We start from the raw sequence: 72,089 nt of genomic DNA on the forward strand, positions 1-72,089 counted from the left end.
GGATGCAGAGCTGGGCTGAGAAGTGGCAGATGGAGTTTAACCCTGAAAAGTGTGAGGTTATCCATTTTGGAAGGACAAATATGAATGCGGAATACAGGGTTAACGGTAGGGTTCTTGGCAATGTGGAGGAGCAGAGAGATCTTGGGGTCTATGTTCATACATCTTTGAAAGTTGCTACTCAAGTGGATAGAGCTGTGAAGAAGGCCTATGGTGTGCAAGCGTTCATTAACAGAGGGATTGAATTTAAGAGCCGTGATGTGATGATGCAGCTGTACAAAACCTTGGTAAGGCCACATTTGGAGTACTGTGTACAGTTCTGGTCATCTCATTTTAGGAAGGATATGGAAGCTTTGCAAAGGAGATTTACCAGGATGTTGCCAGGAGATTTACCAGAATGGAGAGTAGGACTTACGAGGAAAGTTTGAGGGTGCTCGGCCTTTTCCCATTAGAACGGAGAAGGATGAGGGGCAACTTGATAGAGGTTTATAAAATGATCAGGGGAATAGATAGAGTAGACAGTCAGAGACTCTCTCCCCGGGTGGAACAAACCATTACAAGGGGACATAAATTTAAGGTGAATGGTGGAAGATATAGGGGGGATGTCAGAGGTAGGTTCTTTACCCAGAGAGTAGTGGGGGCATGGAATGCACTGCCTGTGGAAGTAGTTGAGTCGGAAACATTAGGGACCTTCAAGCGGCTGTTGGATAGGTACATGGATCACGGTAGAATGATATAGTGTAGATTAATTTGTTCTTAAGGGCAGCACGGTAGCATTGTGGATAGCACCATTACTTCACAGCTTCAGGGTCCCAGGTTCGATTCCAGCTTGGGTCACTGTCTGTGCGGAGTCTGCACATCCTCCCCGTGTGTGCGTGGGGTTCCTCCGGGTGCTCCGGTTTCCTCCCACAGTCCAAAGATGTGCAGGTTAGGTGGTTTGGCTGTGATAAATTTCCCTTAGTGTCCAAAATTGCCCTTAGTGTTGGGTGGGGTTACTGGGTTATGGGGATAGAGTGGAGGTGTTGACCTTGGGTAGGGTGCTCTTTCCAAGAGCTGGTGCAGACTCGATGGGCCGAATGGCCTCCTTCGGCACTGTAGATTCTATGATAATCTATGATTAATCTAGGACAAAGGTTCAGCACAACATCGTGGGCTGAAGGGCCTGTTCTGTGCTGTATTTTTCTATGTACTATGTTCACCCAGGACTTGTTGTATTTTGTTGAACCGGGTCGTCGATGAATGGTTTTCTATCGGTAAAAATGTTAAAAATCTCTCACAGGGTTTTCCATTATAGCAGTGTCGAACCACAATTACCAGCTGGTCAACATGTGTCAGGTCAGGCGTAGAGGCAACAATAATAGAGTAGTATTTGGTGTCTAGGTTGTTGATTTGATTCACAATTTCATCTTGCACATGTTTTCCCATGATTTCTATCAATTCTTCATACACGGGTTTGGATAGGTAAGTGGCATTTACTTTTTCATTTTTACATTTCTCGAGATGTTCATGTAAAAATGGGTCGAACTCTGCAATAAGTTCAATGGCCCCCATGAAGTTTCCATTAGTTGCTGAGCCCCACTTCTCCTCATGACCTCTAAATGCCAAACCTCTTTCACTTAAAAACTTTATAACAGCTACAACTCTTTTCAGTACTTCAAAATAGTACTGTATGGTTTTTCTCATCTGTTCTTCAAGTTCGTGATCCACAGTATTTTTATTTGACTTTCTTGTTATCCAACACAACATAGCCCTCTTATGTTCCGTGCTGCCTTCATGATTCTCCAGAGTTATGAGTACATTCATCCAGTCAGAAAACCCACCTGTTGTAAGTGATGTTTTGTATTTAGAAAAGCGTTTGCAAACAAAACAGTGTATACAGCCTTTGCTCTTTGAGTAAACTAACCAGGATCTCATCACAGTCTGGCCGTTTTTCAATCTTTTTTCAAAATATTTGTTTGTGAAACTTCTGTTTTGCTCCTTGCAGACCCTGCTTGATTCGGTATATACATCACCTGGTTTTTTATTTTGAAAAAAACCTATGTCTTGCATTAAACAATTCTGTATGAATCATTATCAACTGTTATGGGCCAATTTTCGAGGTCACTGTATTCTTTGATATCACTGAATTTGCTTCCTGTTTCATGTTTCTGCTCAGTCTCTGCTTGTTCCCCAGTACTTTCATGTTGACCACTGTGATCATCATCGGTATCAAATGCGTCAACAGTGAGTTAAATATTGCTAGAAAGAGCTCCCACGGTTTGTGCACTATCATTGGCTTCAACGGTGTTTGCTTGGCTTGTTTCAACTGTCGGTGTTGACAAACTTGACATTGCAAAATAGTTTGTTAGTTTTTGACATTTAGGAATTTCGTCAGATCGCTTTTCATTGAGTTTGCGTTTTTGGTATCCACTTAAGTACTTTCGTGAACTCATTGTTATTCTTCGAGGGTCTTGACCTCTGTTAAAAAGGGGGGAAAAATTACATTAGCCACAGTAGAACAGCCAACTTACCGCGACACTCCACCTTTACAACATGTGTGCTACTGACTCTCAAACTTTGGAATTGTTGAAATATATACAACAAAAAATTAATCAATTTGAGTCGTGCGACTATTGTCGCATGCTTTGAAAGGAAAAACTTTTAGGTCTATTTTCTGAGAAGGTTTTTTTTTAAAAAACCCTTCTCAGAAAGTAAAGCGCCATTTTTTAAGATTTATAATAAATAAGCTAATTAGGTTAAACTAGCCTAGGTTCAAACTAGCCTATGCTGGGCTAGACTAAGTTAGGCAAGACTACGCCACCAAAAGTCATAGGCTAAGGTAATGTAACACAATTCTACCATTACTTGAACACTTTTCATAATAAACACCTGTAATTTAACACAAATTCACCCTTTTATTACTTTTTCATAAATACTTGTAATATAGTATTAGCCTAGGCTATGCGGTCGTAGCCTACCTTCCGTTCACCTCTTCATAAGAACAATAGGCTTAGGCTAATCTAACACTATTTCACCTTTATTACTTACCTTACTTTTCTAAATATAACATTTATTTTTGAGTAGGGGTAATTAAAATATTGTATCCTTATGAACACTTTGTTGAAAAAAATTCTTGTCTAGATCGCTATCACGAGTGCTATCACGTTGAAAATTCACGTTAGCATTGTGATTGCCTTTTCAACGGCTCCCCTTTTTTGTTACGACACGTCATCTACTGTTTGTATTTCTGTCATAAATGTTAATAGTGTATTAAATTATTTATAATTATTTTATATTAAATATATTTAGAATGAAACATCCTTAATTTGAACGTTTTTTTCGTTTACGGTTAGCCTACATGATACTTTAATAACCTTTTAATTTTTATTTTAACTATTATTTTGTATTGAATTACACTATATTATTAATATTATTATTTTTTAAAAACCCCTTCTCATACAGTGGACCCCAAATTTTTAAGCAATGTGGACTAAAGTCTGGGGCCCCTCCGGGATTATGGGCCCTGAAGCTTAAGCTTCATTAATTTCAGAGTAGATCCGCCCCTGCCCATGCCTACACGGGGAGAAAATGAAAACTCCACATGGTTACCCAAGGCTGGAATTAAACCCTGGTCCCTGGGGTTGTCATCGTAAAGTAAATATTTATTGAACTCAGTAAAGATAGTAATGATAATTAAATGCATGGTTTAGTTTTATAAAAATGTCTATTCACATTGTGCTTGTGAGAAAGTGCCGTTCAATTAACAAACTTTTTGTAAGCTGTAAAAGGTCCTCTGATATCAGTATGTGTGCGCCTATGAGCATCAATGAAAAAAATGTATAGAAATCCATAGATGGGTCCCTGTTTGTTTTTCTCTATTATTGATATTTCACGCATTGCAACTCTTATTGCAAATTTTGACTAAATTGGACCAGAAGTGGCTCTTCTTGTTATTTTGAATCAATTGCACTAGCATTTCACAGAACCCACGCAAAAGATCATTGAATTTTATGCACAAGCTACATTCAGTGTAACTGACGTTGTTGTGATCTTTTGCACTAGATTAAAAGACATTGCACTCGAAGCAGGCCCTGCTGACAAACTGACCACATTCACAGGGTGAATGGATCACCATTAGAAGTGTCTGCGAAGTGTGCCTTTGGTTAAAGAAGTTCCAATAATTAAAGTGGAATGTTTGAGCTCAAGGACTCTCGTCGGAACATTTTAAACACTTTTCATGATAATATTTTTTCTTGAAATTACCCATTGTACCCTGATATAACCAGTAAATGAGCCTGTATATTTTTTAACACTGACTTTCACAATCTAACATCGGGTTGTTTATAGACGGGGCGGATTGACACTACTTTTTATGCTAATCCCATTTTCAGAAAGACTAATTAAACTTCACCAAGTTACCATTCTGAAATATATCATGAGTCATTCTTTAAAACAAATTTGGAAAAAAGTGGCACTTTAAAATATTTCTCAATGGCACTGGCTTTCGATTTTGCATTTAATATAAATGGCTGAAAATTTTGGGTTCAATTTAGGCATGTTTTTATGATTGTTGCTTTGCTTTTCGGTTAAAAAATTAGATAAACGATTCTACTTTCACACATTCTTTGTTAAATATCCCAATCTGCATTATTAGACATTGAGGGATTCCCTCAATAACCCTCTGCTCCAGCAAGAGTTCAAAGGTCAGACTAATCCCAGATAAACAATTCCTGGCTTTCATTGGGATAGTTTCAGTTGGACGAGATTGAAAACCTCCTGTTCATGTCACACATTCCCAAACTGAATTTTGAAAAGAATTTCAAATTCAATTCCAACTTTTGGCCCCGGTGTAAAACAGGCAAAATCTAATTGGCCATTGGTTACACACAGCCAATGTTAGTACAGGGAGGCCCCATGGCTGACAACATTAACACAGTTAATCTGGTCATCATCTCTTACCTGAGGGAGCTTGCTGTGTGCAAATGAGCAGTGATATAGGAAAGTGTTCAAAAACACTTCACTGATTGTGAAGGGATTCGGGATGGCCTTTATGAAAGGTCTTAAAGATGTACAAAATAGTTCCTTCTTTCTTTCCTTACCACCTCCCCTCCTTCCTTCCTTCTTTCGCCAATACTGCTATACATTGATCTCCACAGTGGCACAGCGGCTCAGCGGTTAGCACTGCTGTTTCACAGTGCCAGGGCCCAGGTTCAATTCGGACTTTGGGTGACTTTCTGTGTGGCTTTTGCACAATCTCCTCATGTCTGGGTGGGTTTCCTTCGGGTGCTCTGGTTTCCTCCCACAGTCCAAAGGTGTGTAGGTTAGATGAATTGGCCATGCTAACTTGCCCCTTAGTGTCCACAGGTTAGATGTGGTTACAGGATGTGGTGGGGAGTAGGCCTGGATAGGGTGCAGACTTGATGGGTCGAATGACCTTCTTCTGCACTGTAGGATTCTATGGAAAGCCCATGACCTTGGCCCCTAGCTGCAGATCCTGACAACACTCTCCCAGATAAGATCCTCCACTTGGTCTAAAATAATTACGCCTACTTGGTATCAACTGCACGTAACAACTTGGATGTTGTTCCACTAAATGTGGCAACACCTTTATTATCCCCACTAAGCAATAGTATATGCTCACAACACTGTTTACTTAGTAGCCCTGTAAGTCGTAACTTGTCTAGGTGAGTAACCTGCCGATGAGGTCTTTGTGATGGACTTTGGAGCGGCTGACCAAATTCTTTAACCCACTGCAGCAATGATGTCTTTGTCTGCTCTTACTTCATACTGTTTTTGGCTCTGACCTTGTGCCATATTACCTGTTTTTTAGCACATTTAATTGGTTTTCAATTACAGTAAGAGGTCTTAGAACACCAGGCTAAAATCCAACAGGTTTGTTTCAAATCACTAGCTTTCGGAGCACTTCTCCTTCCTCAGGTGAATGAAGAGGTATGCTCCAGAAACGAAAATATAGACAAAGTCAAAGGTGCCAAACAATGCTTTGAATGTGAGTATTTGAAGGTAATTAAGTCTTTACAGATCCAGAGATCCTACCAACTGTCCTGGCTTGAGACAATTCACACCTATTTAAAGGGTTACCCCTGTCTCTGGTATTGTAAGACTTCTTACTGTGCTCACCCCAGTCCAACGCCAGCATCTCCATATCATGGTTTTCAATGAGATCAATGTCTTTCTGTCTTGGGCCCTCTCACAAGGCCCATGCTTGAAGGAATAGAGCCAGCCTGATTTTAACCTTTTTGCATGGGATGGGGGAATGGAAATTTCAATATTCTTCTCACTAAAAGGCCCAATGAGCATATTTCAGAAACATAAGGGGCAAAATTCTCCGTTATCGGCGGAAAGTCCGCCGATCGGCGCAAAAAAACGGCGCAAATCCGACTTGCGTCACGTCGGAAAAATGGGTCGAAAGTCTCCGGCCCGAAATGGGCTAGCAGCGATGTAACGGGATCCGCGCTTGCGCAGTGGTTCACGCCGCACAGCGTCATAACGCGTCGCACGGCGTGACGGCGCATAAGGCCGCGCTGCTCCCCCCACCCGACCCGGAACACCCGACCGGAACACCCGACTGGATGGCTGGCCGCCGCTCAGCCCCGAGGTTCGAGTCACGGGATGTGGAGGCGCTCCTGGACGCGGTGGAGCAGAGGAGGACACCCTGTATCCCGGGCACGGCCGCAGAGTTGCCCCACGCCACAGCCGGCATCTGTGGAGGGAAGTGGCAGAGGCCGTCACCGCTGCGGCCCTGACACCACGGACAGGCACCCAGTGCCACAAGAAGGTGAACGACCTCGTCAGAGCAGGCAGGGTGAGCCTCCCCATATACCCCCCTCCCCCATATCCCCCCCTCCCCCATATCCCCCCCTCCCCCATATCCCCCCATCTCCCATATCCCCCCTCCCCATATCCCCCCTTCCCCCATATCCCCCCTCCCCCATATCCCCCCTCCCCCATATCCCCCCTCCCCCATGTCCCCCCTTCCCCCATATCCCCCCTCCCCCATATCCCCCCTCCCCCATATCCCCTCCCCCATATCCCCCCTTCCCCCATATCCCCCTCCGCCATATCCCCCTCCCCATATCCCCATATCCCCCCTCCCCATATCCCCCCTCCCCCATATCCCCCCTTCCCCATATCCCCCCTCCCCCATATCCCCCTTCCCCCTTATCCCCCTCCCATATCCCCCCTCCCCCATATCCCCCATATCCCCCCTCCCCCATAATCCCCCTCCCCATATCCCCCCTCCCCCATATCCCCCCTCCCCCATATCCACCATATCCCCCCTCCCCCATATCCCCCTCCCCCATATCCCCCTCCCCCATATCCCCCCTTCCCCCATATCCCCCCATCCCCACATCCCCCCCTCCCCATATCCCCCCTCCCCCATATCCCCCTACCCCCATTCATATACCTGCCTAACAGTGTTGCCTTTTACCCTTCCATCCGCCCCCCCCCCACAGGATAAGCGCGCACACAACAATAGGGAGCATGTGAGGACTGGAGGAGGCCCCGCTGATGAGAGGCCACTGACCGAACACGAGGAAAGGGCCCTGGAACTGGCTGTCGGACCTGACGACCGGGAGGTTGCTGATGCAGAGGTCGGGGGCGTAGTAGCAAGTGAGCCACCGACAGCCCGTCCCCATATCTCCCCTCCCTATATCCCCCTCCCCCATATAACTGATCACTGCCTGATGTCTAACCATGCATGCTTCATTATGTATCGCAGGACCAAACGTCCAGGCACCCATCCCCGCAGATGCAGACCGCCCGCAGGATGCCCCTCAGAGGCCATGGGAGACGGAGAGACACGAACCCTCCAGCATGCGACGCCCGCAGGATGCCCCTCGGAGGCCACGGGAGACGGAGAGACCCGGACCCTCCAGCATGCGACGCCCTCAGGATGCCCCTCGCACACCACAGGAGATGGAGAGACCCGGACCCTCCAGCATGCGACGCCCGCAGTATGCCCCTCGCACACCACGGGAGACGGAGAGACACGGACCCTCCAGCATGCGACGCCCGCAGGATGCCCCTTGCACACCACGGGAGACCTGGAGCAACAGGGAGACGACACCCCCGTCACGTGCGGGAGCGACCACCCAGCGACGAGGGGGGCAGCCACAGGCCCCCATCACATCCGAGCCAGGACACCACTACCCGGGACAGCACTGCCCAGGGACACCCCTACCCGGGACAGCACTACCCAGGAAGACAAAATACCGGACAGTGACTCAGAGTGGATGGGTGGAGACGAACCCCCACCCCAAAGTGCCATGGACTCAGAGTAGGACGAAGAGCACGACACAACGCCACTGCTGTCACCAACACCCTCCACCATCGCAGAAAACACTCACCTCGGTTGGGCACTTTAGTGATGAGGCGTCTGGTACACTCACTGGTGAGCACAACACAGCCGTCCCGGTACAGCAGGTGGAGGTAGGAGCAGCAGAGGGGCCGGGCGGTCGGAGGGCAGCCCAGCCCAAGCGAACATCTGCCGCCCCGATGGATCCCGGGTTCCTGGAGTTACCACACCCACACATAGATCCGATGCAACCACCGACCCGGAGACGAGCGAAGAGGGTGACGGGCGGCTTGCGGCGGCTGCAGTCTCAGGTGGAGGAGTCCACCCGCGTCCAGGAGCTGGGAGTGGTGCCGGTCATGCGTGCCAGCCAGGCTGACACCGCACGTGTGGCGTCCGCGGTGGAGGCAATGGGTGCGACGGTGTCAGACATGGGGAACGGTTTGCGAGGCCTGGGGCTTTACGTGCAGGCAGCGTCTGTGGCCCAGGACATGGCTGCCCTCTCACAGGAGGCCATGAGCCAGTGCCAGCGCCAGATGGCAGAGGCGCTCAACGCCATAGCCCAGTCTCTGCAGGCCATGACCCAGTCTCAGCAGGCCATGGCCCAGTCTCTGCAGGCCATCGCTGAGGGCATCGGCGCCAGTGGCCATGTGCGAGCTGGCGTCGCACTGTCACAGACAGGGTTTGCCAACCCCCTGGGCTCCATGGCTGCAAACCTGCAGACCCCTGTCGATACCAGCACGGGCCTCCAGGACTGGCAGCGCCAGATGTCGGGGGGGGCGTCGGATGGCCAGTCCGTTCGCATCCCCCACCCATGTAGAGGCCTGGGGGCCATCGGGCACCCCGAGGGAGGAGGAGGTGGTGTGGTCCGTCCCGGCTCCCCCTGTAGGGGAGGTCCCGGTACACCGCGACACCTCGGACTCCCCCCCTTCCGTCCCAGGTGCATCGGGTGGGCAACGGGCAGGACAGGCTGGCAGCTCGCCATCCCAGTCGCCCGGGCCGCAGCCTAGCCCATCTAGGCCAGGACGCCCCAGGAAACGGCCGCCAAAGGGATCCAGTGTCAGAGGGCAGGAATCACAGGAGTCCACCTCCAGTTCTGCTGTACCGTCCGAGGAACCACGTAGACGTAGTCAAAGGGCCCGTAAGGCCAAACAATTAGACACTGAGTAAGTTGGCACGGGTGCAGGGCACAGATGAGTTTTAGGGGCTAGGGCACGTGCATGAACTCCTTTGGTTATTAAAGGCAATGTTACAAAATGCCTTTGTGCTCTGTCCAAAGCGTGCGGGCGTGTCATGTACGTTGAGCGCAAGTGTGTGTGTGAGGGGTGGTCTTACCTCAGCCCCAGGTGAGTCTGCCCCCTTCCCCCTGGGCCGCCATCAACATCCCCCGGGCAGAGGACGGGACCGTGCGCTGCAGTGTCACAGCCGCATGCAGGGATGGTCCGGGTGGATGGTGGTACTGTGGCCATGGGTCAGACATAGTCCAACGATGTGGAGCCAGGAACTCACCGCAGGGCGGGTTGTCATCATCCTCCATGGCCTGCAATAGACACGCGTCCACCCGCAACTGTGTGAGCCCGGCCCGTTGTGCCGCAGGTGGATCGGCAATGGGGAGGGTGGTGTGCATGCGGGTGGGGTGGGTGGGGTTGGGGAGGGGGGTGAGGGTGCTGGGTGGGTGGATAGGTGGGGGGTGTGGGTGGTCGGCTGTTGCCATGGTGTGCGATCTGTGGCCATACTACCCGATTCCCACGCCCATCTAGTCAGTGAAGCGGGCGGCTATCAGTCTGTCCCGTGCCCGCTGGGCCAGCCGGTAACGGTGGACAGCCACCCGCCTGTGTCTACCCCGTCTGCCCTGACCATTACCCCCATCCCCCTCATCTGGGGAGGACTGCGCCTCTTCCTGCTGCTCCTCCACTCCGCCCTCCTCTGCCTGCGGCACATCGCCCCTCTGCTGGGCTATGTTGTGCAGGACGCAGCACACCACAATGATGCGGCCGACCCTATCTGACCGATACAGGAGGGCGCCCCCAGAGAGGTCCAGGCACCTGAAACGCATCTTCAGCACGCCAAAGCACCTCTCTATCACTCCCCTTGTCGCTACATGGGCATCATTGTAGCGGTTCTCCGCCTCATTGCGTGGCCTCCGTATAGGCGTCATCAGCCACGATCGCAATGGGTAGCCCCTGTCGCCCAGCAACCAGCCCCTCAGCCGGGGATGGCATCCCTCGTACATGCCGGGGATGGATGACCGCGACAACACGTATGAGTCGTGTACACTGCCTGGGTAACGGGCGCAGACGTGCAGGATCATCATGCGGTGGTCGCAGACCACCTGTATGTTCATCGAATAGGTCCCCTTCCTATTGGTGAACACGGCCCTGTTATCTGCAGGTGGCCGCACGGCGACGTGCATCCCATCGATCGCGCCCTGGACCATGGGGAACCCGGCCACGGCAGAGAAGCCCACGGCCCGGGCATCTTGGCTGGCCGGGTCCACGGGGAAGCGGATGTAGCGGTGCGCCATGGCATATAGGGCCTCTGTCACTGCCCGGATGCACCGATGCACCGATGTCTGCGATATGCCGGACAGGTCCCCACTCGGTGCCTGGAATGACCCCGTTGCATAAAGGTTCAGGGCCACCGTAACCCTGACGGACACGGGGAGAGGGTGTCCCCCGCCAGTGCCACGGGGTGACAGGTGTGCCAGCAGGTGGCAGATGTGTGCCACGGTTTCCCCGCCTCATCCGGAGTCTCCTCCTGCATTCCCGGTCCGTGAGGTCCTGGTATGACTGCCGGGGCCGATACACACGGGGCGCCCTCGGGTGCCTCCATTGCCTTGGGGCCGCGACGTCCTCCTCCCCCTCCTCGTCCTGTCGGTCAGGTGTCCCTCCAGCCTGGGCGGCTGCCGCCTGTCCCTCTGCAGCAGCCTGCGCCGCCTCTCTGGCACGCTCCCTCCTCCTCCTCCTCCTCCTCCTCCTCCTCCTCATCCAGGGCAACATGGACATTAGCGGCTGCCGCCACGGCGGCCAACATCGCTGGATGATCGGAAAACATGACGGCCTGGTGGGGGGGAGGGGAACGACGACATGTCATCATTGCCCATATCCCCTCCTCCCCCCAGCCAGGTGGCATGGACCGCATGGGTCCAACTGTTGGAGGCTGGCACCTGGCCAGGTGGACCAACTCACTTGCCCTCGCATCCCCCTCCCCGGCACGGACCCCCCCATCCGCCTCCCCGGCACGGACACCCCCCAACCTTCACACCGGCACGGACCCACCCAACCTCCACCCCGGCACGGACCCCCCATCCCCCTCCCCGGCACGGACCCCCCCCCAACCTCCACCCCGGCATGGACCCCCCCATCCCCCTCCCCGGCACGGACCCCCCCCCAACCTCCACCCCGGCACGGACCCCCCATCCCCCTCCCCGGCACGGACCCCCCCCCACAACCTCCACCCCGTCACGGACACCCCATCCACCTCCCCGGCACGGACCCCCCCCAACCTCCACCCCGGCACGGAACCCCCCTCAACCTCCACCCCGGCACGGACCACCCATCCCCCTCCCCGGCACGGACGCCCCCCCAACCTCCACCCCGGCACGGACCCCCCACTCCCCTCCCCGGCACGGACCCCCCCCCCCAACCTCCACCCCGGCATGGACCCCTCATCCCCCTCCCCGGCACGGACCCCCCCAACCTCCACCCCGGCACGGACCCCCCCCCCAACCTCCACCCGGCACGGACCCCCCATCCCCCTCCCCGGCACGGACCCCCCATCCCCCTCCCCGGCACGGACCCCCCCCCAAACACCACCCCAGCACGGACCCCCCCCCACCTCCACCCCGGCACGGACCCCCCCCCAACCTCCACCACGGCACGGACCCCAACCTCCACCCCAGCACGGACCACCCATCCCCCTCCCCGGCACGGACCCCCCCCCAACCTCCACCCCGGCACGGACCCCCCCCAACCTCCACCCCGGCACGGACCCCCCCCCAACCTCCACCCCGGCACGGACCCCCCCCCCATCTCCACCCCGGCATGGACCACCCCCAACCTCCACCCCGGCACAGACCCCAACCTCCATCCCGGCACGGACCCCCCATCCCCCTCCCCGGCACGGAACCCCCCCCAACCTCCACCCCGGCATGGACCCCCCGCCCAACCTCCACCCCGGCACGGACCCCCCCAACCTCCACCCCGGCACAGACCCCCCCAACCTCCACCCCGGCACGGACCCCCCCCCAACCTCCACCCCGGCACGGACGCCCCATCCCCCTCCCCGGCACAGACACCCCCCCAACCTCCACCCCGGCACGGACCCCGCCCCCAACCTCCACCCCGGCACGGACCCCCCACCAACCTCCACCCCGGCACGGACCCCCCTCCAACCTCCACCCCGGCACGAACCCCCCCCAACCTCCACCCTGGCACGGACCCCCCATCCCCCTCCCCGGCACGGACCCCCCCCCCCGCAACCTCCACCCCGGCACGGACCCCCCATCCCCCTCCCCGGCACGGACCCCCCCCATCCCCCTCCCTGGCACGGACCCCCTCCCGGCACTCCCCCGGAGCCCAGCCTACTCTAACCACCCACCCCCCCCCCCCCCGCCGCACACACACACACACAACCCGAGACACACCTCTCTTCACGCATTCAGACTGCGGCCACGCCATCACCTGCCCAGAGCCAACCCCCCAGGCCATCACTCACCTCCACGCTGGTCGGCGTGAACCTGGAGCACAGGGTCACGCCGATGAAAAGGAGGTTTAATTTACGTCGACGTGAACGGTCATCACGTCGACGGGACTTCGGCCCATCCGGAAGGGAGAATATCGGCAGGCCGAAAATCGGCTGCCTTGCGCAGACCCGTGACATTCTCCGCGGCAGCGGCGACATTAACGCCCCGCCGACTTTTCTCCCTTCGGAGACTTCGGCAACCGGCGGGGGCGGGATTCACGGTGGCCAACGGCCATTCTCCGACCCTCTGGGGGGTCGGAGAATGACGCCCAAGGTTTGGCACATTAAATATATATTTTAAATGGCTGATGTGTGGAAAGAAACAAGTTGCAGAGCAAAAAGAAAACAATGTTTAATTAATAAATTGCTCATTTAAAAAAATGTGTTAAATAAAGGTGAACATTAGAGTTTGAGAGGGTGAGTATCTGGGTCACCACCTGATGCTCACTCACTCAGACTCGTCCACTGAGTGGACCTTGCTATACTGTGCAGGTGAGGGTGAATGAAAACCCAGAGACTGGGACTATGCCAGAGTTAAGCATACGCTTTGCCCTCTCTCTCACACACACTTGTCTCTTTCTCTCTCCCACACACATTTGTCTCTCTCACGATCTCATTACTCTCCTTGCTCTTTCACACATACTCACTATCTCATACTCTCCTTGCTCTTTCACACATATATACTCCTCTCTCCTCAACACTGACTTGTCTCTCTCCTCTCTCTCAAACTCTAATGTTCACCCTTATTTACACTTTTAAAAAATGAGCAATTTATTAATTAAACGTTATTTTCTTTTTGCTCTGCAACTTGTTTCTTTCCACACATAGAATAATAGAATTTACAGGCAGGAGGCCATCATGGCCCATCGAGCCTGCACCGGCTCGTGGAAAGAGCACGCTACCCAAGCCCACACCTCCAGCCCATCCTCATAACTCAGTAACCCCACCCAACACTAAGGGCAATTTTTTGGGACACTTAACGGGCAATTTAGCATGGCCAATCCACCTAACCTGCACATCTTTGGACTGTGGGAGGAAACCGGAGCAGCCGGAGGAAACCCACGCACACACGAGGAAAACGTGCAGACTCCGCACAGATAGTGACTCAAGCCGGGAATCGGACCTGGGACCCTGGAGCTGTGAAGCCATTTAAAACAGCCTCTCTCTCACACTTGTCTCTTTCTCTCTCTCTCTCACTCACACACACTTGTGGCTCTCTCTCTCACTCACACACTTGTCGCTCTCTCTCACTCACACACACTTGTGGCTCTCTCTCTCACACACACACTTGTGGCTCTCTCTCTCACACACACACACTTGTGGCTCTCTCTCTCACTCACACACACACACACTTGTGGCTCTCTCTCTCATACACACTCTTGTGGCTCTCTCTCTCACACACACACTTTTGGCTCTCTCTCTCACTCACACACACACACACTTGTGGCTCTCTCTCTCATACACACTCTTGTGGCTCTCTCTCTCACACACACACTTGTGGCTCTCTCTCTCACTCACACACACACACACTTGTGGCTCTCTCTCTCATACACACTCTTGTGGCTCTCTCTCTCATACACACACTTGTGGCTCTCTCTCTCACTCACACACACACACACACACTTGTGGCTCTCTCTCTCCCCCACACACATACTTGTGGCTCTCTCTTTCATGATCTCATACTCTCCTTGCTCTTTCATACATACATTCTCCTCTCTCTCGCACACACATATATATATACACATACATACATATATTATCAATCTGATGCCCACCCACCCCCACTTTAGTCTCGGGCTCCAGGCCCTTAGTTTCTGGCTCCAGTCTCTGAACCACCCTGCTCCCGCTCGGACCAGGGCTCCTGCATTCAGCCCCAGGCCCTGGAACGTACTTGAAAATTTCCCTTCCCGCCGTTTGTCACGGGCTGGTTCTACCTTGCATTTGTTCACTTCCTGGCTGGCCTCAATGTTTAAACTGGCAGGCAGATTAAAGATATGTGGCGGAGGCCGAAATTAAGCCATTAGATCTGGGGTGGGGGAGGGGAGGAGAGGAGAGGGGGACCATGGGGGAGAGGGGGAACACGGGGGTGAGGGGGACCACGGGGAGAGGGGGATCACGGGGGAGGGGGGCCTCAATGAGAAGCCCCCTTCCGACTGGGGTGCCTCCCGCAGCTGAACCAACGGACCTCCCATCACCCCCCCGGATAGAGAGGGGTTGGACAAACCTGTCCTGCACCGCTATCAGTCCCCAAGTTGGTACAGACAGACATGTTTATTACCTGTGATGAACACAAAAGGGGTCTATGGTTCTCACAGTTGTTATCCTGTCTGGTTCAGTTCATTTGCAGAGCTTGTTAATTCTGACATTCTGTGTCTTGACTAAATTACCCATCCTGCTTTGCATCCGCAATCCCATTCTTTTTGTGTCTTCAATCAGGGTACTACTCTGATGTTATCACCATGAGCCAAATCTCACACACAGGGCCACCAAACAGCCACTCTACATTCATTAGTATAAAAGCAATAAATAAATAGGCACATGGTTAAAAAGTGATTAACTCATTAAAATAAAGTAAATAAAACTTTGGCCCATCAGCGTCCCGACACTCCCACAACTCAGAACCCCAGTAATCAATACACTGACCATCCAAGTTCCTCCTATCATCCTGGAAGAATGTCACGTACAAGGTTCCCTCGCTTCGATCACTCTTCCACCTGCCTCCCCACAAATCCCAGATTCCATCTTGATTGCTGTCCTCCCTGAACCATTTTCTGTTTGTGGCCGGATACCCCATAATGACCTGAACCCTTCCCATCTGTATTACCTCCCCAAAATGACTGCCTGTGCCATCAACAGCACAGTAACAAACTAGCAAGCACCAGGACCAAAGTATGTGAGGTACCGATGAGGCCATGCCCACCATGTGGGCATAATTGTCAAAGGATGGATAGGCCCTACCTCTTCCTGGTCTGGGTCCAGGACATGTGTGCCACACACAGCCCTGTAACACGGAACGCAATGGCCCAGGATTGTCTCTGCTTTCTGGCCCCGACCAATTGCAACCCCGCCTTCCCCCACTGTCCCAGTCATGTGTCTTTGTCCTCTCTTTGCCTGGATTCAATCACACCCCCAACCCCAGCACCAGTCAAGCATGTGCCTTCCAATCCCTTCCCTTGCCTCTCGTCTCACGATCCCCTTCCCTTGAGTCAAACCCTTGCCTTCCAAAGCCCCCGTTTTCCACTGGTCTTGCCTGAGGCCCGGAGTCAGAGCAGCCATGAGCACAGTGCAATAAAAGGTGAGCTCTGTGCGCACAAACCTCGAGATCACCAAATGTTGTCTGTTTTATCTGATTGTGATTCACATCAGTCTAATTAGCCGCCAGCGTGGCCAGTTGATTTGGGAAGGAGGTGGGGCTCTGTGGGGAGGGTCATGATTCTGGCCACTTGGGAGCGGAAAATTGCAAACCATTTTTAGGCTGCCGGGAAACAGACTTTTGGTCGCACTCCAAATTTGCTGCTCCACCCGTCATGATACCTGCCACTGGCAAGATGTGGAAATTCCATTCTTGGCACGAGTGTTGGTAATAATAGCCGGTGGACCATTTTACCATGGAAAAGCATCATGGACAAGCTGCTCCCTCCTCTCGCTCTCAATGTGTCCTTACTTTCTAGCATGGGTCACTATATTATGATCAGAACCAAAAGCTGCAAGCCCGCCTCCAAACCCCAATTAGCCACAGGTTGAAGCCCTACCTTTCTGACTCTGCTTAGGAACATCACAAGACACCATATTACACAGACATCAATCTCTGCCAAGAAAATGAGGTGTTGGAGAAACGAGAAAGAACATTAGTTAGCAGAAACGTGGGGAACTTCAAATGCTTCATACTTCCAGATTCGTATTAGGCAAGAAGTACGTTTAGCTAGGTTGGCAGATGAGTCACATTGAGGACACGCCCATGCCAGAATCCTACTTAAATACTCACTGGACGTTTCATTTGACTGTGGTGTGCGAGTGGTTCAACAGCCTGCTTGTCTGTAAGTAATTTTTAAAGTGTGGTTTGAAAATGCGTGGTTAGGTTTCATTTTGTACAATCATGTTCTCATTTTTTTTTAAATCGCCAATGTTTTGCTGGGTAGGAGTGAGAAATAATTTGTTGATTTGGCAGTGTCGATTGAACCGCCCGTCCGACCAAACACTTGCACAAGGTTCTCTAACTTTCCATCTTATTCTTGTAAAGCAGGATATTGACTATATAGTAAGATAGGTTGCAAGACCACAAGATAGGTTGAACATCAACTGCCACCTTGCTGGTCTGAAGGGTTTTTCAAGAATTGTGTTGCTTGTTTGGAGTTTAGGTTGCTTGGTAAAGTGCCTGGTTATGATTTGGTGAAGTGCACTGCAAAGCCTTTGTGGAGGCCTGTAGAATATTCTCACATGCACAGATCAGGAGATGAAATTCTTTCTCCTTGTACAAAATTTGCCCATCCCAGGGGCCTCACACCAGCTGCTGACAAAATAACTATGAAATTGCGCAATCACTTCTATTCTCACTCAAGTCTTTGAACATGTTTGTCTTCCCTTTCGTAATATGTAAACAGAGAGTTAGCTGTGTGTTGGGTGTTCCGATACACAAACGAACCATCACGGTTGTAGATGATGTGTTGGGTACTCTGAGACACAGACGAACCAACACGGTTGCGATTGGTACAACGCAGTTTTATTTATTTTAACTAATTGTATAACAAACTTGGTACTCAGCACATGGTGGCTGTCTGAGTGTCTGGCTTGGAGGTCCTTGCCCTGAGCCGTCTCCTGCTGGACTGCCCAGGAAGTGTTGTGTTCCTTGTTTTGTACTGTGTATGCTTTTGTCTGTGATTGGCTGTCATGTTGTGTGTGCTAATTAGGCCGTTGATCTGTCCATCATTATGTATGTGTTGTGATGTTCACTTGAATATCATGACAGTAGATGGTACAACTCTGTTTTATTATTCTGTACAATAATAACTATTAACTTCTGGCTGTGGTTCGTACTTCACCAGCTAACCTGTGGACCCAGCCCTAGCACTATCTTAGTGAGGCACTCAGCACATGGTGTATGTCTGAGTGGCACGCTGTGAGCTCTGTGCTCTGAGCTATCTCCTGGTAGAATGAGCGGGAACTGTGGTGTTCCCTGTTTTATAGTGCGTGTGTTCTCACTGGTGATTGGCTGCGATGTTGTGTGTGTGTTGGTTGGTCCAACTACCTGTCCATCAGTGTGTGTGTGTGTTTGCACCATGATATGTTAATGTGGATATCATGACATTAGCCACATATAATACCAATGTACAGCAAGTATGGGGAACGCTGGCTAATGAAGAAACCATCATGAACAATTCTGTGGTCCCTCTTTAGTTAAATAGAGGGCTCCTTTATAACTGCGATGGGACATAACTGCAGAAACATCCGTGCCTGACTTGGGCTTCGTAGCCTTAGGGATGTTGATGCATTCCATCGTAGGCAATGTTATACATCTGGATATGTTGCATTGTGATCTAACTCGATCTGTGATTTTGTTTTAACTTACGGGAGTATGACTCAATGATTTAGTAACTCTACCAAATTAAAAGTTACAGGTGCAATGTAAACGTTGTTGTATTTTCATTTTGAAAAAAAATAAAGCCTCAGTTTCCATGGAGATTGTCTATGTTAGCTTTCTCCTCCTTCCAAACCACTCCTCATGGCAGCATCGTGCCTTTGAGCAAGGTCACTCTCTCCTTAAGAGACATCTCCAGAAAGAGTAGTCTTGCCGCTTCTGAAGCACTGACAGGTAATAGTTTGCTGGTTTCTGAGTGCTTGTCATGAAGGGAGGGAGGTACCATTTTAAAATAAACATCTACAGACACTGGGTGGCAGCAGGCGCGTGGGAACACCACAACAACCTGCAAGCTTCCAGCCAGGCTACATCCAGATTTAGAACCATCACTGCTCTTTCACTGTTGCTAGGTCAAAATCCTGGAACCACCTTCTTGATAGCACTGCGGGCGCACCTGTACTCCACATGGACTGCGGCGGTCACCTTCTGGATGGGCAGTTAGCGGTGGTCAACAAATGCTGACCTTGCCAGTGACATTCACTTCCCATAAATGAATAAAAAATCAAATTGATTAGGTTGGAGAGAAGCCACCATTTCCAATCTGTGATCCTTTAAGCGTAATCCCTCTGAGAGGACAGTATCAGTGAATTTAAGCTTCAATGTTTCTGCAGGGTTGACCCAAACAGCTGTTCTCTGTATTAGCTGGAAATGTCTCCTTCACAATAAAATGAAACAAATTTACAGCGTCGAGCCTGAGTAAGCAGTGCTATCAAAAGATTTGAAGATCTCAACCTCTGTATCTTTACTCTCTTTCACTCTCCCCCTTATGCTCTCTTTTTATCTTCCCCATCTCTTTCTCCAGTACTCATTTCTTTTGCAGTGTCTCTGCCACTCTGTTTTTGTTTTGTGGGGCTGAGTTTTTGTCACGGAGATGGGAAACATTTAGTTGGGGTTGGGTTTTGTTCCCGGTGAGAAATCTGCCTCCCATGGGGAACTGATTAAAGTTCAGATATAAACTATACCAGCTGCCATTGCTACAATTTCAACCTGGGGCATTTGTCTGGATTACTCTGGCCAAAAAATTCATTCCTTGATCTTTGTGCGCCTCTCTTTCTCTGTCTCGCTCTCTTTCTGCCTGTGTGTGTGTCTCTCTCTCCATGTCTCTCTCTCTGTCTCAATGTGTGTCTCTCTCTGCCTCTCACACAGAATGACAGAAGATACAGTTTAGAAGAGGCTTTTCAGCCCATCGATTCTGCACCGACACATGAAAAACACCTGACCTACCCACCTAATCCCAGCACTTGGCCCATAGCCGTGAATGTTATGATGTGCCAAGTGCTCATCCAGGTACTTTTTCAAGGGTGTGAAGCAACCTGCCTCTACCACCCTCACAGGCAGTGAATTCCAGACACCACCCTCTAGGTAAAAACTTTTTCCTCACACCTCCCCCAAGCCTCCTGCCCCTCACCTTGAATTTGTGTCCCCTCGTGACTGACCTTTGAACTAAGGGGATTGCTCCCTACTGCTGACGAAAGTGTGAGTTAACCAGCAGAAGTATAACAGGTCAGACAGAAAGTAATGAGGACCCTGAGATGGGTAACTGTGTCCTGTGCAAATACTACTGTTATGTTGACTAAATGTCTTTCTTACAAACACTTTGGCCTCCCCCCTTTGTTGTTTACTTGATTGGTGACGAGGATGAATTGGAGCTGTTGGAAGCCTTCCCTGAAATAGTTTTTTCAGCGTGTGGATTGAGGTACGGACTTTTTTGTTGCTGTGAGACCCTTTTTTGGGCCGAGGATTGATGCCGGCTTGTGGAGCCTGTGTGCTGGGAGAGTTCCAGGGTCGGATGTATCTGGCAGTACTGAAAGCGATGTCATCAGGGTGACTTCTGGTGATGGTCGCGCAACGCTTTTGTCTGTTTCTGTTTGCGGCCCTTTCGTGATGCCAGCCTGCTGTGGCAGAATGGTTTACTGGCGAATCCTTATTGGAGTTGACTGCTGCCCCTTTGGATTATTATTAGGGTTTGTGAGTGTGATGTTAATTTTGAAGGACTGTTCCATGATGGTTGGGACTTTGAGATGGACTATAGCAGTATTTTACATGGGCACTAATGTTGCTGCAAGGCTGCAAGTTTTGTACCTGCAGGCACAGTTGGGGTGTGTGGACTTTTTGGGGGGATCGGTACTGTATAAATTCTGGGGGTATGGTGCTCCCTGAGCATTCCGTGGGTGTCGTTAATTCCCCTTTTTTTTCGGTATGTTGATGCTGTGGTGAGTGCTTTTGGGGTACATGAGGTGTAGTGTTGGATGTTGGATGATCCCAGTCCCCTGGGATTAGTTACGTGGTGTTGGTAAGGCCTTAGGTTGATAGGTCAGATGCTATGGTGCGTGCACTGTCCCCAGATTAGGCAGTTAGCACCCTCGGCGTTTGTGGGGTGTTGGGTCTGACGTAATGTTTGGCGGGGTGTACACTGGTCTGTCCCGTTCCTTGTTTTTGGTGCCTTGTTGGGCCTGAAATGCTTTTTTTTTTGTCGTCTGGCCATTGCAGTTTTGGTGTACTGGGTTTTTTTTTCTCGTTTTTTTTGTCGTCCTCCGTGGTCATTTGAGTGAGTTTTTGGACTTGTGGAGGGGTTGGGGATGTTATAACCCTGCATGGGACTCAACCGGCTGGGGATGATTGTTCCCTAGTGCTGATTGGACTGTGAGTTAACCAGCATTAGTATAACAGGTCAGCTGCTGTAGCAGCTGACAGAAAGGTGTGAGGACTCTGAGATGTGTAAATACTACTGTTACGCTAAATGAACGATTTGGACTCTTCACCCCCCCCCCTCCCCCCTCTACTTCATCTATGCCCCTCATAATCTTGTACACCTCAAATCGGGTCACCCCTCAGTCTCCTCTGCTCCACTCCAACGAAAACAACTGAAGCCTAAACAACCTCTCTTCATAACTTAAATGTTCCATCCAGGCAACATCCTGGTGAATTACCTCTGAACACCCCCCCCCAGTGCAATCACATCCTTCATACAATGACGCAGCCAAAATTACACACAGACTCCAGCTGTGGCCTCACCAACGTTTATGACCTTCCTGCTTTTGTAATCCATTCCTCGATTGGTAAAGGCGAATGACTCATATGCCTTTTTCACCACCCTCCTGTCTTCAGAGGTCTATGGACAAACACACCAAAGTGCCTTTGTTCCTCGGAGCTTCCAAATGTTATGCCTTTCTCCCTGTGTCTGTGTGTGTCTCTATCTTTCTCACTCTCTCTCTTCTCTCCCTCTCTCTTTTTCCCTCTCTCTTTTTCTCTCTCTTTTCTCTCCTTTTTTTTCTCTTTCTCTTTTCTACTCTTTTTCTCTCCCTCTTTTTTTCATGCTCTTTTTTTTCTCTCACTCCTTTTTTCTCTCTCGCTCTCTGTCTCATTAATCCAGTGACTTTGCCACCATGCCGTCACATACCCAGCTTAAGCCCCATTCCACTTTACCCCACTAAGCCTCTGCTGGGGTCAGGCTGATGTACTGTTGAACCATAACTGACTTCCCCAATCCATACCTGTTGGCTCAAAGTTGCTCAGAAATGGAAACATGTGCACACACCCCTTTAAATATTCCACCATCCCTTTCAATAAGTTCCAAGCAAGCTAATTAATGAGTTTAATTGTCATCCATGGGGAGGAGAGCAGGATTCCTGCCCCAACATCCCTCCAACCTGGTGATTACTGTTGATACTGGGACTGGTGCTTTGAAATTGCCACACTGCACAGAATTAGTTTCAATGTTCCTACTTCTAGGGCCTTAAGGTTCAGCCACGATCTCTGTCTCTGTCTCCCTTTATTACTCTTTTGTTCTTTTGTTCGCTCTCTCTCTCTCTCCCCTTGCTGCTTGAATATCTTGGCTTGGAATAAAAAAATTACCATGTGAGAAAAGACTATGGGCCATCTCGCTCAGCCTCTACCACTCTAGTGTTGAGAAATGATAACAATACATGTCTATGATGTTTCCAGACACAAGAAAAATTACAGGCCCACCTTTTTCTCATGGACGCATGCACCGCCTCATGAGATCTTGTGGGACCTTGCGATCTGGATCTTGCCCTCACTGAGTGAGATCCAGAGTAATATATTTAAGTGAGCCATTAGGCTCATTTAAATATGTCTGCGCCAGATTCTCGCGAGGCCCCGGAATGAACACTCGCGCCTGGGAGACCACATCATGGTGCCGTTTAGTATTCATCCACACAAATATGGATCAACTGCACCTGGGGGAGGTTTCTCTCAGGCCATCGGCGGGCTCAGGGCATGGTTGTACCCTGAGCACTGCCACCCAGGCACCCTGGCAGTGCCACCTTTGCACATCGTAATTTTTTTGTTCCAAACAAAGATATTGCCAGGGTGCCCGGGGGACACTCAGAGTGCCAGGCTGGCATGCCAAAGAGCAAGGTTGCCATGTCAGGAGTCGGGCCTGGGGGTGCCCTGCCCTTAAGAGGTGGGGTGAGGGTGGGGTGAAAAATAGGGTTAAAATTAGTGACTGTTCTGCCTGGACTGTGTGGTCTTTTAATGTTCTCAGAAACATAGAACTCCTTTTGGACTGGGTGTGATACCAGAAGATTCCTGAATGGTTAAACAAGAGAGATGGAGATTTGGCTTGGTTATTAAACAAACCCTGTGAGGAAGTGAAAAATACACTCCAGGACTACCATAGCTGACTCATGAACATTTAGCAAGCTGTTGTTCAGACACAGCCGGGGAGGCATTTAAAAATGGTGCCCCGATTTTCCTGCACTGACAAACTGAGCTCGTCAGTGCGGGAAGTGAGGTAAGTGCGGCCTCGGTGAGGAACCAAAAAGAACCCCCGTTTAGTGGGGTTGTAGTGCTGAGAACCACCCTACTAAACACATGGGACCCTGTTGTTGGGGCGGGGGGGGGGGGGGGGGGGGGCAATACCTGTGTGCGCAGACATGTGCTTGTCAGTACTGCGCTTATGGTGGCTGACATACTGAGGGACAATGTGGCTGAACTGCCTGGCCACTCTGGCTCCTATTCGTGTTCCGGTGAACAAAAACTTTTGACTGAATCTGCATGAATTTCACTTGTCTTCTTCGACTGCCCGCCTAGCCACCTCCATTGGGAAGCAGTTGTCTATCAAAGGCTCCATTCTCACCCCTGTGACCTCTCTTCGGCTCACCTCCCCTTGTGGTGCGGGAGGACGGCCGCTGTCTGCTCGGCCGTGACTGGTTATACAGGCTGTGCCTTGACTGACCACAGATAATCCAAGTGGAATCCGTGGCTTTGAATGTTCTGTTATGGAGGTTCCCTGACGTTTCTGGGCTTGAAAATAAAATAAAACGCCAGGCCTTGAAAATAAAAGGGCTGAAGAAAAGATCCGCAGGCTGAACTTCATTTTTTTTTAAAGAATGTGGCCTGTCTCCTACGAGCTTGTGGGAAGGTCAAGGTTGAATTGAGATGTTTGGAAGGCCTTGGAATCATTTGGCTGGTTCAGTTCACCGAGTGCATGGTGCCGGTAGATAGTGCCAGTGGAACCAATCCAATCTGTTCGCCTGTGTGGCAATTATAGGCTCACCGTCAATATGGCATCTTGTCTAGATCGTTACCCACTCCCCCCGTATTGAGGACATCTATGCCACGTTGGCAGGAAGTTCCGCCTTTGCCAAATTGAATATGAGTAACGCATACTTGGTTAGCACTGTTACTTCACAGTACCAGGGACCCGGGTTCGATTCCCAGCTTGGGTCACTGTCTGTGCGGAGTCTGCACGTTCTCCCTGTGTCTGCATGGGTTTCCTCCGGGTGCTCCGGTTTCCTCCTACAAGTCCCAAAAGACATACTTGTTAGGGGAATTGGACATTCTGAATTCTCCCTCCGTGTACCCGAACAGGCGTCGGAATGTGGCAACTAGGAGTTTTCACAGTAACTTTGCAGGGTTAATGTAAGTCTACATGTGACATTAGTAAAGAGTATGATACTTGCAGCAAAGCTCCATGAAGCCTCCAGAAGGTTTGTCCCAATCAATACCCACAAATGTTTGTATGAATATACTCCTCTCCCGTTCGCCATCTCTTCAACCTGCATCATCTTTCAGTGCGTGATGGAAGGGATTCTATGCGGCTTTTTCGAGTAGCAGTCCCTTGACGATGTCCTCCTCACAGGCGCAACGGAGGCTGAACATCTTCAGAATTTGGAGGTGGTGCTGCAATGCTTTTATGTGTATGGTGCCCCCCTCCGTAGGGAGAAATGTGTGTTTCAAGCAAGGGACGTTGTTTATTTGGGGTACCGGATCAACCACGATGCCCTCCACCCGACCCGTGAATGCGATGCAGCTCCGTTCACTTTTGGGCCTAGTTCATTATTATGGGTGCCTCCTATCAAATTTGGTCCTTGCCCCCCTCCATTAGTTGCTGCAAAGGGCAGGCCCTGGTCGTGGGGCACAGCACAGGACTCTGCTTTCCAATTGGTGAAGCGGGCGTTGGTCTCCTCCAGTTCTTGCGCATTCCATCGACATCAGGCCCCTATACTCGACAGGCGACACCTCACCTTATGGGATTGGTGCACCACTCTCACACCACATGGGTGAGGGCCTCGGTCGGCCCATAGCGGCACAGTGGCTAGCATTGCTGCCTCACAGCACCAGGGACCAGGGTTCAGTTCTGGCCTTGTGTACTGTCCTGTGTGGAGTTTGCACTTTCTCCCGTGTCCCTGTGGGTTTCCTCCGGGTGCTCTGGTTTCCTCCCACAGTCCAAAGATGTGCAGGTTGGATGAATTGGCCATGATAAATTGCACTTAGTGTCCAAAGGTTAGGTGGGGTTATGGCTTTGTGGTGGGGGGATGCCGAGATGGGGTGCTCTTTCAGAGGGTTGGTGCAGACTTGATAGGCTGGATGGCCTCTTTCTGCACTGAAGGGATTCTGTGATTCTATTCGCTGATTACTTATGTCTAGGACACTGACGGCCACGGAGCGCAACTGTGCTCATATTAAAAAAAGAGGGCTTGGTGGTTATATTCAGGGTCAAGCGCTTTCACCAGTATGTTTATGGTCATCATTTTCTTTTCTAACAGACCACAAACCACTGCTGGGTCTGTTTTGGGAAGACAAAGCAGTACCACCAATTGCCATCCTTTTGGGGGCATATCAGTACTCCTTTGAGCACTGTCCCAGTGCTTTGATTTCGAGCACAGATGCTTTAGAGTTGCCTTCTGTTGCCCGAACAGGCAGCCACTCCAAGGTGGACAAAGTCGCGATGGTCCTTAATTTCAAAGTCTCCCTCAAGTAATGGCTACGTGCATCCACGGCTGGATGCAATATGATCCTATTTTATTCAAAATTCAACATTTGGTTTTGACCGGTGGCCCACGTCAACAACTCCCAGTAGAGCTGAAGGCTTTTTCAACATTTCAAAGATGGCAGAGCTGATCGTTTGAGGACAGTGTCCTCCTCTGATGTCGTCATGGGTTGTCAATCCCGAGATAGGTCAGTTGCTGATCCTGAAGGGCCTTCATGCTGTGCATTTGGGATTTATCAAGATGAAAATTTGGCTTGGAGCTATGTCTGGTGTCCCGGCATAGATATGGACATAATGCTCGCTCACTTATAGATATGGGCATATCGTATCATTCTGCATGCAGTCACAGGAGTGGCCCCGGCCGAGCTGATAATGGATCACTGTATTCGCACTCGTTTGGGGTTATTGCTCCCCAACATAAGGGCAGCACGGCGGCACAGTGGTTAGCACTGCTGCCTCGCAGCACTGAGGACCCAGGTTCGTTCCCGGCCCTGGGTTACTGTCCGTGTGATGTTTGTACATTCTCCCTATGTGGGTCTCACCCCCATAACCCAGATATGACGGGTAGGTGAATTGGGCAAGCTAAATTACGCCTTCATTGAAAAAAAAAGAATTGGGTACTCTAACTTTATATTTTAAAAATAACTTGCTCCCAAAATCGGCGCTAAGGTGCACAACTTGCAGAAAAAATGCAAGGGCAGTTCCCTCATTGGGCGTCGCCCGCTACGCTGTTTCACAGCTGACCAGGAGATCTCTGTTCAGAACTTTGATAAAGTCCTGACTTCCAGAGGTTTGTCAGGCCGGTCCCGTCTCCTATCTGGTCCGTGTGTACGGCCAACTAATGAAGAGGCACCTTGATCACATCCTCCGTCCCCTTGACAGCCCTGCCTGCAGTCCGACAGACCACCGGCACGCTTCTTCATGAGCAATCCGCCCCGCTATTGCCAACTCCAGCACCTCCACTGCCTGCTCTGCTACGCCCCTCGTCTTCCCCTCAGGATACCAAAATGCCAGATGCGTGGTCCTCTGATTCCAATAACATATGTAGACCTCTTGAGGTCTCCGACCTGGACGCCGTCACCTGGACACCACCTGCAAGTTCTCCGTCCTGACGTTCCAGCAAGTGTCGTTCTCCGGTTCCACCACAGGGGTGCAATGTGCCTCGTCCGAAGCGCCTGCGGGCCCAGAGCTGGATTCTTCTGTTCTCCATCATCGGTCTACCTGATTTCTTCGTCTTCTCGTCATCTTTATCGTCCCTTTCCCTGAGTGGTCTTTGCTCTTTGAGAGGGGGGGGGGCGGGGTTGGCGGGGGGAACTAATCATAGCATGCTCCCAGGGAGAAGGTCATTGATTTTTGTTTGGAGATGAATAGTAGCTAGATCCTGGGGAACGATCTCTTGCATTTCTTCCAGAACTTCCGCTGACCATCTGTTTGAGGGCAGATAGGGCCTCATTTTAATATTTCATCCAAAGCCACAACCTCTGACAGTGCAAATTCCCTCAGTACTTATCTGAAGTGTTAACCCTCGACGGAAGCTGCTGGTGCAGTGGTATTGCCCCTGGATTGGTGATCTGGGTTCAAATCCAACCACGGAAGATGGTGAAATTTGAATTCAATAAAAGTCTAATAATGACCATCAAGGAAATCAATCTGTGTGCGACTTCAGACCCACAGCAATGTGGTTGCCTCTCACTTCAAGGGCAGTTCGGGATGGGCAACAAATGCTGGCCCAGCCAGCGATGCCCACATCCCGTTGGATATAAAACATTGTTTTTGGTCTCAAAAGTGGGGTTTGACCTACAACCTTTACACTGCAGAAGCCAAGTGTGAATACAGAGACAAGCCTGAATGTGTGGAATGACACAAATTTTAATTGTCCTTGAATGATTCTCAGTTTTCTGCTACAGATAAGTAGATTAAATCAGATCCAGTGATTTTGATGCTCCTTCCCATTTATAATTGAACAATCCTAAAATTATTTTTGCAATCCCACATCACATGTGCATGATAATTACAGTAATTAAACCTCTCTGCAAAAGTAGCAACATGTTAACCACTCTTCCCCAATGATTTTCTAATTGATACATGTATGGTAGTTTGTGGTTTCAGGCAGTAGGAAGCCACTATATCCCATTACAATGATGGAAAAACAACATGAAGGCAAGGGACACGTTTCTCTGGTCACAGCTCCTGAATTCCTCAGGAGTCAAATGCATTTTACCCAGAATATACAGCAGAAACAGACCAGCTGACACAGCTGGTCCATGCTGGTGTTTATGCTCGACACAAGCCACCGTCCATCATCATCTCACCCTGAGGTAGCGCATTTACCGTCCGCACTCTGAGTAAAGAAGTTTCTCTTAAATTCCCGACTGTGATAAGTCATGTTTATCTTATATTTATGGTCCTTGTTTTTAAACCCTTCACGTCACTGGAAAGGAACTACCTTCTCTCATAGCCGCCCTATAATTTTTTAATTCTTTCATTGGATGTGAGCATCGCGGGCCAGTACTTTTATTGCCCACCCCTAATTGCTCTTGGGAAGATGCCCTGCTGAACCGCTGTAGTTCATGTGGTGTAGGTACATCCACAGTTACATTTCCTCAGCCGCAGAAAAATACTTTTCACTGTACTTCGGTACATGTGACAATAAATCAAATCAAATCAAATCAAATACTCTCCACTTGCCTGGATGAGCACAGCTCCAACAATACTTAAGAAACTTGGCACCATCCAGGACAAAGCAGCCCGCTGGATTGGCACGCCATCCACTAACATTCACAGAGGTAGCAGCGTATATGATCTACAAGATATATTTTAGAAACTCTACAAGGGTCGTTAGACAGCACTTTCCAAACCCACTACCATCTAGAAGGGTGGCACGGTGGCACAATGGTTAGCACTGTTGTCTCACAGCACCAAGGACTCGGGTTGAACTCTGGCTTTGGGTGACTGTGTGGAGTTTACATGTTCTCCCCGTTTCTGTGTGGGTTTGCTCTGTTTTCCTCCCACTGTCCAGGAGGTTATGAGGGGATAGGGTGAAGGAGTCAGGCTAGGTAGTGTGATCTTTTGGAGGGTTGGTGCAGACCCGATGGGCCAAAAAGGCCTCTTTCTGCACTGTAGGGATTCTATGACCAGGGCAGCAGATACATGGGAATATCACCACCTGGAAGTTGCCCTCCAAGTCACTCATCATCCTGACTTGGAATATATAGCCGTTCCTTCACTGTCACTGGATCAAAATCCTGGAACTCCCTCCCTAATAGCACTGTGGATGTAGCTGCACCACATGGACTGCAGCAGTTTAAGAAAGCAGCTCAGCACCAGCTTCTCAAGGGCAATCAGGGATGGGAAATAAATGCTGGCCTAGCATTTAAAAAATATATTTTTAAAATGACAGCTGTTTGGAGGTGGGCAAGAGAACGAGTGAACAATAAAATGTTTGAATTATCACCTCTGAAATTGTGTGGTCCCATAGCCAGCACTAAAATCAATGCCTAAATCAATGTTACTGTTGAAGGTGTTTTTTTACCTTTATTTTTTCACGCCGTGTGGGCATCACTAGCCAGGTCAGCATTTATTGCTCATCCCAAATTGGACTGAATGGCTTGTGTTAGGAAAATAAAGGTTTTAAAAATTTATATTTGTATTGATCCACATTAGATCCACAAGGTAACATTTCAAGTGGGTTTAATTTAATGTTTCTGTGCCTGGAGAGACAAAACCCATTAGATTCATGCTGGTATTTGTGGGGGTTAGTTTAAATTCCAAGTGTAATTCTGTTGTGCAGGTAATTGGGAAGACAAATAGAATGTTGGCCTTTATTTCAAAGGGAATGGAGTATAAAAATAGGGAATTCCTACCAAATCTATACAAGGCCCTAGTTAGACTACTCCTGGAATACAAACGGTGCGACTGGATCTTAAAGACTTAAATACCTGCAACGACATTCAAAGTATCATCTAGTATCATTGAATTTGTCTATATATGTGTTTGTGGAACCCACCTCTTCATTCACCTGAGGAAGGAGCTGCGCTCCGAAAGCTAGTGATCGAAACAAACCTGTTGGACTTTAACCTGGGTAAGACGTCTTACTGTATCCACCCCCGTCCAATGCCGGTATCTCTACATCACAGTTATAACATCAACTGGGATCGTAACACTTGCTTAGTCATTTCAGAGGACAGTTTGAGTTAACCACATAGCTGTAGCTTCAGAGTTTCATGTGGGCCAGACCAGGATAGGAAGCAGATTCCCTTCTCTGCAGGACATTAGTGAACAAAATGGGCTTTTACAACAATTGATAATAGTTACTGTTACCTTTATAATTCCAGATTTATTAATTGAATTTTAAAATCCACCAGCTTCCATAGCAGGATTTGAATCCATGAACCCCAGGCAATAGCCTGGGCCTCTGCATTACTTATCGAGTGACATTACCACTGTACCACCATTTTACCTTGTAGGGTGGCGGGAGTTGTGCAGGACACCAGGAGAACCCACCGCTCTTTTCCAATAGTGTTGTGAGTTCTACAATTCGAGCCAAGCTCCCAGGACAGGCAGACATGGGGTTGGCACTATCAGGCCTGTAGGTGCTCGGCCTTCCGTGCTGGTATAACAATGGCAGCTTGAGCTCAGTGGCAGGACATGCAACAGGATAGATATCTAGAAAACACCAACTGACCCATTGAGCCTGTCCTGCAGGGTCATGATGCTTGTAACATCAGGATTAGACATCTTTACCAACAAGGATCTAATGCCTGAATTTTTAGACTGACCCTTGGCCATCCAAAGAGTCATTGGGGATGCTACAACCCCACTGTCATTTTATACTCTACTGAGTATTGATTGGCATAAGGCGGGACTTTCACAACTTACTCGGTAAGGCGTACCACCTTGGAGAGCTGCTGACCAATCAGATTGACCGGAAACTCTCCAGTCCCATCAGAAACAGTACTATAGTGGCCGGAAGAGGCACCGCAGAAAGCTTCCTGTGCGGAAGTCTCGGGAACTGGAGAAATAGATATGTAAAGGATCTGGGAGGGTAGAAAAGACCTGGGGAAGCAATGGGGAGGTGAAATGAGGGGGCGATCGGGATCTTGCGGGAGAAGGGAGGTTTTGAGATCACCGGTCCTTCAGGCTAGAGTGCCCCCAGTCAGAAAGGGGCTTCTGATGGTGGCGCAACACCCTCTTCCCGCCGGGATTTAACTCTCTTCATTTCCGGGTTTCCCTTCCCGAGCTGCCATCCGCCCGCCAGCCCAAATCTTGATGCTGGGGGGGTGGAGGTCCTTATTTGGCCATTAGTGGCATTAAGAACCTTAATTGGAGCAGGGGCTAGTTTCCGTTCCGAGTCGCTGCCCCATCCCAGCATAAAATCACTGAGGCGGAAATCCAGAGAAAGCCCAATCCATGCAATTTCACACTTGTCATGTGAGAGTACCTTTAAAAAATGGGTGTTTAAAAAATGTACCTTTAAGAAATGGAGCTGCTCATGTTACTGGAGTGATGTCAGAGCGTGGGTGGAACTGAGCTCTACTTCTGCTTTTTAGTTTCAGTTTTGAGAAAAAACCTGGGTGTGTGTGTTTTTCAGTGAGCTGCATCTGAAGTAGAGCTGTACTGTTAATCTCTGCCATCCAAAGACTATCTATGGATCATTTGGTGAACCCAAAATTGTAAAAGGTCTCAGTATTGAATCTAAACCTAATGTGCTCCTTTTTGAAGGTTTGTTAAGTCTTTTGGATGTTAACAGGACAGCTTACAGGGTTACTTAGGGTTGTAGTCATTAGGGTTGTATTTGAATTAATGGTTGCTTAGATGTTCATTGTTTGTTTTAAAAAAGGTTAACTTGCATTCATGGAATAAACATTGTTTTGCTTTAAAAAATACTTTTCCATTTCTGCAGTACCACACCTGTGGAGTGGGCCGTGTGCTCCCCATACCACAATCTATTAAAAGTTGTGGGTCAGGTGAACTCCATGATACACTTTGGGGTTCTCTAAACCCTGACCATAACACACTTACTCACCCCGCCTCAGAACCCGGAGTGTAAAATTCTGGTCTTTGTATTCTGGGAGAGGCAACAAAACAAAGAAGGAAAAAAATCACCCAAGGTTATTTTTGTGTAACGATCTCTGGAACATTTCTCTCGGATGCCCTTGGGCAGTCAGAATTAATCCGGGTTTACATATGATTTGGTTATTATTCCACCTATCTCTTTGTAGGTGGTCCCAGTCTCAGCAATTTGTTCTCTTTTGTAACCAGCTTTTGAAGGTTTGCAGTGAATCAGACAATAAGGGGTGGCATGGTGGTACAATGGTTAGCATTTCTGCCTCATAGCTCCAGGGACCCGTGTTTAATTCCGCCCTTGAGTGACTGTCTGTGTGGAGTTTGCAATTTCTCCCCATGCCTGCATGTGTTTCCTCCGGGTTCTCCGGATTCCTCCCATAGTCCAAAGATGTGCAGGTTAGGTGGATTGGTCATGCTAAATTGCCATTCGCTTCCAAAAAGGTTAGGTGGGGTTACTGGGTTATGGGGATAGGGTGGAGCTGTGGCTTAATTAGAGTGCTCATTCCAAGGATCGGTGCAGACTCGATGGGCCGCATGGCCTCCTTCTGCACTGTAAATTCTATGAACATTGCAAGAGTTGCCAACTTGCTCTCCAGGTCTCTCTTCATTCAGTCTTTCATTCTTCCACTCCCTCTCTCTTTACCAGTTTTTCTCCTGCCTCAGCTTTCTTTTCCCTTTCAGTCTATTTCTCCCATTTGTGCTCCTTTTATCATCATTCACTTTCTCTGTATTTTATATATCCCCATTCCATCCCTCTTTTCTCCATTCCTTCCCTCGTACAACTAGTTCTCTGTTTAACCTGATACCAACAGGTTATCTCAATCAATGTACGAACTGTATAAAGGCTGAGGCTGGAAAGGTTATGCACAACCTGTTTATAAATGTATTCATTCACAGAATGGAGGCGTGGCTGGCAGGGTCAGTAATTATTTTCCAACACTAGTTGCGAGTGACATTAATTCACACATTCCTTTGGTGTGATCCAACTATTCCTTTGCATGCCTGTGGGTATTGACTTGTGATCAATCAAGTGTGACCAGATGATCTGTAATTATAATGAGTGTTGCTGCCAGCTGCTTAAAATTTGAATTCTCCTCACTAACGGGCTACCTGGGAGGCTCAGCAGGCGTATGAAGCACACTGGCCTCACCTAAATGAGGGCCGAGCTCCAATATTGGGTGAGCTTGTTGCCAACCCAATTCAGGGACAGGGGTGAACCAATTTCTAGGCCAATGTTCTGACTTCCACCCTCATGGTACATCAACTTTGACACTCACCAGATAAAAGCAACTTATCCTTGGCACAGAAACTGTATTCATACATATATAAAATTCAGTGAATGCTTATATGTTCTCTGTAAACGGAACACAACATATAATTGAATAACATAAACATTGGACACAAATTATCGGTGCATATATATTATACTACTCAATATTTTAAACATACAATTTAATCTGACATAACCCCATTTCTTTCCTCTACAATTATATAAAACTTTGCAACATACAATTTCATGTAGTTTTTGAAATTACTTTTATTTCAAATTCTGTGCATTTCTGTCCAGAATTGATTCTACTTTCCATTCCAATTCTCTTCCCACTCTCGTGATGCACTGAGGCAGACTTTCATCTGTTTCCATGGCTAGTAATTCCTGGAACAGGTCACTAGCCTGTCGCCAGTGGCTTGTAGCTTGTGGGGCACCACTCTACATCAAGCGTGGCTGACCAGGAGTCTCTCCCGCTCTTACCGCCAACCATTGGCGAGCTGGAAGGGTTTGCAGGTTGACACATTCAACCTGTTTGAATGCACCTTCCTTGCCCATCAGGTCCTGGGGTGGGACTCAACTCCAGTTTTTCTGGCTCAGAGGCAGGGACACGACCCACTGTGTCATAAAACCTTCACAACCTACTTTACATTTATATTTTCAAGCTTCTCTTTTGCTCCCCAAGCTAACTAAAATGTATATATTCACCATTGGCACATTCCATCTTTTCTTTTTCACGGAGCCACAATATATAGATACAATATAGATACACCAAATCTTTTTTCAAAACATGAGACGGAGTCTAGACAAAGTGACCGTGAATTGACACAATACCAGCTACCACTTCGTAGAGTTGATCTAAAGAATTTTTGATGGGCCAACGGTGAGCAAAGTTCAATCCTTACCATAGAAGACCCCATCAAAAAGAAAGACATGATGAAAAAAGATTTGCACCCTTTACAATTTCAGGAATCGCAACGTTCTACAGCCAATGAAGCAACTTGAAATATTTTGTAGGAAATGCCGTGGTCAGCCTGGCACATTGCAAGCTCCCAGGAGCAGCAATGTGATAATAAGAAGATCATTTGTTTTGGGCAGTTTTACAATCTCTACAGAGAGACCCTTCGGCCCATTGATTTTGAATTCATTTACAAGATGTGGACGTCGCTGGATAGACCAGCATTCATTGCCCATCCCTAGTGACCCTTCAGAAGATGAGGGCGAGCTGCTTTCTTGAACCGCTGCAGTCCCTCAGGTGTAGGTCCACCCACTGTGCTGTTAGGGAAGGAGTGCCAGGATTTTGCCCCAGCAACAGTGAAGGCACGGCGATATATTTCAAAGTCAGGATGGTGAGTGACTTGGACAGGAACCGCGAGGTGGTGGAGTTCCCAGGTATCTGCTGCTCTTGTCCTTCTAGATGGTAGTAGTCGTGGGTTTGGAAGGTGCTGCCGAAGGAACCTTGGCGAGTACTATCGTGCATCTTGTTGATGCTACACACAGTGTTGGAGGGTTTGAATGTTTGTGAAAGTGGGAGCATTCAATGGTAAATCTCAGGTTGTTGATTGTGGGGGATTCAGCAATGGTCAAGGGGCTTTGGTTAGATCCTCTCTTGTAGGAGATGGCCATTGCCTGGCACTTGTGTGACGCGAATGTAACTTGCCACTTGTGTCTACACTGGCATTGCCTCAGTTCTACACTGGAGTGTCAACCTAGATCTTTGTGTTAATTTCTTTGAAATGGGTATTGAATCCACAGCCTTGTGACTGGGACACATGAGAGTCCAGCAGCAGGGCGTAGAGAGGTGTCTCTCTGTAGGATCAAGAGGAGCATTCGTGACCCACAACTGTCAGGACCACGCATCTCTTTCCAAAGTTTCAGAGCAGCCTCTTAAACGTTAAGAGCTATTGGATAAGCTGTCCTGTACAGTGGTGCAATAGACTGTGATACACAGCGTGTGTTCTCCATCTCTTGTATCACCAAAATGTTATTGTCATCTGAATACTGGTGCAGGCCTCCAATTTTCATATTTGAATAAGGCTCCTTCCCATGAACCTGTTATGGACAATTTCAAGGTCCATCCAAATAAAAGCAAAATACTACAGATGCTGGAAATCTGAAATAAAAATAGAAAATGTTGGATAAACTCAGCAAGTCTGGCAACATCTGTGGAGAAACAGAGTTACCGTTTCAGATCAAGATGACCCTTCTCCAGAGCCCAACCACTCTGTTTTCAGCAGGAATGATGAGAGACACATGAAAATCATTCCCCAGTAAGATCAATGGGGCTACCAATCTGAGAATTTCTAATAATTGGATGCACACTATATTTTAGTCCTGTTCCCTGAATATTGCTTAAGGGCATAAGAAACAGGAGCCATTCAGCCCCTCAAAGCCTGCTTAATTAATCTTACTATCGACTATTTCAGTGTCACAGCAACTCTCGGATCGTGGCCGTGCGTGGCAAGGCCAATATTTATTGCCAATCCCTAATTGATCTGATAATTGATCTGAAGCAGATTGTGTTGAGACTTTGTTTTGAACCTTTCTGGACAGTCCCTCAGGGTCGAGGATGACTTGTTTCCACTCCGGGATGTGGGTTCTGTGGTGACTGAATAGTTCAATCCCGGATGTGCCGGCTCTGCCACAGGTTTGGCAGGTGGTGTTTGATGAGGTAGATGGGTGGGACGCTCAGGATTTTGTGCACTCCTTCCACTGTTTCCACTTGGCCACCGAGTGCTTCACCCTGACGCTCGAGGTGATTGGCACCTTCGCGGATGCTTCTACTCCAGGTTGTATGTTCTAAGGCAAGTGATTCCCGTGATGTTGCATTTATTTCGGGAGGTTTTCAGAGTGTACCTGTAGCATTTCCTCTGCCCTCCTAGTGATCGCTTGCCATTGCGGAGGTCCGAGTAGAGCACTTGGTTTGGGAGGTTTGTGTCGGGCATGTGGACAAGGTGACCCACCCATCACAGCTGGTCAAGTGTGACCAGTGCCTCGATACTGGGGATATTGACCTGGGCGAGGACGCTCACTTTGGTACACTCTCGGGGTGTGGCTGTGCGTAGCAATGCCACTATTTATTGTCAATTCCTAATTGCTCCTAAGCAGGTTGAGATCTTGAACCACTGCAGTCTGGATGGTGAAGGTACTCTAATAGTTCTAGCATTTGAGAAGTTCTAGGATTCTGACCCAGCAGTGGTGGCATATGCCCAAATGGAAATGGTGTGGCGACTTGGTGGGTGGGAGACTTGAGGTGATGGTGCTCCTATGGACTTGCTATCCATGTCCTTCTAATTGGTGGTGCTTGGGAGTGGATACGGGGGTGGGGGTGATTTCGGAGGTGCGACTGTAGAAGCCTTGGCGGGTTGCAGCAGTGAATCCTGCAGACGGTACATAAGAAAGCCGGGGTGCACATGGAGGGAATGAGTGTTTAGGAGTGGATGAGTTCGATCAGGCAAACTGTCTGGCCTGGAAAAAGTGCACATTCTTTCTTTTTAAATGTTGGAGTAACAAATTGTTCTGGACTTGCTCTAACCAGATGGCTTTGATGTGTAGTGTTGATAGGAGAACAACGAGTCTTGTAAACTAACAAAACTATTTATTTAACACTACAATTGGATTCGACACTATCCCTAAGAACTAGCAGTTAAACACACAAACTATACTCATCTAACATCTAACTCACTAACTCATTAACTGCTCTCATGCTCTCTCACCATCTTCAGTACTCCTAGCTCAGCTCCTGCTCCAACCTTCTGTCCCACAAGGCTCATTCCTTGCTCTTATATACCTCTGACACTAGCTCCCTCTAGTAGCTCTCTGTGTACATATATTAACCCTTAGTTTACTGTCAAATATCCAATTATTTTTTACCACACCCAATTATTTTTTTTCCAATTAAGAGGCAATTTAGTGTGGCCAATCTACTTAACCTACCCACCTTTGGGTTGTGGGGGTGAGACCCACACAGACACAGGGATAATGTGCAAACTGCACGCAGACAGTGACCCTGGGCTGGGATCGAACCCGGATCCTCAGCGCTGTAGGCAGCAGTGCTAACCACTGTGCCACCGTGCCGCCTGAAGTGCACATTCTTATGTGAACATGGGGAGACATGGCGAAGTGGTATTGTCACTAGACTAGTAATCCAGAAATTCAGAGTAATGTTCTGGGGACCCTGGTTCGAATCCCATCATGTCAGATGGTGAAATTTGAGCTCAATACAAATCTGGAATTAAAAGTCGAACGGTGACCATGAAACTATTGTCGATTGTTGGATTGTAGGGGCTGGTTTAGCACACTGGGCTAAATAGCTGGCTTTTAAAGCAGACCAAGGCAGGCCAGCAGCACGGTTCAATTCCCGTACCAGCCTCCCCGAACAGGTGCCGGAATGTGGCGACTAGGGGCTTTCCACAGTAACTTCATTGAAGCCTGCTTGTGACAATAAGCGATCTTCATTTTTTTCTCCAAAAACTCATCTGGTTCACGAATGTCCTTTAGGGAAGGAAATCTGCCATCCTTACTTGGTCTGGCCTACATGGAGCTGGTTAGGGGCAGTACGGTAGCACAAGTGGCTAGCACTGTGGCTTCACAGCGCCAGGGTCCCAGGTTTGATTCCGGCTTCGGTCACTGTCTGTGCGGAGTCTGCACATCCTCCCCGTGTGCGCGTGTGTTTCCTCCGGGTGCTCCGGTTTCCTCCCACAGTCCAAAGATGTGCAGGTTAGGTGGATTGGCCATGATAAATTGCCCGTAGTGTCCAAAATTGCCCTTAGTGTTGGGTGGGGTTACTGTGTTATGGGGATAGGGTGGAGGTGTTGACCTTGGTTAGGGTGCTCTTTCCAAGAGCTAGTGCAGACTTGATGGGCCGAATGGCCTCCTTCTGCACTGTAAATTCTATGATAATCTATGAATATGTTTGTTACAAGAGGCAATGCTCCACGTGGCTTCAGTGGTCAGGAAATGAATTACATATGTTCGGAAGTAGTCAAAAATAATTTACAAGACATGACTTTGATAAACAACATCACTACAAATATAATGATTTATTTTTATTCTTTTATTGAAAGATTTTCAATTTATGACAAACAAACTGTCACAAATATACTCTGACTGTACCTGCCAAGAAAAACAAAACAAAAATAATGATTTTTTAAAAAACAAGAAAGTAACAGAAATAAGTATTATACATCTTTGAATTTGTCACCATGCTGTTAAACTATACACTTGCACAATACATTTTGCCAGGGTGGACTACATTTGTGGATTGTCATCGGTATGGTAACTTTATGGCTTGGGAAAATAAACAACCCAGATGTCACCTGTGTGGGGTGGGTAATCCCAATGCACTATACCCTCGGGCGGGATCCACCTTGGGTGGTGAGGGCTCGTCTGGAGCGTTTGCCCTTCTTTGGTCTCTTGCTTTCTCCCTTCCCATCCCTCTTAGTTACTGGTCACAAACAGGTCCTCGAAGAGGCTGCTGAATTGCCCCCATGTGTAGTGGAAGCCTTCCTCCAACCCCCTGATGCCGAATTTTATATTCTCCAGTTTCAGGAATTCCGGTGGTCAGATAGCCAGGCCGCGGCCTTCGGTGGTGCTACCAACCTGCATCTGAGCAGGAGTCTCAGGGAGGCAAAAGCCACGACGTCTGCCATTTCCGCATAAAGAGCTCCGGCTGCTTTGTCACCCTGAAGACCACTAAAGGGCATGGCTACATCCTCACCCCCACAACCTTGGACATGGCCTCAAAAAGGTGGTCTAGAATCTGATCAGCTTGGGACAGGACCAAAGCATGTGCGTGTGGTTGGCCGGACCGCCCCCCCCCCCCCCCCCCCAACCCCTCACCCTTCGCACTTACTTCCAGCTCCGGGAAAAACACGGCAATGTGTGTATGTGTGTCCTGGTTAGATGCACCCTGTGCATCACCTTTAGCTGTGTTAGGCTCAGCCCTGCGCATGAGGAGGTGAAGTTCACCCTATGCAGTGCTTCGATCCAGAGTCCTCCCCCTATCTCTATGCCTAGCTCTTCTTCCCGTCTTTCTTGTGTCTTGTCCTGTGGGGCCCTTACCTCTTACAGTTGTCCATATACCATCCCCTAATTTGTCCATCACAAACAGTCTGTCTAGTAGGCTGTATCCGGGTGGCTGGGGGAACGTTGCAGTCTCCTTGTGGAGGAAACCCCGCAGTTGTAAGTACAGAGCTCGTTCCCTTTCGAAAGCTGGAGCTTCTCTGTTAATTCCCCCAGGGTCGCTATTCTACCGTCTATGTGCAGGTACTTTACTGTCAGCACCCTATTGTCCTTTCTCCACTTCTGTAGGTGGTGGCTATTTTCGCCGGGACAAATCTATGGTATCTGCTGATGGGGGCCGGAGCAGACATGTCACTAAGTTTGAAGTGGTGGCTGACCTGGTTCCAGGTCCTTAATGTGGCCACTGCCACCGGGCTCCTCAAGTACCTGGCTGGGGGAAATGGGAGTGGGTGGTGGCCATTGCTCAGAGGGATGTTCCCATACAGGAAATCTCTTCCATCAGCACCCATTCTGCCTCCGGCTCTCCCAGCCACCCCCGCACCTGTTCTGCATTTGCTGCCCAGTCATAAAATAAGAGGTTTGGCAGAGCCCATGCCACGCCCTCTTTGTAGGGTGTGTTTGCAGATCCTGGAGTTATTTCCACCCCACAAAAACGGCCTGATTAGCTTATCTATCTTGGCGAAGAAAGCTTTGGGGATGAAGATTGGGGACGATCTGAATAAGAAGCTGCATGTTCATTTTGATTGACTGCACTCTTCCCACCAGGGAGAGCGGGAGCAAGTCCCACCTCCGCAGGTCTCGCTTCACCTCCTCTACCAGGCTAGAAAAGTTCCACTTTTGGAGCCATGCCCAGTCGTGGGCTATCTGGATCTCCAGGTACTTGAATTTGGTTCGACCAGCTTGAACAGCAGTGTTCCCAGCTCTGACCCTCCCTCCCCCATCCCGGCTTCACCTGGGAGATATCGCTCTTGCTCAAGCTGAGTTTGTATCCCGAGATACTGCGAACTCCCTCAGAGGTTCCATTATCTTTTCCATGCTGGTTAGGGGATTTGAGACGTAGAGGAGCAGTTCATCTGGGTAGAGTGAGTCTCTGTGCTCGCTCCCTGCCCCCTCTGAATGCCTCTCCACCCCTTCGCTGATCTGAGAGCGATAGCCAGTGGTTTGATTGCCAGAGTGAACAGCAACGGGGACAATGGGCATCCTTGCCTCCTGCCGGAATAGCCAGAGCTGATGGTGTTCGTTCATACTCTCGGCATGGGAACGCTGTACAGCAGTTACATCCATGAGTTGAAAGCTGGCCCAAACCCAAATTGTTCAAGCACCTCCATTAGGTACCTCCATTCAAAGACTTTCTCTGCATCCAGGGAAATGATCACTTCTGGTGTCTCCTCTCCGGGTGGGGACATGATCCCATTGAGCAGGTGCCTGATGTTCGCCGTTAGTTTTTATCCTTGACAAACCCGACCTGATCTTAGGCGGTTACTTCTGGCAAGCAACTCTCCAATCACTTTGCCAGGACTTTGGCATCAGTATTCAGGAGCGATATGGATCTGTTTGGCCCACACTCTGTCGGATCTTTGTCCTCAGGGGTCAATGAGATGGAGGCCTGTGCCAGCGTGGGCGGCAGGACCCCTTTCGACAGCAAAGTCATTGAACATCTCCCGCAGATGCGCGGCCAGTTCTGCCGCGAACGTCTTGCAGAAGTCCACTGAGAACCCAGTCCTAAAGGTGCTTCAGTTCCGTCTCTTTTCCTCCCCCCACAGCCGATGACCTGAATCTCCATCTGGGAATCGGTGTACCGTCCCTGATAGGAAGTTGCAGCCCTGTTGATCTCATCGTGACCAACCTACCATTCCCGTCCCTTACCTGCGCTATCTCTCTTGTGGCCACAGGCTGGCCTTGGCTTCATGCTCATAAAAGGTACAGCGTGTCTGGTGGTCCTGGTTCACTACTTTCCAAGTGGAAAGCAGGTCACATTCCAATTGTAGATTTTTCCTCTCCACCAATACTGCCAGTCCACTTCCAAAATGGAGTCCACCTTTTCCTTCCTGTCCCTGAGAGCCCGATAGGCTATTATTTCCCCCCCCTGATCACTGCCTTCAGTGCCTCCCAGAATGTGCCGGGAGAGAACTCTCCATTCCGGTTGAGGGTTACAAACTCGTCGATGGCCTGTGACATTTGTTCGCAGAATGTCTTGTCGGTGAGGAGACCTGTGTTCAGTCTCCATAGGGGGTGTTGGGCCCGGCCCCTGCAACCTCACATCCATGTAGTATGGTGCGTGGTCCAAGATTACTATTGCAGAATATTCCTCCCCTACCACCTCTGGAAGCACCGACCTACCCACTATGAAGAAGTCTATGTGGGAGTAGGCTTTGTGGACATGGGAGAAGGAAAACTCCCTCTCCCACAGGTGATTGAACCTTCACGGGTGACCCCCCCACCATCTGCTCTGTGAAGGCAGTTAGCTCTCTTGCCATTCCTTTTTTTTTAAAAAAGATTTATTCTCCGTTTTCACATTTTCTCCCACATTTACACCCATCAACAATAAACAATAATCAGCAAGATATGTCACTCCCCATAATAACAACGATCCCATGCGCCCACCAACCCCCAAACATCAGCCCGCATGTTTACATAAACAAATGACAAAAAGGAATCAGGGATTACCTGTAGTCACCCTTAATCTACACAGCCCCCTTCCCCCCCACCCACCCCCCCAACTAATGTTCGATGTTATCCAGTTCTTGAAAGTGCATAATAAATAGTGCCCATGACTTGTAGAATCCCTCCCAGCTTCCCCTCAGTTCGAACTTAACCTTCTCAAGGGTCAAGTATTCCAACAGGTCCCCCGCCACGCCAGGGCACTGGGTGGAGAGGCTGCTCTCCATCCCAGCAGGATCTGCCTTCGGGCGATCAACGAGGCGAAGGCTATGATATCTGCCTCCGCACCCGTTTCCAACCCTGGCTGGTCCGACACCCCGAATATGGCCTCCTGGGGACCCGGGTCCAGTTTCACACGCACCACCTTGGAAATTACCCTAAACACCTCCTTCCAGTACTCCCCTAGCTTTGGACAGGACCAAAACATATGAACGTGATTCGCGGCCCCCCCCCCCCCTCGCAACGCTCACACACATCCTCTACTCCTTCAAAAAATCGGCTCATCCTCGCCCTCGTGAGGTGTGCTCTATATACCACCTTCAGCTGTATCAGCCCCAACCTCGCACATGAGGTGGAGGCATTCACTCTCCGGAGCACCTCACACCAGACCCCCTCCTCTATAACCTCTCCCAGCTCTCCTCCCACTTTGCTTTGATCCATTTCAGTGGTGCCTTATCCTCTTCCAGAATAGCTCCGTACACCGCTGACACGGCCCCCTTCTCCAGACCCCTTGTCGTCAACACCTCCTCCAGCAATGTGGCGGTCGGTTCCTCTGGGACGCTCTGTATCTCCTTCCTGGCAAAATCCCAAACCTGCATGTACCTAAACACGGGCGAAATTCTCCCCCAACGGCGGGATGTCCGCCGACTGGCACCAAAGCCGGCGCCAATCAGACGGGCATCGCGCCGGCCCAAAGGTGCGGAAGGCTCCGCATCTTTGGCAGCCTAGCCCCAACATTGAGGGGCTAGGCCGACGCCGGAGGGATTTCCGCCCCGCCAGCTGGCGGAAATGGCGTTTGTTTCCCCGCCAGCTGGCGCGGAAATGCGGCGCATGCGCGGGAGCGGCCGCTGTCAGTTTCCCAGCGCATGCGCGGGAGCGTCAGCGGCCGCTGTCAGTTTCCCGCGCATTTCCGCGCCAGCTGGCGGGGAAACAAACGCCATTTCCGCCAGCTGGCGGGGCGGAAATCCCTCCGGCGTCGGCCTAGCCCCTCAATGTTGGGGCTAGGCTGCCAAAGATGCGGAGCCTTCCGCACCTTTGGGCCGGCGCGATGCCCGTCTGATTGGCGCCGGCTTTGGTGCCAGTCGGCGGACATCCCGCCGTTGGGGGAGAATTTCGCCCGTGTTTAGGTACATGCAGGTTTGGGATTTTGCCAGGAAGGAGATACAGAGCGTCCCAGAGTTGGAAACGGGTGCGGTAAATACCAGGTTTGATTTACGCCGGCGGGACAGGCAATTCCTGGGCGGGACTTCGGCCCATCCGGGCCGGAGAATCCAGCGGGGGGTCCCGCCAACCGGCGCGGCCGGATTCCCGCCCCCCCCCCCAATCTCCGGGAGCGGAGACTTCGGCGGGGGCGGGATTCACGGTGGCCAACGGCCATTCTCCGACCCGGCGGGGGGTCGGAGAATGACGCCCCACTTCTCCCTGCTCTAGCCCATACTTCGCTTCCAGCTCCCTCAATCCTGCAAACCGACCCCGAAGAAACAAATCTTTTAGCGTCTTAATCCCCTTCTCTTCCCATTTCCGAAAACTTCTATCCCACCTCCCTGTCTCAAATCTGTGATGTCCCCGAATCAGCATTTCCCTTGACCCTAAACCCAACCCGAAGTGTTGGCGAAACTGCCTCCAGATTTTCAATGAAGGTATTATTACCGGACTCCCTGAATATTTCCCCGGAGCTATCGGGAGCGGCGCTGTTGCAAGTGCCTTCAGCCCCGACCCCCTGCACAAACTCTCCTCCATTCTGACCCACTGAGAATCAACCCCTCTGACCCAGCTCCGCACTTTCTCCACATTCGCCGCCCAGTAGTAGTACAACAGGTTCGGGAGACCCAAACCCCCTGCCTGCCTTCCCCTCTGTAGCAGCACCTTTCTCACTCTGGCCACCTTCCCTCCCCATATGAATGAGGTAATCCTTCCCTCAATCTCCCTGAAAAAAGACTTTAGCAGGAAAATCGGGAGGCATTGAAAAATAAACAGGAATCGCGGCAACACATTCATTTTAACCGCCTGTACCCGACCCACCAGTGACAGAGGAAGGCCATCCCACCTTGCCAGATCGGCTTTCACTCTCCCCACCAAACTAGTGATGTTGTACCTGCGAAGCCTCCCCCACTCCCGGGCAACCTGCAGCCCCAGATACCTAAAATGAGTCCCTGCTCTACGGAATGGCAGCCCCCCCACCCCTGCCCCCACCCCCGGCCGAGACACCACAAAGTACTCACTCTTGTCCAGGATCAACTTGTACCCCGAGAAAGACCCAAATACCCGCAGTAGCTCCAATATTCCTCCTATCGACGCACTCGGCTCCGACACATACAGCAGCAAGTCATCGGCATATAAGGACACCCTATGCTCTATCCTCCCCCCCCGCACTATTCCTTTCCATGCTCCCGAACTTCTCAATGCGATGGCCAACGGCTCAATCGCAAGTGCAAACAGCAGGGGGGCATAGGACATCCCTGTCTCGTCCCATGGTGGAGAGAAAAGTATCTCGAACTGATATTATTTGGCCGGACACTCGCCTTCGGTTCCTTATATAGTAGCTTTACCCAATTCGCAAACCTTGGTCCAATCCCAAACCGCTCCAGCACTGCCATCAGGTACCCCCATTCTACCCGATCAAACACCTTCTCAGCGTCCAATGCCACAACTACCTCTGTTTCCTTCCCTTCCGCCGGTGCCATAACAACGTTCAAAACCCTCCTAATGTTCGAAAACAGCTGCCTCCCTTTCACGAACCCCGTCTGATCCTCCCCTATCACCTTCGGAAGGCACTCCTCCAGCCTACCCGCCAGTACCTTCGCCAACACTTTTACGTCCACATTCAGAAGTGATATGGGCCGATACGACCCACACTCCGTTGGATCTTTATCTTTTTTTAGTAACAGGGAAATCGATGCCTGCCCCAAGGTTTGCGGCAACACCCGCTTCCCTATCGCCTCCTCAAACATCCCCACCATCAGGGGTGCCAACCTATCCTTAAATTTTTTATAATATTCCACCGGAAACCCATCCGGCCCTGCCACCTTCCCCGACTGCATCCTCCCAATCGCATCCTTTATCTCCTGCTCCACTATTGCTCCTTCTAATGTAGCCCTGTCCCCCTCCCCTAGCCTCGGGTACTCCAACCCATCTAGAAATTCCTGCTTCTCACGGTCTCCCCCGACTGGCTCTGACTTGTACAACCTCTCATAAAACTACTCAAAAACACTGGGGCCACCACCAACTTCCCTGCCCTATCCTTCACCTGAAGAATTTCCCTTGCCACTGCCTCCCTCCGGAGCTGACCTTATCTCCATGTTCATAAACTGCACACCTTGCTCGTCTCAGTTGGCGCACCACCTTCCTGGTGGACAGTTGGTCGAAGCTCGCCTGTAGTTCCTTCCTCTTTTCCAGCTTCGCCGGGTCCCCATCCTCTGCATACCTCCTATCTACCTCCAACATCTCATCTATTACCTTCTGCCGCTCCAACCTCTCCTCTTTATCCACCCTGGCCTTAAACAAAATTACCTCACCTCTCACCACCTTTAGAGCCTCCCAGTCAACTGCCTTCGACACCTCACCCGTACAATGGAAACCTACATATTCCTCAATTACCTTTTCAATTTTCTCACAGAACACTTGGTTCCCCAAAAGCCCCAAATCCAGTTTCCACCCCGGTCTCTGCGCTGCCCCCTTCTCCAGCACCATATCCACCCAATGTGGAGCGTGATCTGACACTGCAATTGCAGAGTATTCCGACACCTTGACTCCAGCCAGCAAAGCCTTCCCCACCACGAAAAAGTCGATCCGCGAGTATACCTTATGGACCGCTGAGAAAAACGAATACTCCCGTTCCCTTGGGTGCAGGAACCTCCAAGGGTCCACCCCTCCCATTTCCACCATTAGCCCAGCCAGCGCCTTCACCCCCCCCTGATGGGACCAGCGAGCGCGGCCGTGATCTGTCCAACCTTGGCTCCTGCACCAAGTTCCAGTCCCCCCCCACAATCAGCTCATGCGTGTCCAATTCGGGAATAGCCCCAAACACCTTCCTCGCGAATCCCACATCGTCCCAATTGGGACCGTATACACTTAACAGCGCCACTAATCTCCCCTCCAGTGCCCCTGTCACAATCACATATCTACCCCCCTGATCTGCCACCACCTTCTCCATCTGGAAGCGTACCCTTTTGCTGACCAGCACCGCTACCCCTCGAGCCCTTCCATCAAATCCGGAGTGAAACACTTGACTAACCCAGCCCTTTTTAAGTCACACCTGGTCCTTCACCCTTAAGTGAGTCTCCTGCAGCATTGCTACATCGGCTTTCAAACTTTTAAGATGTGCAAGCACCCTTGACCGGACCTCCTAGCCCTCTCACGTTCCACGTGATTATCCTTACTGGGGGTCTCTCACCCCCCCCACCTTTCTTATCCACCATCACCATACCATCGGGCCTTGCCCCATAAACCTGACCCGCCCCTGTCCATTGTTAACATCGAATCCCTTCCCCCCTCCCAAGAACCACCCCTACAAAAACATCCCCCAACATCCATCCCTCCACCCCCTCTTACTCGCCTCGTAGGCCCATTGAAGCCTGCTATCCAGGCTCCAACGTCCGCAGTCCTCCTCTCACCTCACCCCCGTTCACTAAGTGACTCTAGTTAGCTAGCGCGGTTGGCTCCCCCCGCCAAGACCTCTCGCCCCCTTCCACCCAGTCCCAGAGAAAGAAACACCAAAACAAACCCAACAATCCAACCCCTACAATTCACTAACATAACATTTAACCGTCGCAACACAGAATGCCATTAACTTGAACTCTGTAACAATGCAAAGAGAAGTAAATTTCAACACAAATCAGTAAAAAGAAAGTTGTAACATTTGTACATTTTCCAGCCGCTCAAATACAGTCCACAGTCTCTCTTCCAGTTCCACTCTTCACGTCTGTCCCAAGCCTTCTGTCCTCACGAACGCCTCAGCCATCTTCGCTGTCTCAAAATAAAAGTCTTTGGCGTTATATGTTACTCTCAACTTCGCCGGGTACACCACACCAAATCGCACCCCCTTCTTGTACAAAGCCGCCTTCACTCGCCCAAACGCCGCTCGTCTTTTTGCCAACTCCACCGTCCAGTCCTGGTAGATCCGAACCGCAGTACCATCCCACAGCACCTCACGCTCCTGCTTCGCCCAGTTTAATACTTTCTCCTTCATGCAAAACTTATGGAAGCAGATAATTACTGCCCTTGGCGGCTCGTTCACTTTGGGCTTCGGCCTTAATGACCGATGAGCTCGGTATAGCTCGTACAGAGTGGGGCTCTCACTCTCCCCCATCAGCTTCGCCAACTTCTTAGCGAAGTATTGCGTTGGCCTTGGGCTCTCTGTCCCTCGGGCAAGCCCACAATTCTCAAATTGTGCCGCCTTGAGCGGTTTTCCAAGTCTTCCAGCTTTGCTCGGAGTCCTCTGTTAACCTCCACCACCCTCCGCAGCTCGTCCCCCATCGAGGTGACCTGGTCGCTGTGTCGTGTCACGGCCTCCTCCACCTCCTTCATCTTCTCGCCCTGCTCTCTCACCTCGGCCGATGCATTTGCCACCTCCACCCTCACCGGGCCGATTGCCTCCTCCACCAATGACCTCAACACGACCGCCATCTCTTTCCTCAAGGCCTCCATGTGCCTCACCAAATGTTTTTCCAGCTCCACCGCCATCACCTCGGTCACCTTCTCCACCGAAAGTAGTGCGGCCCTGCCTTGCAGTTCGGCTTCTGCCATCCTGTCAACACTTTTGCTCGTCTTCTCCTTCGGCGGCGAACCCGCGTTTCCTCCTTTCTTCGACGCTGCTCTTCGCATCCTTTAGCGGCTTATTGTTTTTTGTCTTCTTTCTTTTCTCCTCTCTCCCCCTTCACCCTCCTGCCCTTCATCAATCTGACATTCTTCTTTTTTGAAAAAAAAAGGGGGGAAGAGAGAAAAAAAAACTTTCACCAAACTTCCTTAAATCTTCTTTCTTTCTCCTCTGCATTCATCTGGGACCAGGCTTCCACCTTCTTTCTTCTTCCTAGGTGGGAGCCATCCGACGTGGAGCACCCTCCCTACATGGTGCCCTGGCCTCGGGCCTGCTGCCTCGGCCTCCTCGTAGCTCCGCCCCCGCTACTCTGACCTCAACGCCATGCCGGGCCCAGCGCCTCAGCCCCCGCCGCCCGACACCCGCGCGGGGTTCTTCGCCGGTTTTTAAACCGGCCCCGCTGGCTGCTCATGGCGGCCCCAAAGGCTGACGATAGTCGGGGGGTGTGTGAGGACTTGGGGATTTCCCCGAAATCGCCGCGAATCGCGGCCACCGGCGGGAGCTCTTGTTGCTGCGGCCGCCCTGCTCGTCCTCGCCACCGGCCTCTCTCTTGCCATTCCTGATTTTAGCTCCCAATCTAGGGCTGGACTTGGCTGCTTTGGGACCTGCCAAACAACTGAAGTCTACCTGACCCTTTGGCTTTTTAGATCACCTCAAGAAATTCTCACAGTTGGCCATCTGGAAAAAAAAAGCACCGAGAGTGATGGCTGGAAGTGAGAGCGATATACTGTTCAAAGCAACTTTTTAGCTTATCAGAGTTGGTTTTGTTCCAGTAAGCATGGCCAATTATGTTCAATACGATAGATAAAATCTTGGGAGGGAGTTTAGTTTCTGCTATTTACAATTAGCCTATCGCGGTTTACCACGACTAACAGTTATCTTGTGAGAACAATTGACAGGCTATAATGTGTGCAATTCAATTTTAAAAAGCAATCTATCGTATTGAACATAACTGGCCATGCTTACTGGAACAAAACCAACTTTGAACAGTATATCGCTCTCACTTCCAGCCATCACTCTCGGTGCTTTTTTTTTCCAGATGGCCAACTGTGAGAATTTCTTGAGGTGATCTAATTATTATAATAAATATGGATGACATAATCTGATCAACATCTTAAAAACCCAGCTGAATATTTTTCCACAATAAAATAAAATGTTAATCAATTAAATAAAAATTTAATTTTGTCTGCTGCTTCAACCTTTAGCAAATGAAAAATAAGAAACTAAATTGTAATTGAATTGAGAAGCTCAGATTGTGGTGTCCAATACATTCACCACTTGCAACACGTGGCGAATTAATGCTGTGCGTTTTTCGAGCCACACAGTACTAAGTTGTGTTAAAGTGGAAGCGGGGGTTTATGAGTGTTGTGTAGTGGCACTTCAGGCGTGGTCAAGACACTTCAGATTTCATTAGGAAGAAACAAAATGTATTCATTAATAAAGAGAAATTATGTAAAGACGTTTGCAGCCTGAGAATGCCTTGGAGGAGCAGCCCCTGCCTTTTCCAGTCTTTACCTGGCTTCCAGATGTATTCTGCCCAAGAGAGGACTCCACCCTCTGGGGTGATCACTCGCTCTTGGTCCCCATTGGTCCCTCAAGCCAGGTGACCCTCTTCTGCTGTGCTGTCTCAAAGAGACAGACACTATAATCATTACATCTCTCCCCATTTAACTTCTTTATGCAAGCTTCAAAATTAATCCACTCAAATTCTAAAGAAACATTATACACCCAATATAGTGATTGCTCAGTGATGAGATCTTGAGGTTTGCATTTAACATAACACTTATACTGGTAGGCTTCAACTATGCAGAGTTAAACTACACTTCCAATTATAAGGTGCGATTCACCCAAAATATGATTAATGGTGCAATTCAGTTCCTGCGCGCAATGGGTAAATCGCGGGAGAGCCCCAGATTGTGCTTCGCGCCAGGCCGATCGCGAGTCACCTGACTCGCTCTGCCTGGCGCGATCTGGATCTCTACCTCACTGGATAAGGTCCAGATCTGCATATTTAAAAGAGTCTAATGGCTCATTTAAATACCTGGATGCCTATTCATAGGGACTCCATGGCCGCGCATGCGAGACCTCGCCAGGGCGCCGTTTAGCACTGGTCCACACAACCGTGGACCAGGCATAATGGCACCTCGCGTCTTGGAGACCCCCGGTGGTCGGGAACAGGGGAAGATGGTACCCTGGCACTGTGGCAGTGTCTCCCTGGCTGTCAGAGTGCCTGGGTCTCACTGCCAGGGGAAATTCCAGGGTGCCAGGCTGGTAATGCTTGGGTGCCTGAATGTCAGTTTGGCACTGCCAAGGCCAGGCCCGGAGGACCTTGCCAATTATAGGGGAGGGGTTCCCAGAGGCCTCGCCAAGGTTAGGGGGTGAGTGGGGGGGTCGATAAAGATGGGGAGGGGAAGATTGGGGCTGCCGATCAAAATAGAGTCCCAATCTTTGAATATTGCCAGGGTGTCAGATTGGCAATGCCAGGGTCACAGAGATTAAGGTTACAAACTAACTCATTTTCCATTTGCTGTAATTTTTGGTTACCTCCTTTGAGGTCTTGCATTGCTTTTGAGAGTTGTCCTCTATCTGGGGTCTTCTCTGATTTTCCGATCCCTTGTCCACAGCTGCTGTTTCTCTTTCTCTGGGTGCTTTTCCCGTGCTTCTGGAATTTTGGCGCAAAACTGGCAGATCCTCCTTTGAATCTTTTTTAGCTTCTGAAGTTTCTCTTTAACTGTTAGAAAACCCTCTCCGCGATCTCTGCAACTTTTCTTTCTTTTAGCTGCTTTGGAGAGTCCGCTTTTTCTTCTTTTGATGTGTCCATTCCTTGTTTTGTTACTATCACTGCAAGATCCGGCGCTGTCCACTTGGAATCTTTTTTTAAAAAAAGTTTTCAACTTCTTTACTTTCAAACAGATGGAGGTCTTCTCCTCTTCCAAAATCTTCAAACCTCGCTATTCCCCCCCTCCTCCAAGCGCAGGGACCACTACCAGGGACCCCCAGAGGCTCAGCTCAGATTGGGAGCCTAGAGTCTCAACCCGTTCATTTTCCCGTGCTTATTGACAGGTTCTGCAGCACCGGGAGGCTTTTATTTCCCTTTGTTCTTTATAGCTACTGAATTATCTAACTGCAGCAAATCTCTGCCTTCTATCCAAATTTATTTTTTTACTTCAAAACTGCTGTTTCCTTTGTTTTCTTCTCTTCCAGGTGAAAAATAAAACTGCAGCAACTCCTGTCCATTTCTCTTGAACTCAAGTTTTACGTCTCTTGCTCCTGAAGGCTAATCTCTCTTCATTGAAATTTTCTTTATCTTTCCAAACCTCTTCACTCGCTGGCCACCCTGGATTCGTTACTTCACCTGCGCCTCAGGGTCTGGCACTACCTCGACAGCTCTCTGACCTTTTTCGCCCCAAAACAGGCATTCGGGTGAGTATCCACCTTTTCCAAACATTAATTAAAAGAGGATACTCATGGGTAAGCTGTGCCATTTATCCCATCCTCATTGCCAATATGTTATGTAGTGGTACTTCAGGAATCGGCAAGACCCCAAAATGTATTTATTAACAAAGAAAATCTATGTACAGGGTTTAGCAGCCCTAGACTCCCTTGGAAGAGCATCGCCAGGCTCTTCCAGTTGTTACATGCTGACTACATGGCTTCTAGATGTATTCTGCCCTGAGAGGACTCCACCCCCTGGGACAGACCCCACAACCATTACATTGAGTATGGGTACCACTCTACAGACTGCTATTTGTTGTCCATCCCTAATTGAGTAAGGAAGAGTAAGGAAGAATCAATCACGTTGCTCCTGGACAAGAGTCATGGGGACAGATTGTCACCATGTTTATCAGAATATACAATAGGTTTCTAGTGACCTGCAAGTTGTTCAAAGAAGCAAGAAAGATAGTCTGCCATTTTTTACCTTCTCTTGTACCAGTTCTATCTGGGTCTCTCTAAACAGTTAGGATAAGGGATAGGGATGTAAGGCAGGAATCCAGGGAGCTAGGGTGGAAACTTAGATCTAGGACAAACAGAGTTATTATCTCTGGGTTGTTACCCGTGCCACGTGATAGCGAGATGAGGAATAGGGAGAGAGAGGAGTTGAACACGTGGCTACAGGGATGGTGCAGGAGGGAGGGTTTCAGATTTCTGGATAATTGGAGCTCATTCTGGGGTCGGTGGGACCTCTACAAACGGGATGGTCTACACCTGGACCAGAGGGGTACCAATATCCGGGTGGGGGAAATTTGCTAATGCTCTTCGGGTGGGTTTAAACTAGTTCAGCAGGGGCTTGAGAACCTGAATTGTAGCTCCAGTATACAGGAGGCTGAGAGTAGTGAGGTCATGAGTAAGGTTTCAAAGTTGCAGGAGTGTACCGGCAGACAGGAAGGTGGTTTAAAGTGTGTCTTCAATGCCAGGAGCATCCGGAATAAGGTGGGTGAACTTGCGGCATGGGTTGGTACCTGGGACTTCGATGTTGTGGCCTTTTTGGAGACATGGATAGAGCAGGGACAGGGATGGTTGTTGCAGGTGCCTGGGTTTAGATATTTCAGTAAGCTCAGGGAAGGTGGTAAAAGAGGGGGAGGGGTGGCATTGTTAGTCAAGGACAGTATTACGGTGGCAGAAAGGACGTTTGATGAGGACTCGTCTACTGAGGTAGTATGGGCTGAGGTTAGAAACAGGAAAGGAGAGGTCACCCTGTTAGGGGTTTTCTATAGGCCTCCGAAAAGTTCCAGAGATGTAGAGGAAAGGATTGCAAAGATGATTCTGGATAGGAGCGAAAGCAACAGGGTAGTTGTTATGGGGAACTTTAACTTTCCAAATATTGACTGGAAACGCTATACTTCGAGTACTTTAGATGGGTCTGTTTTTGTCCAATGTGTGCAGGAGGGCTTCCTGACACAGTATGTCGATAGGCCAACGAGAGGCGAGGCCATATTGGATTTGGTACTGGGTATTGAACCAGGACAGGTGTTAGATTTGGAGGTAGGTGAGCACTTTGGTGATAGTAACCACAATTCAATTAAGTTTACTCTAGTGATGGAAAGGGATAGGTATATACCGCAGCGCAAGAGTTATATCTGGGGGAAAGGCAATTATGATTCGATGAGGCAAGACTTAGGATGCATCGGTTGGAGAGGAAAACTGCAGGGGATGGGCACAATGGAAATGTGGAGCTTGTTCAAGGAACAGCTACTGCGTGTACTTGACAAGTATGTACCTGTCAGGCAGGGAGGAAGTGGTCGAGCAAGGGAACTGTGGTTTACTAAAGCAGTCAAAACACTTGTCAAGAGGAAGAAGGAGGCTTATGTAAAGATGAGACATGATGGTTCAGTTAGGGCGCTCGAGAGTTACAAGTTAGCTAGGAAGGACCTAAAGAGAGAGCTAAGAAGAGCCAGGAGGGGAACATGAGCAGTCTTTGGCAGGTAGGATCAAGGATAACCCTAAAGCTTTCTATAGATATGTCAGGAATAAACGAATGACTAGGATAAGAGTAGGGCCAGTCAAGGACAGTAGTGGGAAGTTGTGCTTGGAGTCTGAGGAGATAGGAGAGGTGCTAAATGAATACTTTTCGTCAGTATTCACACAGGAAAAAGACAATGTTGTCGAGGAGAATACTGAGATTCAGGCTACTAGACTAGAAGGGCTTGAGGTTCATAAGGAGGAGGTGTTAGCAATTCTGGAAAGTGTGAAAATAGATAAGTCCCCTGGGCCGGATGGGATTTATCCTAGGATTCTCTGGGAAGCTAGGGAGGAGATTGCTGAGCCTTTGGCTTTGATCTTTAAGTCATCTTTGTCTACAGGAATAGTGCCAGAAGACTGGAGGATAGCAAATGTTGTCCCCTTGTTCAAGAAGGGGAATAGAGACAACCCCGGTAACTATAGACCAGTGAGCCTTACTTCTGTTGTGGGCAAAATCTTAGAAAGGTTTATAAGAGAATAGGATGTATAATCATCTGGAAAGGAATAATTTTATTCGGGATAGTCAACACGGTTTTGTGAAGGGTAGGTCGTGCCTCACAAACCTTATTGAGTTCTTTGAGAAGGTGACTTTGGTAAGGGCCACGAAGAATCCAGCACGTGTTTTAAGGATACAAAGTAATAACATTTATTTACTATAACATATATACATAACAGTAGCAGTAACTTCCCTTGCTACATACTCCTTCCTCCTGGTTCCTGAACTGGCCAGCTTATTTATACTAGGAGTTTACTAGTGGTTTCTCCGCCCCCCCTCATTGGGGAAGCTCATACTCCCACAGGATTGTGGGATAGTCATTAGTCCCCAGCCAATGGTAAGTAGGCAGGTTATAACATCCCTCCCCCCTAAAGTCCAAGGAATCCACCGAAGACCCTGGCGAAGGAGGGCATCGGACTCGTTTGGCCGCAGGCCGGACGCCATTTGCACGCGGCGCTGGATCAGGCGGCGTGTAATGAGACGGAGACCGGCGCTTCCATGATGAACAGCGCGGTTGTACATCCACGGCCCGTGGACCCGAGGATTCCCCCTCTGATGCATCCTGTGTCTCCATCTCGGAGTCAGAGTCTGCTGCCTCCGTCATGTCAGCGTCTCTATCTCCATTCGGTCCCGTAACGACCTGCGCAGGCTTCGAGTGAGGCACCAGTGGAAGATTGTGAGGACTACCTTCCCTTGTCTCTGGTCTCTGCGGCTGTTGAAATGAGCTCCGGGGGCGGGGAATCTTTTGAGGGGATGATCTTCTGGACCGAACGTGGTCTACAAGTTTTCGCTGGAGACGACCCTGGGCTTGCACTTGGTAGGATATAGGGCCCGTTTGGCAGAAGATTACACCAGGAACCCATTGGGCACCACCAGCAAAATTCCGAACGAATACTGGGTCACCGGGCGCAAACTGCCGAATCGGACGATGCCGAGAAAATCCATGTCCCTGCCGTTCTTGTGTGCGGCGTACTTTCGCGCCAGTGTCCGAGAAAACCATACTAAGGCGGGTGCGAAGTCTCCGGCCCATTAGGAGTTCTGCGGGAGCTACCCCAGTCACTGCATGGGGGGTGGTCCTGTACGTAAACAAAAAGCGAGCCAGTCTCGTGTCCATTGATCCGGAAGACTGCTTCTTTAGGCCTCTTTTGAATGTCTGCACTGCGCGCTCTGCCAACCCATTTGAAGCCGGGTGGTAAGGGGCAGTGCGGATATGGTGAATGCCGTTCATCTTTGTGAACCTAGCAAACTCCTCACTCGTGAATGGAGTGCCATTATCCGTGACCAGCACCTCGGGGAGGCCATGCGTACTAAACGATAAACGCATCTTTTCAATTGTTGCGCAGGACGTTGTCCCCTGCATCTTATGCACCTCTAGCCATTTGGACTGGGCGTCAATTAGTAGAAGGAACATGGATCGTTGAAAAGGGCCTGCGAAATCTGCATGCAAGCGTGCCCAAGGCCGCCCTGGCCATTCCCAGTGATGTAGGGGCGCGGCCGGCGGAAGCTTCTGATGCTCCTGGCAAATGGAGCAGATTTGGGCCACCTTTTCAATGTCGGTGTCGAGGCCTGGCCACCAGACATAACTCCGGGCCAACATTTTCATTTTGGTCACGCCTGGATGCCCATGGTGCAAATCTGATAGTATCAGCTCCTGGCTTTTTTCCGGGACAATCACACGCGTCCCCCACAAGAGGATGCCGTCTTCCACGCTGAATTCTGACAGCTTGGAGGAAAATGCTCGCAACTCGCCTGGGAGCTGTCTATGCTGCCCACCATACAGGACTATGTGCCGAACCTTTGACAGGACTGGCTCCGTCTGGGTCCACTCACGGATCTGTGATGCCGTGACAGGCAAGGTGTCCATAAAATTTAGGGTTGAAACCACCTCACCGGTCGTGGGGGTTGACATGGGGCCGGTCGATAAAGGCAATCAGCTCAGTGCGTCGGCATTTGCTATCTGCGTACCTGGTTTGTGCTCCAGAGAATACTCGTATGCAGCAAGCAACAAAGCCCAGCGCTGGATCCGTGCAGAAGCAATGGGCGGTATTGGCTTATCCTCTCTGAAAAGTCCCAGCAGGGGCTTATGATCAGTCACGATAGTGAAATGGAGGCCGTACACGTACTGGTGGAAGCGTTTCACCGCAAAAACCACTGCCAGGCCCTCCTTCTCGATCTGCGCGTACTTTTTCTCCGCTGCAGTCAATGTGCGGGAGGCGAAAGCTATCGGTCGCTCGGCCCCGTTCTCCATCTTGTGGGACAGGACGGCCCCAATACCATACTGGGATGCATCACATGTGACGAGCAAAGGCTTTCCAGGATCATAGTGGGTTCGTAACCCAGACGACGACAATTGTTGCTTTACCCGCCGGAAAGCGGTTTCTTGTGGCTGACCCCAAACCCAGGTGTGATTTTTCTTTCGCAGAAGGTGCAAAGGGGCCAGCGTAGTTGCCAGATTGGGAAGGAACTTCCCATAATAGTTTACGAGACCTAGAAAAGAACGAAGATGCGAAGTGTCAGTCGGGGCGGGGGCATGTTGAATTGCACGCACCTTCTCTGCGACGGGGTGCAGACCTTCGCGGTCCACCCGATAACCTAGGTAGACTACTTACTTTGCCTGAAATACGCACTTTGTGCGACGTAAACGGACTCCAGCCTCCGAAAGGCGTCTAAGGACAGCCTCCAGATTTTCCAAATGTTCTTGCTCCTACGTCCCTGTAATCAAAACGTCATCTAGGTAGACAGCCACACGTGGTAAACCTCGCAAAATGCCCTCCATAACACGTTGAAAAATTGCGCAGGCAGAGGATACTCCAAAGGGCAACCATGTATATTCATACAGGCCCCGGTATGTATTAATCGTTACATATGGTCGGGAGGCAGGGTCCAGCTCCAACTGCAGGTAGGCGTGACTCATATCTAATTTTGTGAACGAGAGTCCACCTGAAAGTTTCGCGTGGAGATCCTCTATGCGAGGCATTGGATATCGGTCGAGTCGGGAAACTGTATTCACTGTAAGTTTATAGTCGCCACACAAGCGAACTGTGGCATCTGGCTTCATTACAGGTACAATTGGTGCTGCCCAGTCAGCAAAACGGACAGGCCTGATAATACCCAAACTCTCCAAACGAGTGAGCTCCCCTTCTACCTTCATGAGCAAGGCGTAAGGCACTGGGCGCGCCCGGAAATAGCGCGGCGTGGCTCCTGGTTCAACTTGGATACGGGCTACGGCCCCTTTTATTTTCCCCAAACCAGGCTGGAATACATCTGGGTATCGTCCTAGCACCTCAGTCAACCCTTCAGAAACTGTTTGGAGGATGTGCTGCCATTGCAACCGCAAATGGCGCAACCAGTCCCTACCCAACAGGCTGGGCCCATGGCCGCGCACCACGATAAGTGGGAAACGCCCCTCCTGGCGTCCATAGACAACAGGGGTCATTGTAGTTTCTGCAATGTCCAGTGGTTCCCCCGTGTAGGTGGCCAACCTGGCCTGTGAGTCGGTTAATGTAAGGGTCTGTATACCCTGCTTGATGCGGTCGAATGTCCTCTGGGCGATCAGGGAGACCGCTGCGCCAGTATCCAACTCCATCTGAAGCGGATGGCCATTGACCCGTACTGTCACCTTAATGGGGGCCACACGGGGAGCTGCCACACAATGCAGCTGCAGGCAGTCGTCCTCCGTCTCCACGTCCTCAGGAGTAGTCGCCGCAGGTTCATCCACATGGAAGGTACGGCCTCTGGGCTGGTCCCAGTTACGGCCCCTGGGCTGGTCCCAGTTTCGGTCGGAACGACGGCGCCTCTGGCATCCCCAGGACCGCCGTCCGCGACGGGGTCGGCGCCTACAAGTCTGACACGGACATGGCTCCTCATCCATTGGCTCTGGAGAAGGCTCCCTTCGGGGAGGAATGTCCGTTGGCCACTGGCGTCGGTCCGGACGTTGCCTCGCCCAAGGTACCGCAGGAGTGCGGGGGGACGTTTTCGGACGGAAGGGGTTGCGCCCCAAGGCATGCACTTCCATTCCCTGTAGCTCCTGTACTCCTCGCTCTGTGCTCTCTCGGGACAAGACTATTTGAATGGCCTGTTGAAAAGTCAACGTTGGCTCCACTAACAACTTTCTCTGGGTGGCTGCATTGTTAATACCGCAAACCAAATGGTCGAGTAACATTTCTGACAAGGTCTCACCATAGTCACAGTACTCCGCAATCCTGCGTAGCCTGGATAGAAAATCGGCAAGGGATTCTCCAGGGGTCCTCTCAGCGGTATTAAACCGGTAACGCTGGACTATCGTGGACGGGGTTGGGTTAAAATGTTGCCCCACTATATTCACAAGTTCATCAAACATTTTGGTGTCCGGCGCAGCTGGGTACGTAAGGCTCCTAATCACCCCAAACGTATGTGGGCCGCAGGCGGTGAGCAATATGACCACCTGGCGCTCGTTTTCGGTGATATTGTTTGCCCGGAAATAGTAACGCATCCGTTGTGTGTACTGGTTCTAGCTTTCCAGCGCAGCATCAAAAACATCCAAACGTCCGTACAGAGGTATGGTATAATAGAAAACAACTTCCAACCTGTATCCAACAAAAATCCAGGGAGGTGGCTTCAGCAGTGTAGACAGCTATTCACTTTTACCTTCGTCGCCAGTTTTGTAAGGGCCACGAAGAATTCAGCACGAGTTTTAAGGATACAAATTAATAACATTTATTTACTATAACATATATACATAACAGCAGCAGCAACTTCCCTTGCTGCACACTCCTTCCTCCTGGTTCCTGAACTGGCCAGCTTATTTATACTAGGAGTTTACTAGTGGTTTCTCCGCCCCCCTCATTGGGGAAGCTCTTACTCCCACAGGATTGTGGGAATAGTCATTAGTCCCCAGCCAATGGTAAGTAGGCAGGTTATAACAGTGACCAAACAGGTAGATGAGGGTTAAGCAGTTGATGTGGTGTATATGGATTTCAGTAAAGCGTTTGATAAGGTTCCCCACGGTAGGCTACAGTAGAAAATACGGAGGCATGGGATTCAGGGTGATTTAGCAGTTTGGATCAGAAATTGGCTAGCTGGAAGAAGACAAAGGGCGATGGTTGATGGGAAATGTTCAGACTGGAGTCCAGTTACTAGTGGTGTACCACAAGGACCTGTTTTGGGGCCACTGCTGTTTGTCATTTTTATAAATGACCTAGAGGAGGGCGTAGAAGGATAGGTAAGTAAATTTGCAGATGACACTAAAGTCGGTGGAGTTGTGGACAGTGCGGAAGGATGTTACAAGTTACAGAGGGTCATAGATAAGCTGCAGCGCTGGGCTGAGAGGTGGCAAATGGAGTTTAATGCAGAAAAGTGTGAGGTGATTCATTTTGGAAGGAATAACAGGAAGACAGAGTACTGGGCTAAAGGTAAGATTCTTGGCAGTGTGGATGAGCAGAGATCTCGGTGTCCATGTACATAGATCCCTGAAAGTTACCACCCAGGTTGAGAGGGTTGTTAAGAAGGCGTACGTTCTGTTAGCTTTTATTGGTAGAGGGATTGAGTTTCGGAGCCATGAGGTCATGTTGCAGCTGTACAAAACTCTGGTGCGGCCGCATTTGGAGTATTGCGTGCAATTCTGGTCGCCGCATTATAGGAAGGATGTGGAAGCATTGGAAAGGGTGCAGAGGAGATTTACCAGAATGTTTCCTGGTATGGAGGGAAGATCTTATGAGGAAAGGCTGAGGGACTTGAGGCTGTTTTCGTTAGAGAGAAGAGGGTTAAGAGGTGACTTAATTGAGGCATACAAGATGATCAGAGGATTGGATAGGGTGGACAGTGAGAGCCTTTTTCCTCGGATGGTGATGTCTAGCACGAGGGGACATAGCTTTAATTGAGGGGAGATAGATATAGGACAGATGTCAGAGGTAGGTTCTTTACTCAGAGAGTAGTAAGGGCGTGGAATGCCCTGCCTGCAACAGTAGTGGACTCGTCAACACTAAGGGCATTCAAATGGTCATTGGATAGACATATGGACGATAAGGGACTAGTGTAGATGGGCTTTAGAGTGGTTTCACAGGTTGGCGCAACATCGAGGGCCGAAGGGTCTGTACTACGCTGTAATGTTCTATGTCCTATGTTCTATCTGCGGAACCGCTCTGTGAAGTGCTGTGAAAGCAGAGCCGACCTCTCAGACAGTGGTCCAGTTGGTCTCGAAATTCTCTTGGGAAAACTAGGTGACACAAGGGATACAAACTAAAAAGGTTGGTTTTGGTTAGCTGCTAGTTGGTGGTTGAGGTGCATGAGTGATGGACAACCATTGCATGGCTGCCTTTAAGGGTTGAAATGTCTCGTTTCGCCGAGCTGAGATGGTGTAGCAACATCCAAACATATTTGGCCTTCACATTAGCGTGTCTATTGAAATGAGCGATTAAGAGGAATAGAGCATGAATGATGTAAAAGGAGAGATTGCAGGAGGTTTGTCATGAGCCAAAGACCTATTAAATAATTGGTCACCGTTTGGAAATGGTGGGCGACCGAGTGAGTAAGATTCAAAGTGCCAAAGTCAATGCATGGGGATTGTGGATTTTATTTTCCCTCTTCTAGTCTCCTACTGATACAGTAGAGACCGTTTACTCTTGAAGAAATGTACTTTTAACATAAGGAGCATCATGTCAGAGACAGAACACTTAGCTAACAACAGGATACGATAGCACAATGGTAAGCACTGTTGCTTCACAGCTCCAGGGTCCCAGGCTCGATTCCTGGCTTGAGTCACTGTCTGTGCGGAGTCTGCAGGTATTCCCCGTGTCTGCGTGGGTTTCCTCCGGGTGCTCCGGTTTCCTCCCACAGTCCAAAGATGTGCAAGTTATGTGGATTGGCCATGTTAAATTGCCCTTAGTGTCCAAAAAGGTTAGGTGGGGTTATTGGGTTACGGGGATAGGGTGGCGGTGTGGGCTTAGGTGGGGTGCTCTTTCCAAGGGCAGGTGCAGACCCAATGGCCTCCTTTTGCACTGTAAATTCTATGATTCTATGTTGACACAGCCCTTTAAGAGTCTCTACAACTGGCTTGTTTTGTTGGTCAGTTGCAATGCAAAACTCTTTTGAAGCTGTTCTCCTCGCTCAGTTAGTGAGTACGTCAGTGTTGATTGCTCAGTTTTAAACTTGAAGCATCCTTTCAAAATATTGTGCATTAGTTTTATTAATATTGCATATATTTTGTATCATGGATTGCCATGCTTCAAAGAGAGCTGCAGAGAGTCTTTGAAGCATTTTCTTTCTCCTCCCCCAGAATATTGGTCACCATTAAACCTCGGAATTCTGGAATCTGCACTGCACCCTCCCTCCGAGGTCAATATTTCCACCTGAGGTGTTAGCCAGAGCTCTGTAAGGCTGCAATATAACTTCGAGCCCTTTGTAATCCTAGTCTCTTGGGAGTAATTTTGCATTAAATGATATTATAGTTGGCCAAGCAATTATAATTGGATGACTAAACATTGTTTCATAATTACGAACGAAACCGATGCCAGTTAAGAAAAGCAATAACAACACAGGGCAGATCAAGATGCTAAAGATAATGGTAATATTTCTAGTCCAGAAAAAAGAAAGCAAAATCCACCAGAAGTGTGAGCATTATATGTTGAGGAAAACAGCCTTAGGACAAAAGAACAAAATCGGAATTTAAAAATATATATTTCACAGGGTGTGGGCTTCCCTGGCCAGGCCTAATTGTCCTTGAGAAGGTAGAGGTGAGCTGCCTTGAACTGCAGCAGTCCATGTGTTGTAAGTACACCCACAGTTCTGTGATTTTGACCCAGTGAAAAATGAAGGAATGGTGATATAGTTACAGGTGAGGATGTTGTGCAGTTTGGAAGGGAACTTGTGTCTGCTGCCCTTAACCTTCCAGCAGGGAGTGACTTCCGGGTGCGGCGATGACCAGCTGAGTCGCACGTTTCGGCAGCTCCCTGTGAAACGGACTTTTGGGCTCTTGATAGGAGCCCCAACGGCAATTTTAACGGCAGAAAACACCGTGCGGTAAACCAGAAGGGTGTTCCCCCTGGACACGGATGGAAAAAGGAGAGGAAAGTGGCCGGATTGCAGCGGATCCTTTGGAACAACGGCAAGGAAGGCAAGCAGAAACCAAGATGGCGTCGGAAGGTGGCAGTTTCATATGGGGCCCTGAACAACAAGAGTTTTTGAAACGCTGCATGGAGGAGATAAAAAAGGAAATGAAGAAAGTGTTGTTGGCCCCGATATTACAGGCGATTGAAGGGCTGAAAGAGGAACAAAAGACCCAGGAGCAGGAGCTTCGGGTCGTGAAGGCGAAAGCAGCAGAGAATGAAAACGATATACAGGGCCTGGTGGTGAAGTCGGAGATACAGGAGGCACACCAGAAACGATCTGTGGAGAGGTTGGAGGCACTGGAAAATAACGCAAGGAGGAACAACTTGAGGATTCTTGGCCTTCCTGAAGGTGTGGAGGGGGCGGACGTCGGGGCATATGTGAGCACGATGCTGCACTCGTTAATGGGAGTGGAGGCCCCGACGGGTCCGTTGGAGGTGGAGGGAGCATACCGAGTTATGGTGCGAGGATCGAGAGCAGGAGAAGCTCCCAGAGCCATAGTGGTGAGATTTCTCCGTTTTAAGGATAGAGAAATGGTCCTTAGATGGGCGAAGAAAACTCGGTGTAGTAAATGGGAGAACGCGGTGATCCGCGTCTATCAAGATTGGAGTGCGGAGGTGGCGAGAAGGAGGGCGAGCTTTAATCGGGCCAAAGCGGTACTTCACAAAAAAAAGATAAAGTTTGGAATGCTGCAACCGGCAAGACTGTGGGTCACATATCAAGGGAGGCACCACTACTTTGAGACGGCGGATGAAGCGTGGACTTTTATTGTAGAAGAAAAATTGGAATGATTGGACTACGAAAATGAACGTTTGGACAAAGTGGTGGGACGAGTGGGGGGGGGGGGGGCGAAGAGGGATTGTATGATTAATCCTGCGGTATGGTAACTTTTCTTTCTCCCACAGGTGGTGATGGGGGGAGGTGGGGAGGGAGAGGAGATGGGGCGTTGGCCATGGGAGGCGGGGCCGAGGGAGAGGCGCGGGCTTGGTTCCCGCGCTATGATAATCATGGCGGGAATAGAGAAGCAGGAAGGAGGGGGCGCCGCACGGGGCGAGCCGTGATCACGGGGGGAAGCCGAGGTCAGCCAGAGTTTGCTGACTTCTGGGAGCAACATGGGGGGAGTAATTACGCTAGCGGGGGGTCTAGCGGGGGGGGGGAGAGGGGGGAATTACTGGGTTGCTGCTGCTGGGGAAAGGGGGGAGTGGGTACGGGAAAGGATGGGCGGGGGGGCACCGTCTGGGAGAAATACAGCTGCGTGGGAACTGGGCGAGAAGCTGGAAAAAGATGATGGCTAACCGGCAAGGGGGGGGGGGTTGGGAAGCCCCCCAACTCGGCTGATCACGTGGAACGTGAGGGGGCTTAACGGGCCGATAAAGAGGGCACGAGTACTCGCACACCTTAAGAAACTTAAAGCAGATGTGGCCATGTTACAGGAAACGCACCTGAAACTGATAGATCAGGTTAGGTTGCGCAAAGGATGGGTAGGGCAGGTGTTCCATTCGAGGCTGGATGCGAAAAACAGGGGGTGGCTATATTAGTGGGGAAGCGGGTAATGTTCGAGGCAAAGACTATAGTGGCGGATAACGGGGGCAGATACGTGATGGTGAGTGGCAAATTACAGGGAGAGATGGTGGTGTTGGTAAACGTGTATGCCCCGAATTGGGACGATGCCAATTTTATGAGGCGAGTGCTAGGACGCATCCCAGACCTAGAGACCGGAAAGCTGATAATGGGGGGAGACTTTAACACGGTGTTGGAACCAAGGCTGGATAGGTCGAAGTCCAGGACTGGTAGGAGGCCGGCAGCAGCCAAGGTGCTTAAGGATTTTATGGAGCAGATGGGAGGGGTGGACCCGTGGAGATTCAGTAGACCTAGGAGTAAGGAGTTCTCGTTTTTCTCCTATGTCCATAAAGTCTATTCACGCATAGACTTTTTTGTGTTGGGTAGGGCATTGATCCCGAGGGTGAGGGGAACGGAATATACGGCTATAGCCATTTCGGATCATGCCCCACACTGGGTAGACTTGGAGATAGGGGAGGAAACAAGAGGGCGTCCACCCTGGAGAATGATCATGGGACTAATGGCGGATGAGGGGGTGTGCTTAAGGGTGAGGGGATGCATTGAAAAGTACTTGGAACTCAATGACAATGGGGAGGTTCAGGTGGGAGTGGTCTGGGAGGCGTTGAAGGCGGTGGTTAGGGGGGAGCTGATATCAATAAGGACACATAAAGGGAAGCAGGAGAGTAAGGAACGGGAGCGGTTGTTGCAAGAACTTTTGAGGGTGGACAGACAGTATGCGGAAGCACCGGAGGAGGGACTGTATAGGGAAAGGCAAAGGCTGCATGTGGAATTTGACTTGCTGACCACAGGCACTGCAGAGGCACAATGGAGGAAGGCGCAGGGTGTACAGTATGAATATGGAGAGAAGGCGAGCAGATTGCTGGCACACCAATTGAGGAAAAGGGGAGCAGCGAGGGAAATAGGGGGGGTGAGAGACGAAGATGGAGAGACGGAGCGGGGAGCGGAGAGAGTGAATGAAGTGTTTAAGACATTTTATAAAAAATTGTATGAAGCTCAACCCCCGGATGGGAGGGAGAGAATGATGGAGTTTTTGGATTGGCTGGAAATTCCCAAGGTGGAAGAGCAGGAAAGGATGGGATTGGGAGCACAGATCACGGTAGAAGAAGTGGTGAAAGGAATTAGGAACATGCAGACGGGAAAGGCCCCGGGACCGGACGGATTCCCAGTTGAATTTTACAGAAAATATTTGGACTTGCTCGCCCCGCTACTGACGAGGACCTTTAACGAGGCAAAGGAAAGGGGACAACTGCCCCCGACTATGTCAGAAGCAACGACGGGGATCGGCATATTTTCGGCTCCATAGAGGGACAAGGCAGGGATGTCCTCTGTCCCCATTACTGTTTGCACTGGCGATTGAGCCCCTGGCGATAGCGCTGAGAGGTTCCAAGGGATGGAGGGGAATACTTAGGGGAGGAGAAGAACACCGGGTATCTTTATATGCGGATGATCTGCTACTATATGTGGCGGATCCAGCGGAGGGGATGCCAGAAATAATGCGGATACTTGGGGAGTTTGGGGATTTTTCAGGGTATAAATTGAACATGGGGAAGAGTGAGCTGTTTGTGGTGCATCCAGGGGAGCAGAGTAGGGAAATAGAAGACCTACCGTTGAGGAAGGTAACAAGAGACTTTCGTTACCTGGGGATCCAGATAGCTAAGAATTGGGGCACATTGCACAGGCTAAATTTGACGCGGTTGGTGGAACAGATGGAGGAAGATTTCAAGAGATGGGATATGGTAGCATTGTCAATGGCAGGGAGGGTGCAGGCGGTTAAGATGGTGGTCCTCCCAAGATTCCTCTTTGTGTTTCAGTGTCTCCCGGTGGTGATCACGAAGGCTTTTTTCAAAAGGATAGAAAAGAGTATCATGGGTTTTGTTTGGGCCGGGAAGACTCCGAGAGTGAGGAAGGGATTCTTACAGCGTAGTAGGGATAGGGGGGGGCTGGCACTACCGAGCCTAAGTGAGTATTATTGGGCCGCTAATATTTCAATGGTGAGTAAGTGGATGGGAGAGGAGGAAGGAGCGGCGTGGAAGAGATTAGAGAGGGCGTCCTGTAGGGGGACCAGCCTGCAGGCTATGGTGACAGCCCCATTGCCGTTCTCACCAAGGAACTATACCACGAGTCCGGTGGTGGTAGCTACACTGAAGATTTGGGGACAGTGGAGATGACATAGGGGAAAGACCGGAGCACTGGGGGGGGTCCCCGATAAGAAACAACCATAGGTTTGCCCCGGGGGGAATGGATGGGGGATATGGAATGTGGCAAAGAGCAGGTATAACGCAATTGAAAGATCTATTTGTGGATGGGAAGTTTGCGAGTCTGGGAGCGCTGACCGAGAAATATGGGTTGCCCCAAGGGAATGCATTCAGGTACATGCAATTGAGGGCTTTTGCGAGGCAACAGGTGAGGGAATTCCCGCAGCTCCCGACACAAGAGGTGCAGGACAGAGTCATCTCAAAGAAATGGGTGGGGGACGGTAAGGTGTCGGATATATATAGGGAAATGAGAGACGAAGGGGAGACTATGATGGACGAACTAAAAGGGAAATGGGAAGAAGAGCTAGGGGAGGAGATTGAGGAGGGGATGTGGGCAGATGCCCTAAACAGGGTAAACTCGTCGTCCTCGTGCGCCAGGCTAAGCCTGATTCAGTTTAAGGTATTACACAGGGCACATATGACTGGAACACGGCTCAGTAAATTTTTTGGGGTGGAGGATAGGTGTGCGAGGTGCTCGAGAAGCCCAGCGAATCATACCCATATGTTTTGGTCATGCCCGGCACTACAGGGGTTTTGGATGGGGGTGACAAAGGTGCTTTCGAAAGTATTACGAGTCCGGGTCGAACCAAGCTGGGGGTTGGCTATATTTGGGGTTGCACAAGAGCCGGGAGTGCAGGAGGCGAAAGAGGCCGATGTTTTGGCCTTTGCGTCCCTAGTAGCCCGGCGCAGAATATTGCTAATGTGGAAAGAAGCCAAGCCCCCGGGGGTGGAGACCTGGATAAATGATATGGCGGGGTTCATAAAGTTAGAGCGGATTAAGTTCGTCCTAAGGGGGTCGGCTCAAGGGTTTACTAGGCGGTGGCAACCGTTCGTCGAATATCTTGCGGAAAGATAGATAGGGGAGAACAAAGAAGGCAGCAGCAGCGGCCCAGGACTTTGGGGGGGGGGGGGGGGGGGGGGGAGGGATGGGGGGGGATGGGGGGGGGGGGTGGCCTGAGACAAGGCAGTTGCTAATTAGGGCTAGTTTTTATTTTTTGTTATTTAATATTTATTTATTTGTTGTTGTTTTTGTTTAAATTTAAAAAGGTCATTATTATCTGTATTGTTACAATGTTGTGTAAAGGATGCACAATGTACTGTGTTGGTTGACCAAAAAGTTTCAATAAAATATTATTTAAAAAAAAAACCTTCCAGCAGGGAGTTTCGAAGGTGCTGTCAAAGGAGCCTTGCTGAGTTGCAGCAGTGCATCTTGTACATGTTACACACTGCTGCCACTGGGTGTTGGTAGGAGAAGGAGTGAAAGTTAAAGGAGGTGGGTGGGGTGGCAGTCAAACGGGCTGCTTTGTCCTGGATGCTGTTGAGCTTCTTGAGTATTGTTGGAGCTGCACTCATCCAGGCAAGTGGAGGTTTGTCAGGAGCCAAAGACCTATTAAATAGTTGGTCACTGTTTGGAAATGGTGGGTGACAGAGTAAGATTCAAAGTGCCAAAGCCAGGAAGTGAGTTACTTTCCACAGAATTCCTAGCCTCTGACCTACTCTTGAAACCATGGTATCTACATGGATGGTGTAGATTCGTTTCTGGTCAATGGTAACCCCCAGGATATTGATAGAGTTGATCTGTTGCCCAAGTTCCCTATCCAAATACATGTCGAGTAAGGAACATTAATAAAAATTAGAAGTAGTAATCTATCTATGATGTAATGGATCTCACTGTTTAGAAACTGGATTGAATGGAAGATGAGTATTCCAGTTATATGCCTTTAGAAAGGAAAATTGGAAAAGGAGGAGTAATAATATTGATGAGGTTCTACTGCAGCATTAGAAATAATGGTATAATGTTTATTTGCTGTAACCTGTTTTGATACATGTTTGTAATAAAATGCATTTAACAAAAAAAGTAATAATGATATATGACCAGCAAGTAGATACACTTTGGGCCAGATTTTCAAACGTCAGCGGAGTCAGGATCTGGTGTGGGGGCAATTTGAAAATGGGGATCCCAGGGTTCATTTTGGGATCTAGATGCCTTTAAATTTTCAAAGTGCTGATGATGGGGAGGGAATGGGTAACCCACTTACGGCCAATTAATGGCCCATATAAGCCCCTTAAAGAGCTTCTTAATGGGCGTGCGCATCTGGGAATGCAAATTTTAATGTTTATTTCGGGGAACCCGAAGTATCTGGTGCACTTAGAGCCCACTGTTGGGTTCGGTGTGGGGACATAAGAAAGATTTTCGACTTGTGAAACAGGTTTGATGGTCAAACCGTTGCCTTGTCCAGCATTGTACCTTTTCTTTGCTGTATCTTCTGGCCTTTTAAGGCGGAGAATCTCCGTCCCCTGTAGAGCAAGACCTAACTTCCCTGACCCCGCTTTGAAAATCCGATCCTGTGGGGAGAATTAATGCACAACTTTGATGCAAATTTACAGGCCACTTGACAGCAGTGATAAAGTGATGCATAAACACAAAGAGCAGCAGCTTATTGCAAAATACAGCGTGGCTACAGAGGAAAGATTTCATTTTCAGACCAGTTCGAGTCCCAAATATAATACGTTTCTTGTGTTTGTGACTGTTTCCAGGGGAAAAAATATGCACTTAAATCATTTTAGATTGAATGATACTTAAGAGGGTGCCTAGCAACTAGTGACAATAACATGATTGAACTCAATATTCGGTTTGAGAGGGCGCGATTTTAAAATGAGGAAGTCTATATAAAGTACAGTCACATAAACCGATTTACATGTGTAATTAAACAACCCACTTAAAAAGAGAAGTGAGAACTAACAGGGCTTAAATGAATGCAAATAACAGAACAGATACAAAGAGCAGCAAAATGATATCATAGAGTTAGTAAGAACTGCAAAGGGGAATATGAGAAAAAGAATTGCCACGATTGTTAAAGATGTAAAAAATGTTTACAAGTATATTAAGAGAAAAAGGTATGGAATCCCTAGGGACAGATACAGCTCTTGTAATTGGAGATCAGGAAATGTCAGATTTGTTTATGTTCTATTCACACAAGAGGAAGAGGATAAAATACTAAAGGCAACAAGAAAAAATAAAAATAGATCAGGAGGAAGTTTGTAGTTTTTAATATAATTATACCGGAGAAAATAGTAAGATTACTGATAGGAGTTCCTACCCCAAGCTATTAAAAGGAGCAGATGAGGGAATGCTAAATATTTTAGTCATGATTTTTCACAAATTGTCTGAGTCAGAAATTGGCTGCTTGAATTGGAACATTGTCAATGTTACTCTGTGATGCAATCAGATCCAGATGTAGGATTTTTGACTGGACATACTGTGCTGAGTGTCTTTGAGGAAGGTTTGAAAAGTTTTTGGAAACAGAGTGCGGTGTTGGCCTTTGACAATGTAATAAGGTCACCATAGTCCTAGATGACAAGAGGCTGCTTTTCCTTTTGAGGGGGAAAGCTGGCTGGTGGTAATTTAATCTGAGGACCACCACACCTCAGGCGAGGGGCAAGGTGCAGAAGGCGGGGCCCTCCTGAATAACCTTAGCTGGTCGGGAATTGAATCCACGCCGTTAGCCTTGTTGTGCATCCCAAACCAGCTGTCCAGCCAACTGAGCTAAACAAGCCTGAAATGTAATAACCCTCATGAGGCCCACGGGGAAACCATAACTAATCTCCCCGTGAGGCTCGAGGAATGCGAGCTTCTCCGCTAGTGGGCAGAGGTCCACCCATCTGTGGCTCATAAGATCCAGCCCAAAAGCCGGCCCGAACAGGGACCGATATGTTGATTGTCCCAATAGGATTGTGTTGTGTAAATAGTTACTGCTGTGGGCAGACATTACGTTACCTGAATTAAACTCTATGTTTTTCTTGCCATTGGCTTCCTGGTCATTGAAGCCAAGAAGGTCAGAGGAGTTGGAAAGTGTGTCAAGAGAAAGCTTGCTGTCAGGAATGGGGTCTGTGGTTGAAGGATTACAGGGATGTGGAGCACAGGCAGAAGAGACAGGAAGCCAAATACAGAGGGAGGAGGAATGTAAGACCCTCTTCCAGGTCTAAAGTTCTTGACTCTTCTCTGGGTATCAATGACACACAACTACTTAGTTATTGTTCCACTAAATGTGATAAACTTTTATTAAACCTCTAAACAATAGCACAGATTCACGACAACACCAGTTGCTTAGTTTCCCTGTGAGCCAGAGTTCATTACTGGTCAATCTACCAACACGCCTGTCATGTGAGAGTACCTTTAAGAAATGGGTGTTTATAAATGGTGCGTATATAAATATCTGTAGTGAGTGTACCTTTAAGAAATGGGTGTTTATTACCGCAGTGATGTCAGAGAGTGGGTGGAGCTGGGCTGTCTGTCGGCTTTTTACTTTCATTTTAGACTGTTTGCTGTAGGATGTGTTTTAGTTTCGTTTTCAGTGTAGGAGCTGAAGCCAGGCAGAGCAGGTGTACTGTTGATCTCTCTGCCATGAAAAGACTATTTCTTGATCATTTGGTGAATTCAGAATTATAAATGTTCTCAGTAGTGACTTTAACCTGATGTGCTTCTGGTAAAAGGTGTTTTAAGTTTTATGGATGTTAAAAGGAAAGCTTAAAGGATTACAGTGTTGTATTCTTTCGGGGTTGTATTTGAATTAATGGTTGCTAAGATGTTCACTGTATGTTTTAAAAAGGTTAACTTGAATAAACATTGTTTTGCTTTAAAAAATACTTTTCCATTTCTGCTGTACCACACCTGTGGAGTGAGCCGTGTGCTCCCCATACCACAATCTATTAAAAGTTGTGGGTCAGGTGAACTCCATGATACACTTTGGGGTTCTCTAAACCCTGGCCCATAACACGCCTTCCATGTGACTGACTAGGTCATTCCAATGACTCGGGAAAAGATGCTCCTACAGGCTTTTTCTTTATATCTTTGCTATTGCCCTGCGCTACATCAGGTGAGAGCTGTTTTTAATCCACTTAATTGGTTTTCAATTACATCACTGTCCTTTTCCAGATATCTCCTGTGTCGGCCTCTTTAATGATCGTGCTTGAGGTGCCTTAACCATTCCCATGGTGCAATTTAATTCTGTGATATTAAACCTGCAAGCCAACTCACCAGGCCTTTCCATCCAGTTTGCTTTTTAAGGATGACAACCTTCCAGATAAGTTCCGATTATATTATCACCTAGATTCATTGTATATGGTAGGATACCATGATACTGCACACAGTTGTCCTCGTCTAAAAATACAATATCCTGAACCCTATATACATGAGTAGTGTCACCCCGTGCAATCACCCTGTGTAGTATTACCAGAAGTACATCAATTTAAGATTTCCCCTTTTTATAGGATATACCTCTACCAAATCTCTGAGCTGACACACAGTGGCCTTGTTTTCATATTTAGTCACTGAGCAAGTTTCGGTGTACACTCAAAATGTGGATGACTAACAGATGTCTTTCACACACTGATGCCCCTATTCCAGCCCGATTAATACTTTTGAAACGTAGCTACCGGTCTGAACCATCTGTTAATCTCCTGTATTAAGAATGGCACCTAAACCCAGTGTCTGTAGCTATACCTGGTGCTGTCTGCAAATCCTACTTTAACTTGACAAAAGCAACCTCACACACTTCATCCCAATCCCACTTCACCCCCATTTGTAGGCGTCTCAACAGATGTAACTGCATATCCTCCAATAAATTCTCTGTAACATCTCGTCAGTCCCAAGAATGATTTTAGGGCCGTCACTGATGCTGGTCAGTTTAGCTCCTTTCCTGTCATAACCCGCACAGGACTTACCAAGTGGCAATGATTAAACTCCCTGTGAGTCTCGCTAAATACAAGCCCCCCCATTAAAGGGGACGAGGAACTCCAAACCATGTACTGCTACACTTCTGTATAAAGTCAACCAGATTCGGTACTGACAGACAAGAGACCTGGCTGGGACATTTTGTGTTGTGTAAATAATAGTTACTGTAAATAAAACTTTATTTCTTTCTACAAGCCAGTGTGAACTCCCTTTGTGGTCTACTAAACTGGTGACTAGGATTTTTGTCGACGCTGCAACTCTGTCAGTTAAGCCACCTCATTAACCCTGCTGGACACAGGTCGGACTTTTATTTACCATGTCGCTGTTCGGAGGTTGATGCCAATGTGGAGGACTGGACTCAGTATACGGAAATAATGCACTACCTTTTAGCTCCAATAGTATCACGGGGAATGCTCATCAGACAGTCATTTTGTTAACTGCCTGTGGCGCTCAAGACGGTCCAGATATGCGGGTTTACAAACTGATGGTAAATGCAGTTTCACATTTAGGTCACTAGCCGATGC

This window comes from Scyliorhinus torazame, chromosome 21, assembly GCF_047496885.1.
Source record: "Scyliorhinus torazame isolate Kashiwa2021f chromosome 21, sScyTor2.1, whole genome shotgun sequence".
Taxonomy (NCBI): Eukaryota; Metazoa; Chordata; class Chondrichthyes; order Carcharhiniformes; family Scyliorhinidae; genus Scyliorhinus; species Scyliorhinus torazame.